This window comes from Rhinopithecus roxellana, chromosome 12, assembly GCF_007565055.1.
Source record: "Rhinopithecus roxellana isolate Shanxi Qingling chromosome 12, ASM756505v1, whole genome shotgun sequence".
Lineage (NCBI taxonomy): Eukaryota > Metazoa > Chordata > Mammalia > Primates > Cercopithecidae > Rhinopithecus > Rhinopithecus roxellana.
The window spans coordinates 100,115,430-100,184,762 of NC_044560.1; the positions used below are offsets into that span (position 1 = coordinate 100,115,430).

Consider the following 69,333-nt stretch of genomic DNA (forward strand, 5'->3'; position numbering starts at 1 on the left):
TACTCTGAGGGCAGCCTCCCAGTCACCACTTCAAATATCATATTACCTCCTATCAAGGGGATAAACCCAAAGGCAGCCCCATGGAGCCGTTTGATGAGCCATTTCTGTTTTAAAATTCAGTAAGAATGATCCCTTGGTTTCTTTTCCCTAGGCTACCAACAAATTTATCAAGTATCCTTGAATGTATTGTCCTTTTCATCAAGAATAACCTGCAAAAAAGCCAATCATCTTTATTGTGCATTACAGATGGAAGGGGAGAATTAACAACAACAAAGCCACTGCTTTTTATTCCTAGGCCCTTGATAGCCCTAAAACAACTAACTCTCTGTATTAGTTCATTTTCACATTGCCATGAAGAAATACCCAAGGCTGAGTAATTTATGAAGGAAAGATGTTTAATTGGCCCACAATTTTGCAAGCCTAGGGTAGTCTCAGGAAACTTACAATCATTACAAAAGGGAAGGCAAGCATTTCTTACATGGTGGCAGGCGAGAGATGGGAGAGCAGGAGAGGAACTACCAAACACTGAATAAAACACCAGATCTCTTCAGAACTCACTCACTATCACGAGAACAGCATGGGGGAGAACTACCCCCATGATCCAATCACCTCCAACCAGTTCTCTCCCTTAACACCTAGGTATTACAATTCAAGAGGAGATTTGGGTGGGGACACAAAGCCTAGCCATATCACTCTCTGTTGCTAAAAAAGAAGAACTTAGGTGGAGATTGGGAAATTAAAGTCCAGTGTAATTGGCCTCACGATGGAGAACCAAGCCATTTTAGGACACTCACAATGATTAAAAACAAATTCTCAGCACTTAGGTTTGACAATCAGTTGGAACAATGCTTTCCTGGGTCTGCAGACTGAAACCTAAGCAGCTGTGTGCTTCACTTAGATAAATATATATTCAATGCCTGAGACTGATTCACCCTCACAAATGATACTTCTTTTAATAGGATCTTGCAGTCAACCCCCAGTCACATAGTTTTTGTCTTAAATAACCAATCATTTGAACAGGTAGTTAAAATGTATGGGCTTTGAGGACTATTCAGGTTTGAATTAGTAAAGTTACATATGGGAAGATTCAGTTCAGTCTGAACTATTGTAGCAGACAGGGGAGTTATAACAAAAAAATATTGGGCATTTATATGATTATATAATCCCATTCAAGCAATGACCCTAAAAATCTATTTTCCAGACCACATTTACTCCCAAGGATATCAGTGTAGGTTAGGTGAATCATCAATAAACTGCTGCTTTTCAGAAACTGTTTTAAGTGCTTTTATATTGATTTATGCTCACAACATTCCTACCAAGGAGTACAATTACTCTCTTCATTTTGCTGAGAACTAGTAAGCAGTGAATCCACGTTTCCAACCCTAGAATTCGGAGCCCACACTCTCAGCCAACATACTGTTCTATACAGTTACTGGATTTGCCATCGCCTGTGACTCTGCCTGCATTAGACTATGTGTCTGACTACTGAATCACAGAGCAAGCAGAGTCCAACTGCCAAAACCAATCAGGTTATTCCTAGTTACATAAAAAAAGCAGTTACTTTACAGTAAAGGTCATTCATCCAAGGAACACTTTGCTCAGGATATATAATTGATTTCTTTTCCAATACCAAGATCGTGTCCAACCTAGACTGGAGGGTTTTAAAGATTCCGCGCTTCAAAATAAGAGCTTCACGGAGTCTTAGAGGAAGCAGATCTTACACTCAAGGCTTTTACCATTTTTAAGGATGCCCAACTCCCATCATCGTGTCTGAGAGCATTGGACAAGGGACCACATATGTTCCTATAGGTTATTAGCTGCAATAGCTGTAAAACCTAAATTCCCAGCAAACGAGACATTTCAAGAGACAGAAATCACCCTAGAATACTTTACGGAAATAACAGTGGTCACTTTTAAGTTTTAAAGCAGTGGGTTTTTGTGGTTGTTGTTGTTGGTGGTGGTTTTGTTTGTTTTTGAGATGGAGTCTCACTCTGTTGCCCAGGCTGGAGTGCAGTGGTACAATCTCAGCTCACTGCAAGCTCTGCCTTCTGCATTCCAGTGATTCTCCTGCCTGAGCCTTCCAAATAGCTGGGTCTACAAGTGTTTGCCACCATGCCCAGGTAATTTTTGTATTTTTAGTAGAGACAGGGTTTGGCCATGTTGGCCAGGCTCATCTGGAACTCCTGGCCTCACGTGATCCACCTGCCTTGGTCTCCCACAGTGCTGGGATTACAGGCATGAGATACAGCCACCAGTCTTAAAGATGACCCTACCTTTATTTAAAATGACCCTGCCTATATTTCCTCCCTTGAGTGCCTTATAGTCCCTGACTTATTTGAAAAATTAATATTTTGAAACAGTTTCAGAAAAAATCAAAGTGTCAGTGGTTGGTCACACTAAATGGAACCATCAAAGCTCCTACTGCTCACAAATATTGTTAAAATGGAATAACAGGCACTGCTAAAGGGAATTAAAGTCACTCCTATCTTAAATGAACCCTAGACATTTTAAGTTCTGTGTCCTCTGCATAGAATCTTTGTTCTTTGTCTCTCTGTTGTGGCCATTTAGAAAAGCTTTCAGCTCCTGATCACCAACTGAAACAGTGAAATGGTTCCCATTGCAGCAAACACAGCCTCTTGCCCTGGTTTTAATTTAAAAGAGATATTTATGTTACCCTTCCCATGAAGCAATTGACTGGTCAATATGCTGTCTACTTGTGTTATCCATAAAAATTTCCCAAACCAATTTACTTTTAGTGTGAGAGAAACAAACTCACTCATTCTTTAGCTCATAGTCTTGTACTAAAATGGACTTTGACTCTTGGCGTACACCAGAGTTTTGTTTTAATCAATACGTATATGAAGCTATAATTAACATCTCATTACATTCATGACTTTCATAAAATAAATGATTATTAAAAGTATAAAACCCAACAGCCTTCCCAGAATGAGATGTTTTGGGCCATAGAAATGTCTAGACTACAGAGAAATATCTTTCCAAAGCAAATACTACCTTTCTTCTCTTAGGCTCCCCTTTCCAAGAAAGAGATACACAGATCGATAAGCTACTAGAGGTAGCCCACTCAATACTTGTACAGGCTTCTCCAACCTAATCCTCTGGGATGTCCATAAATTAATGACCTTCCACTGGAGAAAAGAAATAATTAGGTTCCTCAAAGTTTTTCAGGCCACACACAGTACAGGTGCCTTTCCATTTGGCTCATACCACACAGAGAAGGACACTCGGTCACTTCATATCTCCTCCTAGGCTATGCCACATGCCTCCAGACCCTGCTTTAAAAAATACCACAAAACAAAACAACTCTACTCACAAAAGGACATCAGGACCTACAGACCCCTTACCAAAAACTGAGTTATGGCAAGATCCCCAGCCTCAAGATGGTTAAGGCTAATAAGAAATCTGCCAAAAAAAATGCAAAAAAAAAAAAAAAAGTATACTAGGAAGCACAATAAAACCCAATTCATCAGGATTTCATCCATTCCTGGGTCAATAATCAACTCACTAAATGGAGTCATGACCAGGGAATTCTGACTCTACCCTTAAAACCAGAGTTTCTCTCTCACCTCATGGGTTTTTACTTCTTTTGAATCTCTGCTCTCAAGGCATGATTTAGAGAAGTTGCTGCTTTGGCTCTGCTTTACAGCTAGAGGATGAGGGCCTTCATCTAAGTTGGCAGCACTCAAAGCAACATCAAAGTCCTGCTCAAGATCCAACGTAGATTTGGTCTTTTCACATAGTCCCATGTAGTCCCATATTTCTTGGATGCTTTGTTCGTTCCTTTTCATTCCTTTTTCTCCAATCTTGTCTTCTCCCTTTATTTCATTAAGTTGATCTTCAATCTCTGATAGCCTTTCTTCCACTTGATTGATTCAACTGTTGATACTTGTGTATGCTTCATGGAGTTCTTGTGCTGTGTTTTTCATCTCCATCAGGTCATTTATGTTCTTCTCAAACTGATTATTCTAGTTAGCAATTCATCTAGCCTTTTTTCAAGGTTCTTGCTTCCTTGCACTTGGTGTTAGAACATGATCCTTTATCTCAGAGGAGTTTGTTATTACCCACCTTCCGAAGCCTACTTCTGTCAATTTGTCAAGCTCATTCTCCGTTGGGTTTTGCTCCCTTGCTGGTGAGGAGTTGTGATCCTTTGGAGGAGAAGCAGCATTCTGGTTTTTGGAATTTTCAGCCTTTTTGTGCTGGTTTCTCCCCATCTTTGTGGATTTATCTACCTTTGGTCTTTGATGTTGGGACCTTCAGATGAAGTCTCTGAGGGGACATCCTTTTGTTGATGTTGATTCTATTTTATTCTATCTGTTAGTTTTCCTTCTGACAATCAGGCCTCTCTGATGCAGGTCTGCTGGAGTTTGCTGGAGGTCCACTCCAGACCCTGTTTGTCTGGGTATCACCAGCGGAGGCTGCAGAACAGCAAATATGGCTACCTGTTCCTTCCTCTGGAAGCTTTGTCACAGAAAGGCACCTGCCAGATGCCAGCCAGAGCTCTCTTGTATGACGTATCTGTTGGTCCCTACTGGGAGGTGTCTCCCAATCAGGAGACACAGAAGTCAGAGACCCACTTGAGAAGGCAGTCTGGTCCTTAGCAGAGCGTGAACCCTGTGCTGGGAGGTCTGCTGTTCTCTTCAGAGCCATCAGGCAGGGATGTTTAAGTCTGCTGAAGCTGCACCCACAGGCGCGCCTTCTCCCAGGTGCTCTGTCCCAGGGAGATGGGGGTTTTATCTATAAGCCCCTGGCTGGGGCTGCTGGCTTTTTTAAATTTTTTAAATTTTTTCAGAGATGCCCTGCCCAGAAAGGAGGCAGTCTGGCCACAGTGGCCTTGTTGAGCTGTGGCAATCTGGCTACAGTGGCCTTACTGAGCTGTGATGGGCTCCACCCGGTTCGATCTTCAGAGCGGCTTCGTTTACACTGTGGGGGTAAAACTGCCTAGTCAAGCCTCAGCAATGGTGTATGACCCTCCCCCAACCAAGCTTGAGCATCCCAGGTAGAGCTCAGACTGCTGTGCTGGCAGCGAGAATTTCAAGCCAGTGGATCTTAGCTTGCTGGGCTCTGTGGGGGTGAGACCCACTGAGCCAGACCGCTTGACTCCCTGGCTTCAGCCCCCTTTCCAGGGGAGTGAACGGTTCTATCTCGCTGGCATTCCAGGTACCACTGAGTTACGGAAAAAAAAAAAAATTCCTGCAGCTAGTTAGGTGTCTGCCCAAATGGCCGCCCAGTTTTGTGCTTGAAACCCAGGGCCTTGGGGGCACAGGCACTGGAAGGAATCTTCCAATCTGCAGGTTGTGAAGACCATGGGAAAAGTGCAGTATCTGGGCCAGAGTGCACCATTTGTCACGGTGCAGTCCCTAATGACTTCCTTTGGCTAGGAGAGGGAGTTCCCCGACCCCTTGCACTTCCCGGGTGAGGCAACTGCCCACCTGCTTTGGCTCGCCCTCTGTGGCCTACACCCACTGTCCAACCAGATCCTATGAGATGAACTGGGTACCTCAATTTGAAATGCAGAAATTGCCCACCTTCTGCATCAATCTCACTAGGAGTTGCAGACTGAGCTGTTCCTATTCGGCCATCTTGCCAGCCAGAGCTCGGATTTTTTATTTTTCTTCCTTTCCCTATATATCTTTCTCTGTTTCTTTCCCTTTCCCTTTCCTCCTCTCCCTAGAGGGTGTGACTGAGGATAATGCTGGGTAGGGTCTTTTGGCTTTGCTTCCATAACCTTGTGCACTGTTGTCTGCATGTTTTATATTGGGCTGGGTATAAATATAATTGGGCTGGGTATATTATATTTGACCTACAAGCCAGAAGATGGTGCTTATGGGTAACAGCAGGTTGCTGCCAGTGTGGCTGGGTATATACTTGATCCTTGCTTACTGGGAAAACACTGGGTGGGGCTGGACCTGGCAAGTCCATCTACAGGTCCCCCAATGATAGGCACAAGCAGCAGCTCTGAGGGAGAGTCCAGTGGGCAGCCACCAAGTGTCCAGAGGTGTGCCTCAGCATGGAGGTAGGAAACCTCCTTGGCCCCAAATTCTCTGCATAGGAGTGTCAGAGGCAGCCTAATCTCTTAATCCAGGAGAGTGGCTGCTGCAAATGCCTGGAGATCTGCCTGGTTGTGGGGTGGAGAGAGTCTCCTTGCACCACTATCACTGCACAGGAAGGACGGGGTGGCTCAGGCAGGTGCTCCAAATACCTGGAAATCTGTGAAGCAGAGAGGGTCTCATTGCACCACAATCTCTGCACCAGAAGAATGGAGCAGCTCAGACTGCTGAATCACGCTAATGGGCACTCTGAATCCCTGGATATTTGCCTGGGCTTGAAGTGGAAATGGCCCCCTTGCACAAGGATCTCTGCACAGGAAGGAAGGGGCAAGCCAGGCTGCTAGCCCATGCGAGCAAGTGCTTTAAATGCTTGGCGATCTGCTTATGTGTAGAATGAAGAAGGCCCTGCTACACCACAGCCTCAGGAAATTAGGCTGGGACACCCAGCAATAACACACACAGACCAGTTCTAGTTCATCAAGCTGGCCCTGGCTGAAAGTCTCATTGCCCAGGAGAAACCACAGCCATAGCAGCTCTCCTCTCGCCCAAGGTCTCTGACTGGGGAAAGCACAATTCCAGTGCCTAGTGTTGAGATGTTTTCCACGGTTCTGTCTGTGGAGGACCCTACCCTGATCCAGAGCAGGTGCTCCAATCTCTGTCCCAATACTAAAATGCCAGCATGGCCAAGCTGCTGGGTTGCCAAAGAACGGCTGACTTTAGATGCACCCAAATTAAAAATGGTGTCTTATTCTCTGTCCTGGGGCTGGGAAAACGCCTGTAGCTTTTTCCAGTGTCTGTCTCTGTCAGTGTCTCCAAGCCTCTCGTGAAGTTAGCTCCAGGATCTGAGAGAAACAAAGTGCTCTCTCTCAGCCTGGGTTGCTCAGATCCCCAGTGGAAACGTGAGTCACAGAGGGAAGCTTCTACCTCTCATGTGCTGGGACTTCATTCACTTGTATCAGCTGGACAGCATTATGGCGGCTGGTTGCCGGCATTCTCCTCCTCGGGATCTGGAGTGTTCTTCACAATTCCAGTGGATCTCCATTTTCCTTCTTGAATTAGAGCTCACAGAATTTATCTGTATGCACTGCCTTGCTATTTCCAAGTGGCTGTGGCATGCTAAAAGCCTCGAATTGCCATCTCGAAAAAGAAATCTACCAACAGTGTTTGATATGAGTTGGCCAAAGTCAACTGAAAATAAGAAAAATTTTTATGTGCAAGGACAGTCTCTGAGGTTGAGCATTTTTGTTCAGTGATGAGGCATTTGAATTACCAACATACTTAATACTATGGAAATCTATAGAACCAATTTCTTTAGGAAACAAATTCATATCTTAATAAAGAACATCCTTTTTATTGTTTAATTGCTGAAACAAGATGTCAGCCTATTACCCTAAGTAACCAGTTCAATCGTAGCCATTTACATCATCTAGTACCAAGTGGTATTTTTCAGAGAAATGAACAGGAGGAGGAAAATTCCTTGACTGAAAAAAAAATTGATACATATAATCATTACAGAGCTGTGTATTTATGTAAGACTAACTGTGAGATGAATGGAGAAAACTCTGAGATTCACTGTTGAGTAGCTTAAAATTTCCAAGTCCTCTGCTAGACTTGAAAACTATTTAGTGTTGAACAAAAATAAGATACTATATCTCACAACTCCTATGTAAATATTTCCATTCCTACTTTATTTCTGCTTTCATTTTCACTGTGATCTATAGTCTCTCTTCCAGCCTCCTATTTGTATTTTACAACATGCATAATTACAGATTTATTCTTTAATTATCTCATTTTCATATGATTTTTATATCTCTTGAACGATTTCTTGGAAACTTCTGCCTTTTTTATTTTCCAGAGCAGCAGAGTATTTTTAGGCAATAATATTTTACCTTATCATGTCTTTCAACCATTAAAAGAAAAAGGGAAAGTAGTAAAATAAATAAACAAATACAGACAGTCATCAACTTACAATGGTTTCACTTAAGATTTTCAGTGGCACAATGGTGGGAAAGTGATATTCATTGAGTAGAAACCATATTTCAAGTACCCATGCTACTATTATGTTTTTCATTTTCAGTACAGTACTCAATAAATGACATAAAATATTCAACAGCTTTCTATAATATAGGCTTTGTGTAAGATTATTCTGCCCAACTGTAGGCTAATGTTAGTGTTCTGAGCATGGTTAAGGTGGGCTAGGATAAGCTATAATGTTTGGTAGGTTAGGTTTATTAAACATATCTTCAAGCCAGGAATAGGGGTGTGTGCCTACAGACCCAGCTGCTCAGGAAGCTGAGGGAGGAGGATTGTTTGAGCTCGAAGAGTTTGAGAATATAGTGCACTATGAGCACACCTGAGAATAGCCACTGCACTCCAGCCTGGGCAACACGACAAGAGTCTACATTAGAAAAAAACAACAACAAAAAAAACCCAGCATCTTCACCTTAGAATAGTATCAACATCTGATGGGTTTATTGGAACATAATCCTATCATAAGTTGAAGAGTATCTTTATATAGTAGAATATAGTAACATATACTACAGACTTGTTTTCTCAAAGCATAAAGATAAACCACACCAATGATCATTCATGGGAGAGGGACACCCAGACAGTGTCCTGCAAAATGAGAAATACTTGTAAGACATACTTCACATTCCTCACCGAGTCTCTTTCCCATGAAATAAAATCATTAAGAAATTTTTAGTAATATTCTAATTAAAATTTTGAGTATAGAAAGAAGGTTGTATAGCGTTACATTAAAAATAAAATAGATAAAATAAAAAATTTTACATAAAAATTTTTACATAAAAATAAAAAATGTCAGGCTTATGCACTAAAGTATCAATAATTCGTTTAATTATGAATGGTCTACCAATTAAGAGACAGATAATAGAAGAGTGTATTTAAATGTATGACCCTTTCGTATATGTTTCTTGTATGCTGTGTACAAGAAACTCACTTGAAATTTACCAACACAGGGTAGGACAATTTAAAAGGATGAAAAAAGGTATATTGCGCAAGCATTAATGCAAGGAAAGCAAGAGTGCCTGTATGTATATCAGCTAAAGCAAAGAAAATTACCGGAAGCAGAGAGATTATATAATGATCAAAGGTTTAATCCATGAAGAAGACAGCAATTTTAAAAGTGTATTCACCAAAAAACAGAGCTTCAAAATATGTGATGAGAAAACTGCCAGAACTAAGGCGGGTGGGACTCGGACCTGCGCTGCCTCAGGATGTCAAGTGTAACAAGGGGGCAGGGAGGATGCGGGGACAGCAACATGGGCCTGTGAGGCCTGTGGGGGTGCCCGCGTTCCCCAGATCCCCCTGCAGCCGACTCCGCAGTGGTCCGCTCCGCTAGGTTGCCGCGTGCGGATTCGGATTCCAGACCCCAGGCTGCGCGTTCTCCACCGCTTGTTGTGGCCAGTGTTACTGCGGAGACCCCAGAGCAGCCTCGGCGCTATGGAGGAGCCCGGCGCTACGCCTCAGCCCTATCTGGGGCTGGTCCTGGAGGAGCTACGCAGGGATGTGGCAGCACTGCCTGAAAGTAGGAGACCATATTCGAGTCCTTATGGTTTTCCGTGGGAACTGGTGGTATGTGCAGCTGTCGTTGGATTTTTTGCCGTTCTCCTTTTTCTGTGGAGAGGTTTTAGATCCGTTAGGAGTCGGCTTTATATGAGAAGAGAAAAACAACTTGCTGCAACGCTTTCTGGACTAATTGAAGAAAAATGTAAACTACTTGAAAAATTTAGCCTTATTCAAAAAGAGCACGAAGCCTATGAAGCAGAGTCATCTTTAGAGGATGCCAGCTTTGAGAAGGCGGCAGCAGAAGCACGAAGTTTGGAGGCAACCTGTGAAAAGCTGAACAGGTCCAATTCTGAACTTGAGGATGAAAGCTTCTGTCTAGAAAAAGACTTCAAAGAAGAGAAATCTAAACATTCTCAACAAGATGAATTGATGGCGGATATTTCAAAAAGGATACAGGCTCTAGAAGATGAGTCAAAATCCCTCAAATCACAAATAGCAGAAGCCAAAATCATCTGCAAGATCTTTAACATGAGTGAAGAACGACGTGAGATAGCAATAAAAGATGCTTTGAATGAAAATTCTCAACTTCTGGAAAGCCAGAAGCAGCTTTTGCAAGAAGCTGAAGTATGGAAAGAACAAGTGAGTGAACTTAATGAACAGAAAATAACATTCGAAGACTCCAAAGCACACGCAGAACAAGTTCTAAATGATAAAGAAAATCACATCAAGACTCTGACTGGACGCTTGCTAAAGATGAAAGATCAGGCTGCTGTGCTTGGAGAGGACATAAGGGATGATGATAACTTGGAATTAGAAGTGAACGGTGAATCGGAAAATGGTACTTACTTAGATGATCCTCCAACAAGAGCTTTGAAGAAACTGATTCATGCTGCTGAGTTAAATGTTTCTTTAAAAACCTTAGAAGGAGAAAGAAACCACATTATTTTTGAGTTATCTGAAGTTGATAAAACAAAGGAAGAGCTTACAGAGCGTATTAAAAATCTTCAGACTCAACAAGCATCTTTGCAGTCAGAAACCATGTATTTTGAACGTGAGAATCAGAAGCTTCAACAGAAACTTAAAATAATGACTGAATTCTATCAAGAAAATGAAGTGAAACTCCACAGGGAATTGACAGTAGAGGAAAATTCCCGGATACAGCAAGAAGAGAAACTTTCTAAAGTGGAAAAAAAGATCAGCCACACCACTGAAGGGCTGGAGGCCTATGGAAAGCTAGGCAAAGATCTTGAAGAAGAATTGAAGAGAACTATTAATTTTTATCAAAGGCAGGTTATTTCCTATGAGAAAAAAGGACATGATAATTGGTTGGCAGCTCGGACTGCTGAAAGAAACCTCAATGATTTAAGGAAAGAAAATGCTCACAACAGAAAAAGATTAACTGAAACAGAGCTTAAATTTGAACTTTTAGAAAAAGATCCTTGTGCACCTGATGTTTCAAATACAGCATTTGGCAGAGAGCATTCCCCATGTGGTCCCTCACCATTGAGTCAGCCTCCATCTGAAACGAGAGCTTTTCTCTCTCCTCAAACTGTGTTGGAGGGTCCACTGAGACCCTCACCTGTGCTTCCGGGGAGAGGAGGAAGAGGCCCAAGAGGCCCAGGGAATCCTCTGGACCATCAGATTACCAATGAAAGAGGAGAACCAGGCTGCGATACATTAACCGATCCTCACAGGGCTCCTTCTGACACTAGGTCCCTGTCGTCCTCATGGGAACAGGACCGTAGGATGACGTTTCCTCTACCAGGACAATCATACCCTGATTCAGCTCCTCCTCCACAAAGGGAAGACGGATATTCTAATTCTGATGGACTGTCTGGGCCAGCAGAACTCAGAAGTTTTAATGTGCCTTCTTTGGATCAAATGGATGGGTCAATGCCTTCAGAAATGGAATCCAGTAGAAATGATGCCAAAGATCATCCTGGTAATTTAAATGTGCCTGATTCATCTCTCCCTGCTAAAAATGAAGCAACTGGCACCGGCTTCGTTCCTGCACCTCTGGCTCCAATCAGAGGTCCACTGTTTCCAGTGAATACGAGGGGACCGTTCATGAGAAGAGGACCGCCTTTCCCCCCACCTCCTCCAGGAACCATGTTTGGAGTGTCTCGAGGTTATTACTATCCACCAAGGGATTTCCCAGGCCCACCACATGCTCCATTTGCAATGAGAAACATCTGTCCACCGAGGGCTTTTCCTCCTTACCTTCACCCAAGACCTGGATTTTACCCCAACCCCACATTCTGAAGGTAGAAGCGAGTTCCCTTCAGGGTTGATTCTGCCTTCCAAGGAGCCTGCTACTGAACAACCAGAAACCCGACAATATTTTTGCTCTCTTCAAAAGTAATTTAGACTGATCTCATTTTCAGTTTAAGTAACGGCTGTTACTTAAGTGATTACACCTTTCTCAAATTAAAGTTTAAGGAATTATAGTTCTTAGTATAGTAGTTTATAAATAAAGATGATTTAAATACAAATCCATGAGTAAATCATTTCCATTTTATTATATTCTAGATAGTATAAGTACTTTAATTTGGTGAACTAATCCACTTTTATAGAAACAATAGTGGGAGTTTTATATATGTAATCTTGCAGGTGGGGAGGTTTTAAATTCTAAAGGTTGTGTCTTCATGCCAAGAACTGTATTCACTGTGTTTGTAGATATATGAGAAAGTAACTTTATGCTCAATTACATACATTTTAGTTGATTTTTTTAAGAAAGAAAACTGCCAGAACTGAAAGGAGATATAGACGAATCCACAATTATAGTTAGAAATTTCCTCATGCCGTTTTCAATAATTGATAGAACTAGACAGAAAATCAGCAAGGAGTGTTGGCTTTGGCAGCACTTTCTAAAATTAGAATGGTGCAGACAAGATTAACATGGCTCCTGCATATAGATTACACAAAATTTTGTGAAACATTTCATATTTTTAAAAAGAGGAAAAAAAAAAAAAAGAAAATCAACAAGAATATAAAACAACTCAAAATGCCATTAACCAAAGGAATCAATTTGGAATTTACAGAATATTCCACACAACAACAGCAGAATACACATTTTTTCTTGAGTGCCGACAAAACACATGGCAAGATAGAGCTATCCGAGGCCCTAAAACTTGCCACAATCAATTTAAAAGAGATAGTAATCATCCAGAGCAAGGGAAAACCACAAATCATTGTAGGGAATCCAATTGGAAATCAGCATAAGAAAGATATGAAAATCCCTAAACGTTTGGAAATTTAAAAACACACTTCACAATAATCTATTCGTCAACAAAGAAGTCTCAAGGAAAAATTTAAAAATACATTGGACTGGATAAACATGAAACTGTGACATATCAAAGTGCTGAGAAGGAAACTTATAGCAATAAATGCATACATTAGGAAAGAGGAAAAGTGTCGAGTGAGCAGTAGATTTCCACCTTAGGAACCTAGAAAAAGGAGAGCAGAATAAACTGAAAGCAAGTAGACGGTGGGGATTAATGAAGATAAGAACAGAAAACACTTAACATTTAAAAGAGAAAAACAATAGTTAAATCAATGAAATAAAGAGATAGCTCTGTTAAAAGATTTAAAAAAATTTAGCAAACTCAAGCAGAAATTAAAAGGAAAAGAAAAGACATACATTTTAAATATCATAATGAAACAGGTGATATCACTACAGACACCGCACATCACAAAGGACAATAAAGGAATATTACAAACCACTCCACACACATAAATTAGACAGCTTAGACAAAATGGACAAAATGCCGTGTTCCTGCTGCAACACAAACTAACTCAACTCACCACGCAGGAATAGACCATTTGAATAACTCTATAACCACTAAGAAAATAGAATTCATAATTTTAAAACTACCAAATAAGAAATCTCTAGGTTTAGATGGTTTCACTGGAGAATTCTAACATGTTTTTATTTATTTTATTTTATTTTATTTTTTTTGAGATGGAGTCTCGCTCTGTCGCCCAGGCTGGAGTACAGTGGCCAGATCTCAGCTCACTGCAAGCTCCCCCTCCCGGGTTTACGCCATTCTCCTGCCTCAGCCTCCCGAGTAGCTGGGACTACAGGCGCCGCCACCTCGCCTGGCTAATTTTTTGTGTTTTTTTTTTTTTGTAGAGATGGGGTTTCACCGTGTTAGCCACGATGGTCTCGATCTCTTGACCTCGTGATCCGCCCGTCTCGGCCTCCCAAAGTGCTGGGATTACAGGCTTGAGCCACCGCACCCGGCCTCTAACATGTTTTTAAAAAATTAACACCAATGCTACACAATCTTTTCCAGAAGACAGAAAAGGAGAGAACACTCCCCAATTTACTTTTTGAAGCTATTATTACACTGATACCAAAACCAGGAGAGAGAGGGTGTGTGTGCATATGTAAAGGTATGTATAACTTAATATTAACAAATAGAGTTCTACAGTATATTAAAAAAAATGTACCCCATGTTCTAGGGGGGTTGTTTCCAGAAATACAAGGCTGATTTAATATCAAAAAGTCAATCAAAATAATCCACCATGTTAACAAACAAAAGAAGGAGAGTTACATTGTATCAGTTGATACATAATAAACATTTAACACATTTCGATATCCGTTCATGATAAAAGTTCTCTATAAAGTGGGAATAGAGGAAACTTTATCCACTTGATAAAAAGCATCTACAAAAAGCTAGCATTATACAGTCATGTGTTGTTTAACGATGCGGATAGGTTCTGAGAAATGTACTGTCAAATGATTTTGTCATTGTGCAAATGTGGTAGAGTGTACTTACACAAACCTAGAAGGTATATAGAGTAGCTGCTATACACCTAGGCTATATGGAATAGCTCATCGCCCCTAGGTGACAAACCTGCACAGCATATTAGTGTACTGAATACTACAAGGAATTGTAACACAGTAAGTGCTACATTTATGTGCTTGAAACCCAGGCCCCTGCTGGCATACGCACCCGGGCAATCTCCTGGTCTGCGGGTTGCGAAGAACGTGGGAAAAGTGCAGTATCTGGGCCAGAGTGCATCATTCCTCATGGCACAGTCCCTGGAAGCTTCCCTTGGCTAGGGGAGGGAGTTCCTTGACCCCTTAGGCTTCCTGGGTGAGGCGAGGCCACACCCTGCTTCAGCTCACCCTCCATGGGCTGCACCCACTGTCTAGCCAGTCCCAATGAGATGGCCAGGTACCTCAGCTGGAAATGCAGAAATTACCCACCTTCTGCATTGATCTCGCTGGGAGCTACAGACTGGAGCTGCTACTTCAGCCATCCTGCCAGCCACACCTTTATTTCTTATTTTCTAAAAAGATTTTACTGAATAAACTTTCAGTATAATGAAAAGTAGTTTTTCAAATACTGAAATAATCATTTTTTCCCTTTTTCATCTGCTGACATGAGTGGATTAATAAATTAATTTTCTAATGCTAAAGCAATATTGAGTCCTGGTATTATGTGCATGATGATATGTGCAAGTTATTGTTTATAAGTTTAATATTGTTCTTGGGATTCTTATCTCCATATTTAGGAGTTAGACTGGCCGGTAGGTTTCTCTTTCACTGTACATGTTATGTTTTGATATCAAAGTTACATCTTTCCTCATAAAATATATTATTGAATGCTCCCTCTTTTGCTTTCTTTGCAAGTTATCATAAACATTAAAATTATTTGTTCCCTAAATATTTGAAAGAAGTCACCCAACATTGTGTCTGGAAATTTCTTTATAAGAAGTTTTTAATCTGTTTGGGACGTTGAGACAGGCGGGTCATGAGGTCAGGAGTTCGAGAACAGCCTGACCAACATGGTGAAGCCCTGTCTCTGCTAAAAATACAGAAATTACCCAGGTGTGGTGGTGCTCGCCTGTAATCCCAGCTACTCAGGAGGCTGAGGCAGGAGAATCACTTGAACCCAGGAGGTGGAGGTTGCAGTGAGCCGAGATTGCACCAGTGAACTCCAGGCTGGGCAAGAGACTGAGACTCCATCTCAAAAAACAAACAAACAAACAAACAAAAAACGTTATTACCTACTGCCAGCATTCCCTCAGTAGTTACAGAACTATTGGTAAACTTCTTAGTTCAGTTTTTAAAATGATACTTTTCAACAATTTGTGTATTTTACCTAAATTTTCAAATGCATTGGCTTAAAGTTGTTTATTGATTTCTGTATTATTATTTAATAATTGCATCATCTGGCATTTCTTTCCCTTTCATTCCTGATGTTAGTTATTGGTACTTTGTGTCACTCCTCTCTTCTCCTTACTCGGTCTCACTAGAGATTTGTCTCTTCAAAGAACCAATTTTGAGTTTAGTTCTTGCCACTTTCTATTTAAATCATATCTGTTCTTAGTTTTATTATTTCCTTTCTTCTGCTTTTTGAGGTAGGTGTTATTTCACTATTATTATCTAACTTCCTAATATGATGTTTAGCTCCATTTATTTTCAGTGTTTTTTCTTATGTAATATTAACTTTTAAAAATACACATTATTTGAAGCACTTTGTACCAAATGAACAGTATACATATACGTCATACAAATAGCTGAAAGGAACAATTCTGCATATTAATCACTATGCACACAAGTAAATGGACTAGTGAATGGGTTCCAGCGAATGAGTGTCTGAAATACTCACTCTTGGTGAATGGAATTTCAGAGCTTTGGCTCTTCCCGAATCATCAGCACAGACCCAGGAGCCTCTTCCAAGGAGACGCTCCCCAATGGAACAGGCCCAGAGTAGTCATAGACCTCACTGTTTCTGCTCATTTTAAAAACAATTTTACCTCTGACAACCACCATTTCCTGTAATATTTATCAGCGTTCCTCACTACACATGGTAGAGGCTTTGCAGAGATTCCCTTGCTCACCACAGAGGAATGCTTTCATGCAGAGCATAAGGCCAATCACTGGAAAAAAACTTGAAGAAGGAAAATCTCAGAGCCTACATCGCTGCCGTCTGGGATGCACACCCAAACTCCATGAGAAATAGCCCAGGAACTTATGAGAAGCACCAGCTGAGTGTGCTTTAGGTATTCAGAGAAGCCTCCCAGCCAACATCAACCTTTCAAAAGGAAGCAGGAAGAAAGATATTCCCAAAGAGAGTCACTCGTTCTCCCTATAGATAGCATCTCCAGATCATCCACTTGTTATTTCTACATAGATGTCTCTTCTTCCCACGGGATCTGAGCCATCCACAGGACATCCAGACATCCAGGTGAGCTCCTCCGACTGTTTCTGGAATACAAATGTTCCTGCTCTGCAGGCATGGAGGCAGGTGTGACCAATGTTCTTTGTGTGTTGAAGCTGGCAGTGGTCGGCCTGGGGCTTCTGGTGACCCTGAGGAGATTGAGCTGTTAAGCTTTTGGGTTAGTGAAAGACAACACGTGTGTTTGAATTGAAGCCTCCAGGTGCCCAAAGTGCATTCCTTGCTGTTCATCTATTCTCTGTTTCTGATTTTCTTTCTACTCTGATTCTCTTTCTTTAGTTCTTGCCACATTTATCCTTCTTTGGTCTTATACATGAGTGTGATTTTGTCTGTTTTGCTGCCATAGGAAGCCAGAGAATCAGGGCTGAGGGAAATTTACTATCCATGCCATGTTATACTGCAGGTGAGAAAACTATGACTTGAGAAATGAAAGAACTTGCTCTGTGTCACCAGAGATCCGGCGGGTGAGCCACAACAGCCGCAGAGAAGATGCCTCAACAACAAAAATAAAATAATTTCCAAAGGAATTTTTCTATTTGATATTGCAAGAAGGAAATTGAAGTAGTCACCAAAAGAAAAATCAGGATTTTGTTTTTCTTTTCTGAGTATATGGTTTTTTTTTAATTACACATGAAATGTGTGAAGGGGACACCGCCATCAGTCAGAGCTTTAGGCTCCAAGGTGATTGAATTGGTTCAAAGTGTCATGCAAGTGGTGACAAGGCGCCATCTGTTTTTGTTCTCATGATCCTTACTCCACAACTTCAAGAGGGAAAGAAATGTCACCTACTATATCTTCTTTCAATTACATTCAATTCTACTACTTGGAGCCTACTTCCTATTGAACTAGTAGGCAAATTGCTGTCCAGCAGTTAAACACTGGAAGTGAATCTCTCAAATCAAGCTCAGAATCTTGTAAAAGTGCTGAAGTGAAGCAGAGACATTTAGGAAGGTTTCTCTAGTCTTCGGTCAACACTGGCCACAGCTAAGAGGCCCACTGTTGACAGCTCCATGGTCCCTTGAAATCAAATGGTTCTGCTGCTGCCTCAAGCTGGGACATATTCACAGACATCTCCAGTGACTGGTACCAGTTTCTCTAAACATAGCACATAAGTCCTTTCTCATAATTCCCTGAAATCTCTGTCCTCAGATCCTTCCACCTCCTCTGGGACACTTCACAGAGGCTGGCTACATCCTGTCCGCACAGAACCCACACAATCGCTTTGCCTTCTCACTGTCAGGGAATCTCACGCCTCATTCTCACTGATTCCACTCATGTCTCTCCCTCCTCCCACCACTGGGGAGCTCAAACTTTGGTCAAGTAACCAGGATGGGGGCTGTCTGCAGATAGTTTCATTTTTTCGTTTTGCAACTAAACCTCCTCCTTAGCTTTAAGGCAGCTACATCATGGCTGGCTTTTGAATAGAAATGTGTACTATTCCCCAACCTGAATCTTCACCCTTGCCTCTTCATCCTGAGAGTTCTTGCCCTCACCCCCACCCCCCACCCCACAGTCATAGATGCTCAGGCTGGTATGTTGAGTGGAAAGATACCTGTTCTGTGTATGGACAGCCCTATGCTCACCTGGTATCTATCACCAGCTTGGTGATCCATCATGTTCCTCTGTCCCCTTACGGATCCTGATAAAGGGAAAGGAAAATGGATGCCAACTACACCTAAAACCTCTAATGAAACTACAATAGCCATATTGCCCTGTACCTGTCTGTTCTCCCAACACCTTCTCCAGCCAAGCATACCTCTGCTTCTCCTCAAGCAAAGCTAAGAGATGAATTTTTATCCTTCTCTAAATACTTAACTGTTGTCTCTAAAGTAGTTTCTTTGGAGACTGAACAGTACACTTCCAGGATTTGTTCAGCAAAGCACTCCATGCCTTTGTTCAGGTAAGAATGGTTTTGCACGTGCCTCTGGCCACCTCGTTGATAAGTCGAAGGACATGCTTACTGGGCAGAGTATTAGCTAGTCTGGGCTGCAGGCACTGAAGGAGCCCACGGAAGGAAATACTCCTAGTCTTCCTTAAACTCACAACGGGGTAATGGGGTCTTTTCACCATTTGAAAACCAATTACCTGCCAGAGCTCATAGAGAATGGACTAATTCTGAAACTGAAACTCCTTGTCTCACCTCCTTGATTCTCATAATAAACACAATTTTCCTCTTTCTCTCTCTTCACCTACTTCAACAGTTAGAAAGGTGTTATTCAGTCCTCCTGAGCAGTCAACAGAGTGCACATCTCAGCTGTGTGCCTGCTCACATCTGGGCTTCAAAATGGACCGAGACCATATTTCATGGGTCTAAGTATCCCCTGGCCAACGCTTTCTATAAAAAAGATTGTCCTGAGGACAAATACAGCAACATTTTCACCTGCCTCTTACTAATAACTTAGAATAAGAGTAATGAGAATTGGCAAAAGGGAAAGAAAGAAAGGGAGAGAGTGAAATTCTACAGGAAATGACCTGAGAGATACTAGAAACCACAGGTCGTGTTCCAATTTCCCAAGCAGAACAGAGTCTGTACAAACCGAGCATCACTAATTAGAAAATCTGAAATCCAAAATGCCCCCAAATACAAAATCTTTTGAGCACTGATGTGACTCCACAAGTGGACAATTCCACACATTAATTCTTAACACAAACTTTGCTTTTGGCACAAAGTTATTTAAAATATTATATAAAATTACTTCGGGTGTGTGTACAACTTATTATGAAACATAAATGAATTTTATATTTAGATTTGGGTCCCAGTCCCAAGATATCTCATCATATATATATAATAAAATACATCCAGAACCAGTAGATTCCCTGGGGGTTTACTGCATATATATATATATATATATACACACACACACACACACACATAATGCATTATATATATGCAAATATCCCCAAATCTGAAAAAACTCTGAAATTTGAAATACTTCTGATCCCAAGCATTTCAGAGAAAGGATACTCAATCCGTCTTCAGAGAGGTAATAAAGGAAAAGTTCAAAAAACCATCCCAAGGCAGATCCAGGACACCTCTGTCACCAGGATGAAAGAAGTCCCAAGCACTCATGTGTTATTTGTGGTGAAGCTTTGAGGGCTTCTTCTCAAGGGAGTTTATGAGAGAGCCAGCGTTTCCAGATCAAAATCCTGACCCAGGTTCGTGGCAATAGGCATGGAAACTGAAATGAACAAGCACTCGACAAAGCTCAGTGACTAAATGAGTGTGCAAAGCGGAGAGAGGAAGAGGGCCATTGTAATTCTAAGACTTTGGTGGTACCTATCACTTTGAGAAACCTGGAAGAATGATAAAAGTATAGGAATTTTCTCTTTGATATTATAATGTCCCAGGCTCTGAGAAAACCAGTGGCATGTGTTAGTTCCAACAACCTTCACATGAAAACCCCTCAAGGTTATACTATCTTCCTGACAAAGATGGAAAAAGTAAGCTGAAGTATTTTCTCTAGGAGGAACCGTTGAGTGGGTAGACATAAGTTCAATTTCTTCCATATAGATTTCAGCTGATAACTGTGATGCTCCTTAAGCAGATCGATTTAAAGTCCAGGCCAGGGGTAAACCATGGAGATCATTTACAGCTGTTACAAATGAAGGATAACTGTCCATGTAATCCCTGATGCACAGAAGGGGCTACAAGAAAGGAGAGTGGAGTGGTGGAGGACAGAGCTGTGGAAAACATCTAAGTTGGTGGAGCTAAGGAAAGAATAAGAGGTGGTTTCTGCATAGTAAAAATAAATCAAGAGAGTGAAACTTCTTAGAAATTGTACTTATGAAGAGTTCTAGAGTCTGGGAAATCAAGCAAGGTAACTACATATAACCTCCATGAGTCTGGCTATAGGCTCTATCAGGCATGGCTCTGTAAGAATGAGGGTAACTTGCTTTTATCCATTTGCTTGTCAGTCATTCATTCACCGTACTTTCCTTTGCAGCAGCTGAGAGAACCATGGCGACAGCTCCCACTGCTGCTTTCAGAGCCCTCATGGATGGAGTGACAAGATCTCCCCAGAGTCCCCGACCCCAGTGAACTCCTTATTAGAGAGGCTGCCTTCCCCGTGATGGTGAATGACAAGGGCCAGGTGCTCATTGCTGCCTTCTGCTACGGCCAAGGCTGCCTCGTGGTTGTGTCCCATGAGGGCTACCTGTTGCATGCTGGCTTGGCTCCATTTCTCCTCAATACAGTGAGCTGGCTCTGTTCTTGTCCTGGGGATCCCGTAGGAGTGCACCCATCCTTGGCAGCACTAGGAAATGTCGTGCAGACTGTGGTGTTGAGGCATAGATTGAGCCAGAACCAGGACTGTCCTGGGGGTTAACGGCATCAGTGCCTTCGATGACACCATGACTGCAACGCTGATCCAGTCTGGGACATGGAGAGGCTTACTTATCCGGGGCCAGGCCTGGTACTGGGTCAGCAAGCTCGGCCATGACAAGGTGCTGTCCAGGTTCCTTGGGATCAAGGTGACAAGTATGGCTGGAGTGTACTTCCCCGACACCTGTGGGGACAGAGAGCTCTTCAAGGTCTCTTAAGAAGGTTCCAAGATCCCACTCCATGTCAGGTGAGTGTCTGTTCCCCTATTAGGGAGTCTGACTCAGGATAAACAACAGAGTTGGTTTCCCTTGTCAACGAGCTTCCATTTCAATACAGATTGTTTTTAACTTAGTTTGGAACCACCACAAATCAAAAGCAGGATGATTAAAAGGCACCAAGACACAAGAGAGACTGGGCCCTCACTGCCACTCCCTCCTGTGCCCAAAGCTGAATAGAAAAGCTTGTCTTACTCACCACTCTGTTTCCCTGCCTAGTGCCTGGAACATGGAGTGTTTATCAATATTTCTTAAATAAATGAAATTGCAATACGGCTTTAATCTTTCCCCAATTATTTTGCACAAAACTTTTGGTCATATTGGTGGTCATATTGGATAAGAGAAAACTTTCCAATTGTCTCCTCGTTCCCACCCTTGCATATATGCAGGAGTCAGTACTTCTGAGAATGTTTTTAGCAATATTTTGTGGGGGATGACGATGAAAACTGCCAAGGGAAATAATCAGGTTTTAATTAAATTTCTTGGCCCTTGACATTGTATGGTCCCCCTTTTGAAGGGACCCCAGAGAGGTGGAAGAATCTAGACGCAGAGTATTCAGGGAATGATAGAAGGATTTATGTGCTATGTCTGGAGAAGTGTGGCTGCAGTGTACTTCACTGACACCTCTGGGGACAGAAGCCAGTTTGAGGTCTCTAAGAAGTGGCTCAATATCCCACTCCATGTAATGTGAGTGATACTTCCCTAAAAGGAGTCTGAAGCATGTTCAATATCAGTCCTATACCCCCATTTTCAAGGAGGTTTCAGTCTAGCAGAGGAGAAATTGGTCACTGTGTAATGGAAGAGTTACAAATTGCCGATGTAATTCTAAATCTTACATGCTATGGATAAGGGACAACATCTTCTGCTTTTTCTGTGCTATGCACTGAGTATTAAATGTCTTCAGAGCAGGTTATTTTTCTGTTTTATTTGCTATTGTGCCTCCCAGTTCTAAATAGTTGGAAAGAGATGGTGGATAAGTGGAGAAAACAACTGTAAAATTCATGGGAAACAAGAATCGTGTCTATTTTGCTTACCACTGGATCACTAGCATATAGTGCAATATCTGGCTTACAGTAAGTGCTATTAAACATGGAGTAAATGAAGGAAATCTAAGGCAACGTAGTCCAGGGACAGCAGGGAGACTGCAACATGTTACAGTCTACGTCCCTAATTCAGGGATTTCCTTCCCCAGGCATGGAGTGGGACCCCTGGGTGAGGGTATGTCTGAATGGAAAGTGGGGCAGCAGGGTGGTGATGAAGCCAGAGGAAATCTTGTAGCAACTTCTTCCACAGAGGAGCAGGATCACTCTGTCTAAAGAGAGAGAAAAATGGGACAAATGATGGGATTTCTCATAATGCTAAGATTGGATCGAATGAACTATGACTGTCCTGTGACTTGAATCCCAAGAAATTGACAAGTGAAGCTCTTCCTCATTTAACTAATTCGTTTGTCTACACAAATCGACTTCAGTCTTTGGCACAGATGAATAGTGTTCCATGGGGTGGCCATAGCATGCTTATTCAACCATGGAAATTTGGATTAGATCTAATACTTATTGTTACTCAAAATTTGAAAATGAATAACTTTATATGTCATTGCATACAAGTGCAAGCATTTCTTTGGCATATGGTCCAGGAAAGTCAGCAGCTAGTTAAAAAATATTTATATTTGAAATAATAGATGCTGACAAATTGTCATTTTAAAAGGGTATACACCAATCTGCACTTGTAACAAAAATATAGCCCTAGACTGTTGTTAGTACTGGATAGAATGAATTTTTGTTTGATATTATTGTTAGTACAGATGTGAAAAAATGTTATTTTAATTTGTGTTTCTCAGGTCGCAAATGTAGAGGATGATTTTATATATTTATGTTCATTTATATTTCTTCTATAAATCATCTATTTCATTCTATTTAGCATTTGTCTTTTCCTTATTGGTTACTAAGAGCTGTTACAGAAAACACTTCTTTGTCTATTTTACATGTTGAGAATATTTCCTTCCATTTGTTTTTTATTCTTATTTTTGGTGTAATATATATGTTTTATATCTGTATGTGGTCAAATCTGTCAGCCTTTTTCTTTATAACATCTTTTATTGTTTAGAAAATCTGTCATTACAAATTTATTAAAATAGTTTTCTATATTTTCTTCTAATACTTTTATGGTTATACGTTTTACATTTAGATATTTAATTTATATGCATTTTTGTATTATATCACGTATATTATTTCTAAATGTATGGCCAGTTATGATAGCATCTTTGACCTTTCAAAAGTCAATATTTTATTGATTGACATTAATGGTTACTTTTTCATGTAATCAGCTTTCACATGTATATTAATTTGCTTTTCCTCTGTCCTCTGGACTACTGACCTATTCATCTAATTCTGCACCAACCATACTGCTTTTTTACTACAACTTTGAAGCAAGTTTCACCATCTGAGAAAACAAATTTTTCTCTGTATCCCCATATTATGTTACTCAACATTTCCAAAAATCTCTTATGTGTTTTCTTGGATACTTATGTTTGCAGATTAAACTGTAGAATCAGCTTATCAATTTCTTTTAATATATGTCAGGATTTTTAGCAGGATTATATTCAATGTAGAGATTATTTAGGGATAGTTAACATCTTACTTTTTTTTATTTACAACTTTTGTTTTAAGTTCAAGGGTACATGTTCAGGATGTGCGGGTTGTTACACAGGTAAATATGTGCCATGGTGGTTTGCTGCACAGATCATCCTATCACCCAGGTATTAAGCCCAGCATTCACTGACTATTCTTCCTGATCCTCTTCCTTCTCCCACCCCCGACCCTTCGACAGGCCCCAGTGTGTGTTGTTCTCCCCATGTGTCCATGTGTTCTCATCATTTAACTTCCACTTACAAGTGAGAACATGCAGTATTTGGTTTCCTGTTTCTGACTTACTTTGCTGAGGATAATGGCCTCCAGCTCCATCTATGTTCCTGCAACTGACTTGATCTCATTCCTTTTTAAGGCTGCATAGTATTCCATAGTGTATATGTATCACATTTTCTTTATTCAGTCTATCAATAATTAACATCTTAAAATATTGAATCTACTCATCTAGGAACAAAAATGTGTCTTTATTTATTCAAGTATTGCTTTCTATTTTTTACCAAGTCTTACAGATTTTCCCAGAAAGGCTTTGCAGAATTCTCAGTAGAATTATTCTTGGTCATTAAAATTTGTTGCCATTTTATAAACTATAAAATTGTATTATTCTATTAATAATGGAACATTTTATAATTATCTATTCCTACTTAATAGAACAATTATTAAAATTTGTGTTTATCTTGAATTTAAACAACTTGCTCAACTCTTTCATTAGTTATAATAGTCTGTCAGTTGATTCTCTTATGTTTTCCACTACTTGCCAATAAATAATGGAAACTTTTGCTGGTTGCATTGTAATGTTTATTTATTTTGTTAGCTAGGATGTCCATTATCCATTAAAATTATGATTGGTATCAGTGACAGACAGCAGCCTTGCTTTTTTTCCTGATTTCACAGGAATGCTTCTCACGTTGTATATATATTTTTTTTTTTTTTTTTTTTTTTTTTTTTTTAAGGAGTCTTGCTGTGTCGCACAGGCTGGAGTGGTGCGGTGGCACAATCTTGGCTAACTGCAACCTCCGTCTCCCTGGATCAAGCAGTTCTTCTGCCTCAGCCTCCTGAGTAACTGGGACTCCAGGCGTGTACTACCATGCCTGGCTAATTTTTGTATTTTTAGTAGAGATGGAGTTTCTCCATATTGACCAGACTGGTCTCAAACTGGTGACCTTGTGATTTGCCCATCTTTGCATCCCAAATGATGGGATTACAGGCCTGAGCCACCGTGCCTGGAACAATACTACATATTCTAACGGATACTCAGTCTGTACAGATAAGAAGGTTTCTTTCCTAAAATTTAGTTTTTTGTTTTTTTGAATGAAAAATAAATTTTGTCAGCTGCTTTCTTGTTATCTACAGGAATAGTGAGAAAATTGATTGCTTTATTTATTTATTTATTTATTTGTTTGTTTATGCTGCATCACATTAATTCCAGAGTCAGAGCATTTAACCACTAAGCTATACTGATATGTTTTAGAAGCCTCTCCCTCCAAAAACTCAAGAGTCGAAACAAAAAGGATGTTTCTGTTTATGCATCACTAGGCTTAATATTTTGTAAACTACAACATCTCTTTCTCTAGATATTGTTGTTTCATGGTAACAGCAGCAATGTGTGTTCACTCCTAGAAAATCTCAACCATAAAGAGTTTTTCTTTCGTTTTGTTTTTGAAGATATTAACTTGAAAAATTAGTCATGAAACCTCTAGGCAGAATTGATGCTCAAATTAAAATGCTATTCATTGATTTGAAAGGGAAACGAGAAACTGTCAGAGTGCATTCTCAACTTTACACTGAAAATGAATTAAGAAGTACCTTACAGTGGTTGTTGTCACAGTATTCAGTGAAATCAACAAATAAAAATGTGAACTATGTAACTTATTTTTCTGATGATGAAAATAAAATCAGAAAAAATATAGAAAAGCATTTTTAAAAACCCCTCTGGGTAGCGATTCTACCCAGAGCTCACTGAAAATAACATTCTAATATATACTCTTCCAGTCACTTGTCTATACTTTCAATAACACTTTCAATAGTAGTTTGGATTTTTCTGTGTACACTGTTTCTATAAGCTGCGGTTTCACTCATTTTCAATTGTTGCATTTTAACACAATTATGTCTGTACCAAGAGATGTGATTAAAACACAATTTAATACCATATTAAAATACTTTCACAGTTTTAAGAAGTGGTTATGCTTTGGTGACTTAACTGATAACAAGGAATGGACTAAACATTTTTCTTCATATAATAATTCCAGTGGGTCTACTTAAAAACAGTGAAAAGTAAATATAACAAAAGATAGTTCAGAGCTCTGACAAGGACAACTTGAGAATTTCACAGCCTTTTAAAATTTTGTGTGTGTGAATGTGTGCACATGTGTGTGGATATAAGCAGTTCAAATTTATAAGCAGGACTACTCTCTAAGAGAGTGTGAGACTGTTTTCCGAGCTTTATTTATCTTTTTAACTATTTAAATAAACAACTTATAAATCAGGATAGTCAACAGAATGTTTACTAAGACAGTAGTTCATCCTGGAAAACGTATCTGGGAGAATGTATGCACCCATTTCAAGATATATTCTGTCTATAGATAAAAATGCCATCATTTTGTGATATTAATTACTGCTAGTTAAAACTGAAGGCGTATAAAGGAAGATTAAAATAGCATTTCTTCTCTTGCGTCTTAAGGTTTTGTACCAAACAAGCTCAGATCTTGGGTATTCTCTTCTGCTCTATTTTACACTCACATGTCCTACAGGCACTAATGTGAGTGTATCCAGTATAGCAACAGTCCAGGGCTATATTTTTGTTATAAGTGCAGATTGGTGTATACCCTTTTAAAATGACAATTTGTCAGCATCTATTATTTCAAATATAAATATTTTTTAACTAGCTGCTGACTTTCTTGAACCATATGCCAAAGAAATGCTTGCACTTGTATGCAATGACATATAAAGTTATTCATTTTCAAATTTTGAGTAACAATAAGTATTAGATCTAATCCAAATTTCCATGGTTGAATAAGCATGCTATGGCCACCCCATGGAACACTATTCATCTGTGCCAAAGACTGAAGTCGATTTGTGTAGACAAACGAATTAGTTAAATGAGGAAGAGCTTCACTTGTCAATTTCTTGGGATTCAAGTCACAGGACAGTCATAGTTCATTCGATCCAATCTTAGCATTATGAGAAATCCCATCATTTGTCCCATTTTTCTCTCTCTTTAGACAGAGTGATCCTGCTCCTCTGTGGAAGAAGTTGCTACAAGATTTCCTCTGGCTTCATCACCACCCTGCTGCCCCACTTTCCATTCAGACATACCCTCACCCAGGGGTCCCACTCCATGCCTGGGGAAGGAAATCCCTGAATTAGGGACGTAGACTGTAACATGTTGCAGTCTCCCTGCTGTCCCTGGACTATGTTGCCTTAGATTTCCTTCATTTATTCCATGTTTAATAGCACTTACTGTAAGCCAGATATTGCACTATATGCTAGTGATCCAGTGGTAAGCAAAATAGACACGATTCTTGTTTCCCAAAACAATTTTATAGTGGTTTTCTCCACTTATCCACCATCTCTTTCCAACTATTTAGAACTGGGAGGCACAATAGCAAATAAAACAGAAAAATAACCTGCTCTGAAGACATTTAATACTCAATGCATAGCACAGAAAAAGCAAAAGATGTTGTCCCTTATCCATAGCATGTAAGATTTAGAATTACATCGGCAATTTGTAACTCTTCCATTACACAGTGACCAATTTCTCCTCTGCTAGACTGGAACCTCCTTGAAAATGGGGGTATAGGACTGATATTGAACATGCTTCAGACTCCTTTTAGGGAAGTATCACTCACATTACATGGAGTGGGATATTGAGCCACTTCTTAGAGACCTCAAACTGGCTTCTGTCCCCAGAGGTGTCAGTGAAGTACACTGCAGCCACACTTCTCCAGACATAGCACATAAATCCTTCTATCATTCCCTGAATACTCTGCGTCTAGATTCTTCCACCTCTCTGGGGTCACTTCACAAGGGGGACCATACAATGTCAAGGGCCAAGAAATTTAATTAAAACCTGATTATTTCCCTTGGCAGTTTTCATCGTCATCCCCCACAAAATATTGCTAAAAACATTCTCAGAAGTACTGACTCCTGCATATATGCAAGGGTGGGAACGAGGAGACAATTGGAAAGTTTTCTCTTATCCAATATGACCGCCAATATGACCAAAAGTTTTGTGCAAAATAATTGGGGAAAGATTAAAGCCGTATTGCAACTTCATTTATTTAAGAAATATTGATAAACACTCCGTGTTCCAGGCACTAGGCAGGGAAACAGAGTGGTGAGTAAGACAAGCTTTTCTGTTCAGCTTTGGGCACAGGAGGGAGTGGCAGTGAGGGCCCAGTCTCTCTTGTGTCTTGGTGCCTTTTAATCATCCTGCTTTTGATTTGTGGTGGTTCCAAACTGAGTCAAAAACAATCTGTATTGAAATGGAAGCTCGTTGACAAGGGAAACCAACTCTGTTGTTTACCCTGAGTCAGACTCCCTAATAGGGGAACAGACACTCACCTGACATGGAGTGGGATCTTGGAACCTTCTTAAGAGACCTTGAAGAGCTCTCTGTCCCCACAGGTGTCGGGGAAGTACACTCCAGCCACACTTGTCACCTTGATCCCAAGGAACCTGGACAGCACCTTGTCATGGCCAAGCTTGCTGACCCAGTACCAGGCCCGGCCCCGGATAAGTAAGCCTCTCCATGTCCCAAACTGGATCAACATTGCAGTCATGGTGTCATCGAAGGCACTGATGCCGTAAACCCGCAGGGCAGTCCTGGTTCTGGCTCAATCTATGCCTCAACACCACAGTCTGCACGACATTTCCTAGTGCTGCCAAGGATGGGTGCACTCCTACGGGATCCCCGGGACAAGAACAGAGTCAGCTCACTGTATTGAGGAGACATGGAGCCAAGCCAGCATGCAACAGGTAGCCCTCATGGGACACAACCATGAGGCATCTTGGCCGTAGCAGAAGGCAGCAATGAGCACCTGGCCCTTGTCATTCACCATCACGGGGAAGGTAGACTCTCCAATAAGGAGTTCACTGGGGTCGGGGACTCTGGGGAGATCTTGTCACTCCATCCATGAGGGCTCTGAAAGCAGCAGTGGGAGCTGTCGCCATGGTTCTCTCAGCTGCTGCAAAGGAAAGTACGGTGAATGAATGAATGACAAGCAAATGGATAAAAGCAAGTTACCCTCATTCTTACAGAGCCATGCCTGATAGAGCCTATAGCCAGACTCATGGAGGTTATATGTAGTTACCTTTCTTGATTTCCCAGACTCTAGAACTCTTCATAAGTATAATTTCTAAGAAGTTTCACTCTCTTGATTTATTTTTACTATGCAGAAACCACCTCTTATTCTTTCCTTAGCTCCACCAACTTAGATGTTTTCCACAGCTCTGTCCTCCACCACTCCACTCTCCTTTCTTGTAGCCCCTTCTGTGCATCAGGGATTACATGGACAGTTATCCTTCATTTGTAACAGCTGTAAATGATCTCCATGGTTTACCCCTGGCCTGGACTTTAAATCGATCTGCTTAAGGAGCATCACAGTTATCAGCTGAAATCTATATGGAAGAAATTGAACTTATGTCTACCCGCTCAACGGTTCCTCCTAGAGAAAATACTTGAGCTTACTTTTCCCATCTTTGTCGGGAAGATAGTATAACCTTGAGGGGTTTTCATGTGAAGGTTGTTGGAACTAATACATGCCACTGGTTTTCTCAGAGCCTGGGACATTATAATATCAAAGAGAAAATTCCTATACTTTTATCATTCTTCCAGGTTTCTCAAAGTGATAGGTACCACCAAAGTCTTAGAATTACGATGGCCCTCTTCCTCTCTCCGCTTTGCACACTCATTTAGTCATTGAGCTTTGTCGAGTGCTTGTTCATTTCAGTTTCCATGCCTATTGCCACGAACCTGGGTCAGGATTCTGATCTGGAAACGCCGGCTCTCTCATAAACTCCCTTGAGAAGAAGCCCTCAAAGCTTCACCACGAATAACACATGAGTGCTTGGGACTTCTTTCATCCTGGTGACAGAGGTGTCCTGGATCCACCTTGGGATGGTTTTTTGAACTTTTCCTTTATTACCTCTCTCAACACAGATTGAGTATCCCTTCTCTGAAATGCTTGGGATCAGAAGTATTTTAAATTTCAGAGTTTTTTCAGATTTTGGGATATTTGCATATATATAATGCATTATGTGTGTATGTGTGTGTATATATATATATATAAAATGCAGTAAACCCCCAGGGATTCTCCTGGTTCTGGATGTATTTTATTTTATATATATATATGATGAGCTATCTTGGGAATGGGATGCAAATCTAAATATAAAATTCATTTGTTTCATATTAAGTTGTACACACACCCGAAAGTAATTTTATATAATATTTTAAATAACTTTGTGCCAAAAGCAAAGTTTGTGTTAAGAATTAATGTGTGGAATTTTCCACTTGCGGAGTCACATCAGTGCTCAAAAGATTTTCTATTTGGGGGCATTTTGGATTTCAGATTTTCTAGTTAGGGATGCTCGGTTTGTACAGACTCTGTTCTGCTTGGGAAATTGGAACACGACCTGTGGTTTCTAGTATCAGTCAGGTCATTTCCTGTAGAATTTCATTCTCTCCCTTTCTTCCCTTCCCTTTTGCCAAGTCTCATTACTCTAATTTTAAATTATTAGTAAGGGGCAGGTGAAAATGTTGCCACAGTTGTTCTCAGGACAGCCTTTTTTACTGAAAGTACTGGCCAGGGGATCTTTAGATCCATGAAACATGGTCTCAGTCGATTCTGAAGCTGGGATGTGAGCAGGCACACAGCTGAGATGTGCACTCTGTTGACCGCTCAGGGGGACTGAATAGCACCTTTCTAACTGTTGAAGTTGGTGGAGAGAGGGAAGGAGGAGAATTGTGTTTATTATGAGAATCAAGGAGGCTAGACAAGGAGTTTCAGTTTCAGAATTAGCCCATACTCTATGAGCTCTGGCAGGTAATTGGTTTTCAAATGGCGAAAAGACCCCATTACCCCATTGTGAGTTTAAGGAAGACTAGGAGTGAGTATTTCCTTCCGTGGGCTCCTTCAGTGCCTGCAGCCCAGACTAGCTAATACTCTGCCCAGTAAGCATGTCCTTCGACTTATCAACGAGGTGGCCAGAGGCACGTGCAAAACCACTCTTAACTGAACAAAGGAATGGAGTGCTTTGCTGAACAAATCCTGGAAGTGTACTGTTCAGTCTCCAAAGAAACTACTTTAGAGACAACAGTTAAGTATTTAGAGAAGGATAAAAATTCATCTCTTAGCTTTGCTTGAGGAGAAGCAGAGGTATGCTTGGCTGGAGAAGGTGTTGGGAGAACAGACAGGTACAGGGCAATATGGCTATTGTAGTTTCATCAGAGGTTTTAGGTGTAGTTGGCATCCATTTTCCTTTCCCTTTATCAGGATCCGTAAGGGGACAGAGGAACATGATGGATCACCAAGCTGGTGATAGATACCAGGTGAGCATAGGGCTGTCCATACACAGAACAGGTATCTTTCCACTCAACATACCAGCCTGAGCATCTATGACTGTGGGGTGGGGGGTGGGGGTGAGGGCAAGAACTCTCAGGATGAAGAGGCAAGGGTGAAGATTCAGGTTGGGGAATAGTACACATTTCTATTCAAAAGCCAGCCATGATGTAGCTGCCTTAAAGCTAAGGAGGAGGTTTAGTTGCAAAACGAAAAAATGAAACTATCTGCAGACAGCCCCCATCCTGGTTACTTGACCAAAGTTTGAGCTCCCCAGTGGTGGGAGGAGGGAGAGACATGAGTGGAATCAGTGAGAATGAGGCGTGAGATTCCCTGACAGTGAGAAGGCAAAGCCATTGTGTGGGTTCTGTGCGGACAGGATGTAGCCAGCCTCTGTGAAGTGTCCCAGAGGAGGTGGAAGGATCTGAGGACAGAGATTTCAGGGAATTATGAGAAAGGACTTATGTGCTATATTTAGAGAAACTGGTACCAGTCACTGGAGATGTCTGTGAATATGTCCCAGCTTGAGGCAGCAGCAGAACCATTTGATTTCAAGGGACCATGGAGTTGTCAACAGTGGGCCTCTAAGCTGTGGCTAGTGTTGACCGAAGACTAGAGAAACCTTCCTAAATGTCTCTGCTTCACTTCAGCACTTTTACAAGATTCTGAGCTTGATTTGAGAGATTCACTTCCAGTGTTTAACTGCTGGACAGCAATTTGCCTACTAGTTCAATAGGAAGTAGGCTCCAAGTAGTAGAATTGAATGTAATTGAAAGAAGATATAGTAGGTAACATTTCTTTCCCTCTTGAGGTTGTGGAGTAAGGATCATGAGAACAAAAACAGATGGCGCCTTGTCACCACTTGCATGACACTTTGAACCAATTCAATCACCTTGGAGCCTAAAGCTCTGACTGATGGCGGTGTCCCCTTCACACATTCCATATGTAATTAAAAACCAAACCATACACTCAGCTAGAAAAGAAAAACAAAATCCTGATTTTTCTTTTGGTGACTACTTCAATTTCCTTCTTGCAATATCAAATAGAAAAATTCCTTTGGAAATTATTTTATTTTTGTTGTTGAGGCATCTTCTCTGCGGCTGTTGTGGCTCACCCGCCGGATCTCTGGTGACACAGAGCAAGTTCTTTCATTTCTCAAGTCATAGTTTTCTCACCTGCAGTATAACATGGCATGGATAGTAAATTTCCCTCAGCCCTGATTCTCTGGCTTCCTATGGCAGCAAAACAGACAAAAATCAGACTCGTGTATGATAAGACCAAAGAAGGATAAATGCGGCTAGTTCCAAAGAAAGAATCAGAGTAGAAAGAAAATCAGAAACAGAGAATAGATGAACAGCAAGGAATGCACTTTGGGCACCTGGAGGCTTCAATTCAAACACACGTGTTGTCTTTCACTAACCCAAAAGCTTAACAGCTCAATCTCCTCAGGGTCACCAGAAGCCCCAGGCCGACCACTGCCAGCTTCAACACACAAAGAACAGTGGTCACACCTGCCTCCATGCCTGCAGAGCAGGAACATTTGTATTCCAGAAACAGTCGGAGGAGCTCACCTGGATGTCTGGATGTCCTGTGGATGGCTCAGATCCCGTGGGAAGAAGAGACATCTATGTGGAAATAACAAGTGGATGATCTGGAGATGCTATCTATAGGGAGAACGAGTGACTCTCTTTGGGAATATCTTTCTTCCTGCTTCCTTTTGAAAGGTTGATGTTGGCTGGGAGGCTTCTCTGAATACCTAAAGCACACTCAGCTGGTGCTTCTCATAAGTTCCTGGGCTATTTCTCATGGAGTTTGGGTGTGCATCCCAGACGGCAGCGATGTAGGCTCTGAGATTTTCCTTCTTCAAGTTTTTTTCCAGTGATTGGCCTTATGCTCTGCCTGAAAGCATTCCTCTGTGGTGAGCAAGGGAATCTCTGCAAAGCCTCTACCATGTGTAGTGAGGAACGCTGATAAATATTACAGGAAATGGTGGTTGTCAGAGGTAAAATTGTTTTTAAAATGAGCAGAAACAGTGAGGTCTATGACTACTCTGGGCCTGTTCCATTGGGGAGCGTCTCCTTGGAAGAGGCTCCTGGGTCTGTGCTGATGATTCGGGAAGAGCCAAACCTCTGGAATTTGATTCACCAAGAGTGAGTATTTCACGCACTCATTCACTGGAACCCATTCACTAGTCCATTTACTTGTGTGCATAGTGCTTAATTTGCAGAATTTATTTGTTCCTTTCAGCTATTTGTATGACATATATGTATACTGTTCATTTGGTACAAAGTGCTTCAAATAATGTGTATTTTTAAAAGTTAATATTAGAGGAGAACAAAACACTGAAAATAAATGGAGCTAAACATCATATTAGGAAGTTAGATAATAATAGTGAAATAACACCTACCTCAAAAAGCAGAAGAAAGGAAATAATAAAACTAAGAACAGATATGATTTAAATAGAAAGTGGCAAGAACTAAACTCAAAATTGGTTCTTTGAAGAGACAAATCTCTAGTGAGACCGAGTAAGGAGAAGAGAGGAGTGACACAAAGTACCAATAACTAACATCAGGAATGAAAGGGAAAGAAATGCCAGATGATGCGATTACTAAATAATAATACAGAAATCAATAAACAACTTTAAGCCAATGCATTTGAAAATTTAGGTAAAATACACAAATTGTTGAAAAGCATCATTTTTAAAACTGAACTGAGAAGTTTACCAATAGTTCTGTAACTACTGAGGGAATGCTGGCAGTAGGTAATAACGTTTTTTTGTTGTTGCTTTGTTTTTGTTTTTGTTTTGTTTTTGTCTTGAGATGGAGTCTCAGTCTGTTGCCCAGGCTAGAGTGCAGTGGTGCAATCTCGGCTCACTGCAACCTCCACCTCCTGGGTTCAAGTGATTCTCCTGCCTCAGCCTCCTGAGTAGCTGGGATTACAGGCGAGCACCACCACACCTGGGTAATTTTTGTATTTTTAGCAGAGACAGGGTTTCACCATGTTGGTCAGGCTGGTCTCGAAAGCCTGACCTCATGACCCGCCTGTCTCAGCATCCCTAGCTGGTTAAAAACTTCTTATAAAGAAATTTTCAGACACAATGTTGGGTGACTTCTTTCAAATATTTAGGGAACAAGTAATTTTAATATTTATGACAACTTCCAAAAAAAAAAGAGGGAGCATTCAATAAATATATTTTATGAGGAAAGATATAACTTTGATATCAAAAGATAACAAGTACAGTGAAAGAGAAACCTACAGGCCAGTCTAATTCCTAAATATGGATATAAGAATCCCCCGAACAATATTAAACTTATAAACAATAACTTGCACGTATCATAATGCGCATAATACCAGGACTCAATATTGGTTCAGCATTAGAAAATTAATTTATGAATCCACTCATATCAGCAGATGAAAAAGGGAAAAAATGATTATTTCACTATTTGAAAAAATACTTTTTATTATACTCAAAGTGTATTCAATAAAATATTTTAGAAAATAAGAAATAAAGTTGTGACTGGCCGAAAGGGAACAGCTCTGGTCTGCAGCTCCCAGCGAAATCAATGCAGAAGGTGGGTAATTTCTGCATTTCCAGCTGAGGTACCTGGCCATCTCATTGAGACTGGCTAGACAGTGGGTGCAGCCCATGGAGGGTGAGCTGAAGGAGGGTGTGGCGTTGCCTCACCCAGGAAGCACAAGGAGTCAAGGAACTCCCTCCCCTAGCCAAGGGAAGCTTCCAGGGACTGTGCCATGAGGAATGATGCACTCTGGCCCAGATACTGCGCTTTTCCCACGTTCTTCGCAACCCGCAGACCAGGAGATTGCCCGGGTGCCTATGCCAGCAGGGCCCTGGGTTTCAAGCACATAAATGTAGCACTTACTGTGTTACAATTCCCTGTAGTATTCAGTACACTAATATGCTGTACAGGTTTGTCACCTAGGGACGATGAGCTATTCCATATAGCCTAGATGTACAGCAGCTACTCTATCTACCATCTAGGTTTGTGTAAGTACACTCTACCACATTTGCACAATGACAAAATCGCTTTACAGCACATTTCTCAGAACCTATCCGCATCGTTAAACAACACATGACTGTATAATGCTAGCTTTTTGTAGATGCTTTTTATCAAGTGGATAAAGTTTCCTCTAATCCCACTTTATAGAGAACTTTTATCATGAATGGATATCAAAATGTGTTAAATGTTTATTATGTATCAACTGATACAATGTAACTCTCCTTCTTTTGTTTGTTAACATGGTGGATTATTTTGATTGACTTTTTGATATTAAATCAGCCTTGTATTTCTGGAAACAACTCCCCTTGAACATGGGGTACATTTTTTTAAATAAACTGTAGAACTCTATTTGTTAATATTAAGTTATACATACCTTTACATATGCACACACACCCTCTGTCTCCTGGTTTTGGTATCAGTGTAATAATAACTTCAGAAAATAAATTGGGGAGTGTTCTCTCTTTTTCTATTTTCTGGAAATGATTGTGTAGCATTGGTGTTAATTTCTTTAAAACATGTTAGAATTCTCCAGTGAAACCATCTAAACCTAGAGATTTCTTATTTGGTAGTTTTAAAATTATGAATTCTATTTTCTTAGTGGTTATAGAGTTATTCAAATGGTCTATTCCTGCGTGGTGAGTTGAGTTAGTTTGTGTTGCAGCAGGAACACGGCATTTTGTCCATTTTGTCTAAGCTGTCTAATTTATGTGTGTGGAGTGGTTTGTAATATTCCTTTATTGTCCTTTGTGATGTGCGGTGTCTGTAGTGATATCACCTGTTTCATTATGATATTTAAAATGTATGTCTTTTCTTTTCCTTTTAATTTCTGCTTGAGTTTGCTAAATTTTTTAAAATCTTTTAACAGAGCTATCTCTTTATTTCATCGATTTAACTATTGTTTTTCTCTTTTAAATGTTAAGTGTTTTCTGTTCTTATCTTCATTAATCCCCACCGTCTACTTGCTTTCAGTTTATTCTGCTCTTCTTTTTCTAGGTTCCTAAGGTGGAAATCTACTGCTCACTCGACACTTTTCCTCTTTCCTAATGTATGCATTTATTGCTATAAGTTTCCTTCTCAGCACTTTGATATGTCACAGTTTCATGTTTATCCTGTCCAATGTATTTTTAAATTTTTCCTTGAGACTTCTTTGTTGACGAATAGATTATTGTGAAGTGTGTTTTTAAACTTCCAAACGTTTAGGGATTTTCATATCTTTCTTATGCTGATTTCCAATTGGATTCCCTACAATGATTTGTGGTTTTCCCTTGCTCTGGATGATTACTGCCTCTTTTAAATTGATTGTGGCAAGTTTTAGGGCCTCGGATAGCTCTATCTTGCCATGTGTTTTGTCAGCACTCAAGAAAAAATGTGTATTCTGCTGTTGTTGTGTGGAATATTCTGTAAATTCCAAATTGATTCCTTTGGTTAAGGCATTTTGAGTTGTTTTATATTCTTGTTGATTTTTTTTCCTCTTTTAAAAATAAGAAATGTTTCACAAAATTTTGTGTAATCTATATGCAGGAGCCGTGTTAATCTTGTCTGCATCATTCTAATTTTAGAAAGTGCTGCCAAAGCCAACACTCCTTGCTGATTTTCTGTCTAGTTCTATCAATTATTGAAAACGGCATGAGGAAATTTCTAACTATAATTGTGGATTCGTCTATATCTCCTTTCAGTTCTGGCAGTTTTCTTTCTTAAAAAAATCAACTAAAATGTATGTAATTGAGCATAAAGTTACTTTCTCATATATCTACAAACACAGTGAATACAGTTCTTGGCATGAAGACACAACCTTTAGAATTTAAAGCCTCCCCACCTGCAAGATTACATATATAAAACTCCCACTATTGTTTCTATAAAAGTGGATTAGTTCACCAAATTAAAGTACTTATACTATCTAGAAGATAATAAAATGGAAATGATTTACTCATAGATTTGTATTTAAATCATCTTTATTTATAAACTACTATACTAAGAACTATAATTCCTTAAACTTTAATTTGAGAAAAGTGTCATCACTTAAGTAACAGCCGTTACTTAAACTGAAAATGAGATCAGTCTAAATTACTTTTGAAGAGAGCAAAAATATTGTCGGGTTTCTGGTTGTTCAGTAGCAGGCTCCTTGGAAGGCAGAATCAACCCTGAAGGGAACTCGCTTCTACCTTCAGAATGTGGGGTTGGGGTAAAATCCAGGTCTTGGGTGAAGGTAAGGAGGAAAAGCCCTCGGTGGACAGATGTTTCTCATTGCAAATGGAGCATGTGGTGGACCTGGGAAATCCCTTGGTGGATAGTAATAACCTCGAGACACTCCAAACATGGTTCCTGGAGGAGGTGGGGGGAAAGGCGGTCCTCTTCTCATGAACGGTCCCCTCGTATTCACTGGAAACAGTGGACCTCTGATTGGAGCCAGAGGTGCAGGAACGAAGCCGGTGCCAGTTGCTTCATTTTTAGCAGGGAGAGATGAATCAGGCACATTTAAATTACCAGGATGATCTTTGGCATCATTTCTACTGGATTCCATTTCTGAAGGCATTGACCCATCCATTTGATCCAAAGAAGGCACATTAAAACTTCTGAGTTCTGCTGGCCCAGACAGTCCATCAGAATTAGAATATCCGTCTTCCCTTTGTGGAGGAGGAGCTGAATCAGGGTATGATTGTCCTGGTAGAGGAAACGTCATCCTACGGTCCTGTTCCCATGAGGACGACAGGGACCCAGTGTCAGAAGGAGCCCTGTGAGGATCGGTTAACGTATCGCAGCCTGGTTCTTCTCTTTCATTGGTAATCTGATGGTCCAGAGGATTCCCTGGGCCTCTTGGGCCTCTTCCTCCTCTCCCCGGAAGCACAGGTGAGGGTCTCAGTGGACCCTCCAACACAGTTTGAGGAGAGAGAAAAGCTCTCGTTTCAGATGGAGGCTGACCCAATGGTGAGGGACCACATGGGGAATGCTCTCTGCCAAATGCTGTATTTGAAACATCAGGTGCACAAGGATCTTTTTCTAAAAGTTCAAATTTAAACTCTGTTTCAGTTAATCTTTTTCTGTTGTGAGCATTTTCTTTCCTTAAATCATTGAGGTTTCTTTCAGCAGTCCGAGCTGCCAACCAATTATCATGTCCTTTTTTCTCATAGGAAATAACCTGCCTTTGATAAAAATTAATAGTTCTCTTCAATTCTTCTTCAAGATCTTTGCCTAGCTTTCCATAGGCCTCCAGCCCTTCAGTGGTGTGGCTGATCTTTTTTTCCACTTTAGAAAGTTTCTCTTCTTGCTGTATCCGGGAATTTTCCTCTACTGTCAATTCCCTGTGGAGTTTCACTTCATTTTCTTGATAGAATTCAGTCATTATTTTAAGTTTCTGTTGAAGCTTCTGATTCTCACGTTCAAAATACATGGTTTCTGACTGCAAAGATGCTTGTTGAGTCTGAAGATTTTTAATATGCTCTGTAAGCTCTTCCTTTGTTTTATCAACTTCAGATAACTCAAAAATAATGTGGTTTCTTTCTCCTTCTAAGATTTTTAAAGAAACATTTAACTCAGCAGCATGAATCAGTTTCTTCAAAGCTCTTGTTGGAGGATCATCTAAGTAAGTACCATTTTCCGATTCACCATTCACTTCTAATTCCAAGTTATCATCATCCCTTATGTCTTCTCCAAGCACAGCAGCCTGATCTTTCATCTTTAGCAAGCGTCCAGTCAGAGTCTTGATGTGATTTTCTTTATCATTTAGAACTTGTTCTGCGTGTGCTTTGGAGTCTTCAAATGTTGTTTTCTGTTCATTAAGTTCACTCACTTGTTCTTTCCATACTTCAGCTTCTTGCAAAAGCTGCTTCTGGCTTTCCAGAAGTTGAGAATTTTCATTCAAAGCATCTTTTATTGCTATCTCGCGTCGTTCTTCACTCATGTTAAAGATCTTGCAGATGATTTTGGCTTCTGCTATTTGTGATTTGAGGGATTTTGACTCATCTTCTAGAGCCTGTATCCTTTTTGAAATATCCGCCATCAATTCATCTTGTTGAGAATGTTTAGATTTCTCTTCTTTGAAGTCTTTTTCTAGACAGAGGATTTCATCCTCAAGTTCAGAATTGGACCTGTTCAGCTTTTCACAGGTTGCCTCCAAACTTCGTGCTTCTGCTGCCGCCTTCTCAAAGCTGGCATCCTCTAAAGATGACTCTACTTCACAGGCTTCGTGCTCTTTTTGAATAAGGCTAAATTTTTCAAGTAGTTTACATTTTTCTTCAATTAGTCCAGAAAGCGTTGCAGCAAGTTGTTTTTCTCTTCTCATATAGCTAACTCAACCTGCTTTTCTTCATCTATACCTACATTTTTAATCCCTGCCACCAATTCTCAGGTGTATTTTGTGTGTTTGTTATTCTAACTCTTAATTACTGAAAACATTGAACATATGCAAAACTAGACAAAAGAGTACAATGAACCCCCATGTAGCCATTCCCCATCCCCAAAATAGTCAACTCCAGTTCTATCTTATTTCACCCATAGCCCCACTCTTCCCCACCCACGATTATTTTCAAGCAAACAGCAGACATCATGTCTTTTCATCTACAAGTATTTAAATATACATCTCTAAAGGTATGAAGGATGTTGAAAACATAAATGCAAGTCACCATTATCACACCTAAAAGAATAATTCTTGAGCATCATCATTTATTTCCATGATTGTCTTATTTTTTAAAATTTGTTAACGTTGGGCCAGGCGTGGTGGCTCGCGCTTTTAATTCCAGTACTTTGGGAGGCCAAGGTAGGTGGATCACTTGAGGTCAGGAGTTTGGGACCAGACTGGCCAACATAGGAATACTCTACTAAAAATACCAAAATTGGCCAAGTGTTGTGGTGCACGCCTGTGGTCTTAGCTATTCGCGAGGCTGAAGTTGGAGAATCACATGAACCCGGGAGGTGGAGGTTGCAGTGAGCCTAGATCGTGCCATTGGACTCCAACCTGGGCAACAGAGTGAGACTCTGTCTCAAAAAAAAAAAAAAAAAAAAAAAAAAAAAAGAAACGAAAAAAAGTGTTGACATTGACATTTAAATAAAGCCCAAATATTCTGATTTCCTGATACAAATTTTTTATCTCTTTTAAGATACACTTTTCCTTTCCAACTTTCTATTTCTTGCAGTTTTGTTGCTATTGTTGAAGACACCAGCTACTCCTTATCAAACAGTTTCCTTCAGTCTGGACTTTGAAAGCAGACCTCAAGGAAGTCAGGGAATGAGCCATGAGGGCATCTGTGAGAGGAGGATTCCAGACAGAGTGAAGAGCAATGGTGAAAACCTGGAAAGGCAAATGCATTGCCTTCCTATGGTATCGTTTAAAACGGGGGTACCAGTCTATGGCCTATTAGGAACCAGACCTCACAGCAGAATGTGAGCAGTGGGTGAGCAAACAAAGCTTCATCTGTATTTACAGCTGCTCCCCATCACTCGCATTACCACCTAAGCTCTACCTCCTGTTAGATCAGTGGCAGCATTAGAGTCTCATAGGGAGACAAACCCTGTTGCAAACTGCTCATGCAAAGGGTCTAGGTAGTGTGCTCCTTATTGAAAATCTAATGCCTGATGATCTGTCACTGTCTCCCGTCACCCCCAGATGGGGCCATCTAGTTGCAGGAAAGCAAGCTCAGGGCTCCCATTGATTCTACATTATGGTGGGTTGTATAGTTAGTTCATTATGTATTACAATGTACTAATAATAGGAAAAAAGTGCGCCATAAATGTAACACACTTGAATTATCCTGAAGCCCCTGCCAGGTCCATGGAAAAATTGTCTTCTATAAACACGTCCCTGGTACCAAAAGGTCGGGGACCACTGATTTAACGTATTCATCTTTTCCTTGTGTTTTCTGTATAATACAAATTAAAAGTTAGATCTCGATTTTAGGTCAGGATTGACAAACTTAGACCAGCCCCTGTTTTTGTGAATGAAGTTTTGTTGGAGCACAGCCATGCCCATTCATTCACAAACTGTTGCTGCTTTCAATCTCCAGTGTTTACCATTGTTGAGTAGTTTCAGCAGAGACCACATGGCCCATATTTGTCTAAAATATTTGTCAGGCCTTTTAAGGAAAACTTTCCTAACTCCTGATCTAGAGGTTTGATGAGATTCATGTTTGAATTTTTGACCTACTTTATAGGTGGTAGTATGCACTTCCACTGGGTAGAACACAGTGGTCTAATTTTCTCTCTTACTGTGAGGTTGGCAGTCCTTAATAACCATTGCTTAGACCTAGACCCGTTAATTTGTGCTTATAAAATGATGACTTAAAAATGTTAATATTCCTTTGTTATTTGGAATAGTTGTGTAAAACACACTTTCCTTCACCAATTACATACTCTATGGTATAATTTATATAGGAAAGGCAAAATAAATACTTAATTCTCTCTTTCTCATTTTAAAACCAGTTTCCAATATTGAGATGGTTCCCTAGCATCTTCCAGAGGTCACCAATGTTTTTAAATTTTTCTTAGAATTCTTATGAAATCATGATTGGAAACACAATGTGTTTCATTTATTGTCCTTACTGATGTTGAAATTGTCCTGTTTGGTCATTGTGAGCCATTTCAAGATGATTCCTGAATCTTTTTTTTTTTTTTGAGATGGAGTCTTGCTTTGTCGCCCAGGCTGGAGTGCAGTGGCGCGATCTCAGCTCACTGCAAGCTCCGCCTCCCGGGTTCACGCCATTCTCCTGCCTCAGCCTCCCGAGTAGCTGGGAATACAGGCGCCCACCACCTCGCCCGGCTAGGGTTTTTTTTTTGTATTTTTTTTAGTAGAGACAGGGTTTCACCGTGTTAGCCAGGATGATCTCGATCTCCTGACCTCGTGATCCACCCGTCTCGGCCTCCCAAAGTGCTGGGATTACAGGCTTGAGCCACCGCGCCCGGCCGATTCCTGAATCTTTTCCACTCAATCTCAATGGGCTTCCTGGTTTTTTAATACAACAGGAAGTTTCAATTTGGTCTCATGTATTTCCTTCTCAGGCCCAGGAGCTGCCATTTCTCCAAAAAGCCCTATTTTTTTCTTTCTTCTATTTTTTTTTTAATATACAGCCCATATTTCTGGGAGTCCTAATTTGCATTTAGAAACCCCAGTCTTGGTGTTAGAGGTGTGCATTGTTTGATCATTGTTTCTAGGCCTTCTAAATAGGCACAGCTAAGAAATAGATCTTTTTGGTTTATACTGATACTTCAGATCAGATTTGGGGCTACAGGGTTTTAATTTGATTTCAGCAATTTACCTCTGCATCTCCTATCTCTCATGATGAAAAATTCTTTTTCTATAAGACACCAATGTAATTACCCATTTGCTCTATCCCATGATATACAAACAACAGTTGCAAAATATGAATAATAGCACTACTACCAGCAATATGATGATTATTGTAGCAAAGATTACTTGCAGTTTTTTTGTCCCAGTGATATATATATATTATATATATATATTTTTTTTTTTTTTTTTTTTTTTTGAGACAGAGTCTTACTCTGTCACCCAGGCTGGAGTGCAGCGGCGCGATCTTGGCTCACTGCAAGCTCTGCCTCCTGGGTTCACGCCATTCTCCTGCCTCAGCCTCCCCAGTAGCTGGGACTACAGGCGCCCGCCACTGCGCCCAGCTAATTTTTTGTGATTTTATAGAGACGGGTTTCACCATGTTAGCCAGGATGATCTCGATCTCCGGACCTCGTGATCTGCCCACCTCGGCCTCCCAAAGTCCTGGGATTACAGGCGTGAGCCACAGTGCCTGGCCCCGATGATATATTTTATTATATATATATGTAAAGTCAAAATACTATCTTTAAAGTCACTTCCAATACTTCCTCTCTTTGTGGTTATATTGCTAAACAGATGTACATGTCAATTCATTGGTTATTTTATTTCATTTTGGAATTGCTTGTGTAATTTAATTTTGTTTAAAATTATGTAAAATAGTAATCTGGGTCCAAAGTAAAATTTTAAGTAACCTATATGCTGTCCCTGTTTCCTTCAAACAATTCCCTTCTTCCTTCCCTGCTTTTTTTTTAATGGTTAATGCTCCATGATTTGTTTATATATCCACAAACACACACGTATTAGTAGTCTTCTCTTCACTGGCTAAGGCAATTACATACTCTATACATTTTTTCCTCCTTACTTTTTTTCACTTGACATTATTTCCTGGATATGGCCTCAGAATAGTATATAGAGATACACTGTATACTCTATTATACCATGGTGTATGGATATGATATTGTTTATTCAATAAGTCCCTTATTGACAGGCACTTGAGTTTCCAGTATGCATTATTTTTCTGGTACTTCTACTGTTACACATGTGCTGCACTGAATACCTTTGTACGTGCATCCTTATATTTTGTGATATCATTGGAAATGGGATTTCTGAGTCATGGGGTAAATTCATACGTAATTTCACTAGGCACTGCTAAATTCCCCTTGTTGCAGCTGAGGTTCCTAGGAATCTGACTCAGAGACAGAGACAAATGTGTGGGAGGTTTATGAGGTTGTGCTCTCAGGATCAGCAGCTGTGGAAAGGTGAAGGAAGAAGCATTGGAGACAGGGAGAAGTCGGGCTATGAACCAAATATTTTTTACCTATATTTTCACTGTTAAGTGAAACAGTGGAAGAAACATGTGTCTGTAATAGAAGATTGCTTAAATATTCAGATATTTTCTAGTTGAGTACTGGGGGGTTGGCGATAACATATGTCATCCATACACATCTTTGAAGTATTTTAGAACTGTTCCTCAATGGAAAGACCACAACATGTAACATTAGGTTTCTTGTTTTATAAAATATCAAGCTTTCTCTCAGCTCTTGAAAATCCAGTTTATTCTTCTTAATTCGTTTCAGCTCAAACACCCTCCTCAGAGCAGTCTTCCCCAGTGACCATACTGAAATTAGGACTTTCCATCCAGTTTCACTTCATCACATTTCTCCATTTATTCCTTAAACACTATCACTCTCTATAACTATCTCTGCTGTTTCTTGCTAGGGCCTGTCTAACCAACCAGAATATAGAGCTCTGTGATCTTGCCTGTTGCATTTACTGCTTTATTTTCAGTGTCTGGAGTATTTAACATTAGAGATCAATGAATATTTGTAAACTATATAAATTAATGAAAAAATAGGAATGAATACACATCCAAATCCATAGCAAGAGAAAAGGCAGCCTCACATACTAGTGTTAATCCTGCAGACAGCTTCCTGCTAGGGAATATGGGGCTAGGGGTTGCGCCAGAGCCTTCCAGCCTCAGTCAACAACAGAGCCAGAGCTAACCAATTCCTTGAGAGTCTCAGAAGGTTAGAGTCTGAGTCTCTGGCTCAGATTCTTCCCACCTTCAGAGCAAGTCCCATTAGAGGTTTTCAGTGAGCATTCCTGCCAACAAATATTGGTCAAAGGCACTTGGACTGACCCAGCAGGTTCCTCCACTTCAAATCTCAGCTGGAAGGCCCTGAAGCTTCTTAAGAGAACTGATTGCTGGCCTGCCCCAACTCTGCCTGCCAAGGAATGTGGCAGTCTCTAAAAACCAACAAAAGCTCCTCTCACATCCTATCCCCAAGGGCACACCTGTGTTTATATAACAGGAGGATAGTGCAGGTGCTTTAATACTTAAAAGCAAATCCAAAGGCACTTGCTACCTTTATACCATGACAGAAGAGTCTGGAGGAAAAGTTAACCTCAGATACCAACCAACCACCCATTACACTTACACATGGTATTATCTACAAGCTCTAAAACATATTAGCAGCTGCCCATATAAAATTAAATATGTACCTGGGCATGCTGATGCACATGTACTCACATACTCGAGAGGCTGAGGTAGGAGGCTCTCTTGAGGCTGGGAGTCCAAGGCTGCAGTGTGCTATAATTGCATCTGCAAATAACCACTGCACTCCAGCCTGAGCAACATAGTGAGAACCTGTCACTATTTTGTAAGTAAAGATTGTAAATATGTACTAGTGGCTTAGGTTTATGACTCTCTTGAGAATTATTTATTATCTCTGTCCTCAACAAAGTCCTGTAGAGTAGAAAGTCTTTGTCCAAGGAGTTCCAGATGACAAGCACCACATACCTTTGTGTGTGTATCATATTTTGCCATATCACTGGAAATGGGCTTTCAGAGTCACGAAGGAAATTCATGCATAATTTCTCTAGGCACTGCTAAATTCCACTTGTTTCAGCTTGGGTTCCTGGGAATCTGACTCAGAGACAGAGATAAATGTGTGGGAGGTATATAAGGTTTATATTCAAGATCCATGAATGTAGTTTCCAGGTAAAAACTGTAAAATGAGGCTAGATCCCAGAATTGCTCTATCAAATTTGACAAAATGAATGAAAAATAATTAATAAATGGGTGGATATCAAAGGTTTTTATGATGATGACATACATTCCTATACACTGGCCAAAAAGAACAGGTGATTGATGAGTGGCCCAGGATCGAGTATCTCTTTACACCAATCAACCTCCCATGTACAATGGAAAGAAAATAGTCAAAATCACAAATTCAATAGTTATCATTAATGCTTTCTAATTCATAGAAACATGAACAAATTGGGTGAATAGACAAGAAAAAAAACTTTCAAGTATAAACTCCCCATGTGAGTTCCATCTGTGGTTTGGTGAAGTGGGCGTAGCTTACTAGATCCCCTAAGAGTGGGGAAACCAGGCCTAATCAAAAATCCAAAATCTGAAATGCTCCAAAATTCAAAACTTTTTGAGTGCCACCAATGTTAATGCCAGAAGTGGAAATTCCCACTTTTGGGACACCTTTGCTTTCTGATGGTTCAATGTACACAAACTTTGTTTCATGCACAAACTTATTTAAAATATTTTATAAATTACCTTTAGGCTCTGTGTAAAGGTATATAGGAAACATAAATGAATTTTGTGTTTAGAGTTGGGTCCCGTCACCAAGGTATCTCCTTATGTGTATGCAAATATTCCACAACCGGAAAAAAATCAAAATCTGAAACACTAGTGCTTGGTCCCAAGCATTTTCCATAAGAGCTGCTCAATCCTATATTATCTCCTTCAGTTCTAACAATAATCTTCCAATAATATTGGAAATGTAGTTTATTAAACCAGGAGAAAGAGTAAACATTATGACATTCATAGGAATGTTTGTATGTTTAAGCAGGGTTTTGGTATGACGTATAAATATGGATATATCTGTGCTCACAGTCAAAATACATCTGTATTCTGACTATTCCAAGTGAGTAATTTATGTACCTGCAATTTGTTACAAAAGTGAGTTTTCCAAATTATTTTCTTAAATCTGACAGGTTAAATAGGTTAAATAAAATTGTGTGTCTAATAGGCATGATTGAGATCTAAAGAGATTTTACCCTGTATTTACCAGCTTAAAATAAAAGAAAAAAAATACATTTACAATTTCAAGGCACCTCTCTGATCATCTATGCCCATATTGTTCAGTGATGATGAAGACAATTTTTAAAGTTTTGTTATTTACTACGGTTTATCTGTATTTAAGGAATTAAAAATACAAATAAAGATACTCAAGTGTTGGGGGCTGCAGGTCTTCAAAATGTTTTTTACAGCATCTGATCAACATAGTTCTCTCTAGTCCTTTTCTTGATGTTACAGATCCTAAGAAAACATCATTTCTAGATTCTAGTATTTCTGTCCTGTTCGTATTTATCAGAAAGTGAAATAAATCCAGAAGAGTATTTTTACATCCTATACAATCTGAACAGAAAAACAAAACAAGCTAAGTGAAGATATATTTGATTACTACCAGTAGACTTCATTACTTTTATGTTCAAGAAAAAATACATAAATTGTTAGATGTTTTACATTCAATATGGTGAAAATGACAGCAGCGCACTTCACACTTACTGTTTTATTCAGTGCAGTACCTTCCTAATTTGGCAGTTTTTTAATTGACATTCAGAAACCTATCGCCCATGTTTCCTGTCTGCTCAGGTGTGGTTTGTGAACATTTCCTAACCACACCATCATATCCCTTTCTTTTCATCCTCAGTGGCTTCCCCTGCACTTCCAGCTCTGAAGTAACACATGCTTTTCCTTTCTTAAACACAGTATTATTCGCACCTTCACATCCTGTAAGGCTTCCTTTGCACAACATATACCTGTTGATAACCATGTACCCAGATGTAGGTTCCGTCAAAGCCTCAGTAATTGAGTGACAGAGTTCTGGTGTGTAGACATCAGTGGCTTTGGAAGAAAGCCAGCCTGGGTTTAGTAAAAATTAAAGAACTAGGTAAGAAACACGATAGATGGCTTGACAGTCAAGGACAGGTTTAATTTAAAGAAAACAAACGAGAGGGGCTTCTGGCCAAGTTAGGTCAGAGGCACACTCCCTTACAGACTAACAGTTTTTAAGGATTCAGGGTGGGAGAGTTTATCAGAGACTTCGACTGCTTCTTTGTCTCTTTGTTGTGCTTATCTGGGAGGGAGAGTTGTGTCTCTGTTCCCATAACTCTTTCTGCAGATGCAGGCATACCCCACTTTTAGCTTCTTATCTTTTAGCTTCCCTGACAGTGCACCCAAAGGGAAAGGAATGTGCTTATTAAGGCCCACTGTTTAACTGGGGCCCATTGTGTGAGGATGAAGTTGGGCAGTTACCCAAGAGACTTTGCCCCCTCCTCCCTCTGTGCCAGAGCTGTCTTATCTGTGTTTTACTGTCTGCTCTTTCTGGCTGCTTGTAGTTAAAAGAGAAGTGATTTCCTTGAAATGCATGGGGCTACAAAGGGAGCTGGAATGTAAATTAGTGGTGTGTGTCTGAGATGTGCTCCTGCTCTGTCAGATTTGCTTCCTGTCCCTGCCAGTTATTAGCTAAGAAACATGGAGAAAATTGCCTAGCTTTTCCAAACTCCATCTTTAAAGTGAGAATAGTAACTTTCAAGTTTATTATAATGATTGAAAGAGATAATACATATATTAAATGCCTAGCATATATTAAACCTCATTAAATAGCAGCTACTTTCATTATTTTCCACACTTAAACATTATAAACAGATATTATACAAGATTTAATATTGGTAACTAGCTGTCTGAGATCATTAATATTGCCCTTAGGATACTGTCAAATCATCTGTTGAAATTTACCTGATATCCTAACTGCTATGCTTACTCACTTTTCCCTCCCTCCCTCCCCACTTCCCAACTCCCTTCCCCTCCCTCCCTCTGTCATCCCCTTCCTTCCTTCTTTCCTCGTTTCCTTTCTTTCTTTATTTTTCTTTTTAAGAAATGCCTCTTTATGAAAATATTTCAAAAGGAATTCAAATTTATTGTGAAAAAATGCGCACCAATACAGAAATATAGAGAGGAAAATGGCAACTCATCCTCCTCCCCACACCACCAGCTCCAGTCTCATGCCTCTGGACCGAGGTAGCCAATCCTAAAAGTTTGATATGGATCATCTCAGATGCTTATCTATGTGTGTGTGTGCTCTGCGCATTGATTTTTTAGTTAATGTATCATGTTGGAGAATGTCCGCCTTTTTACTTTATATTTATGCAACAACTTAGCAGACCACAACCTTTTAGGGTCTCATTTTCTTGTCCTCAGCATGAAGGACAATTGTCTTCTGGCTGTAAGTAAGCTTGTAAGTCATTCTGATCAAATCATCTCCATCCTTTTTTTTTTTCCAATGGATGCTGAGAATACATTACCATCTCCAAATGTAATGTCAATTCATATTTTTATTTTCTTTGTAGCAGTTCTTGCTTTCAGTATTGTGTTTTTGCAGGACATAAAAATTAATAAAATTTTTATTTTTGTTAGAGTATAACTTTTATCCATAGAAAATGTTCATTTTTAATTTTCCCTCTTTGAAATTATTGCATCCCTTAGTAATGCTGGCATGTCTGCTTTTTTGTTTTTGTATTTTTTGAAATAAAACTTTGTTGATTTTGTCATTTTCAATGCTTTTATGTCACTTAGTTTCAAGGGTGTCTTTTATAAGCAGCTTATATCCAGATGTTTTTAAACTAATCTAACAGCCTCTATCAAATAGAAATTCAATACATTCATATATACTTTGATGATTCAAATGTATTTCTTGCTCTTACCCCCTTTTAATTTTATTTTCTATTTTTATGCTTTATTTCTTTTTACATTTTTCCTTGCTTACTACTACGTTTTATCCATTTCTTAAATTTCCTCAACACATTTGTAGATTATACATTTTACTTCTATTTTTGGAGCAGTTATCTTAACATTTTATATTTAATTTGGAATTACCTGAGAAATATAATTGTACATTCCCCTTATTTGAAGAAATAAATTATTGAGGCAAAAGCCCCTTTGATCATCTCTTTCAATGTCAGTCCTTTCTGTCTATCCCACAATCCAATAGAAAAACTCTTATCAGTTTATTGTAGTTGTTTCCTAACATTTTGGACATATACTGACGTATGTTTACTTTGCTTTATATTGGTCTTCCATAAGTAGCATCACCAAGTTCTGCTATTTTTGAAATTGTTTTACTCAGCAAATGTTTTGAACATCTTCCCTTGTTAATTAGCATAGGTGGAACTATTCTTATTGACTGGTAAACAGTAATCCATCGTATGATTAAATGCCAATTTTTATTTGCATTCATGTTAGTGAATATTTAACTTCTTCATACTTTTTCACTATTGCCAACAATTTGCAATGAACTTCCTAGTACTGCCTCCGTGTATACTGCTATAGGCTATTTCTATTTTTAATGTTATTGGATACTGCCAAATTGATCTCCAGATTTTATGAAAGATTATTTTTCTCCACACTCTTGCCAGCACTTAATATTGTTAGCTTTTGAAACTTTCACTAATTTTCTGGATAAAAAACGTTATCATATATAATTTGCATTTACATGATTATATCTTTTCAAATGTTGGATATTTCACTTGGATTTCATCTTTCATGGGCTGTTTGAGGATATAGTTTAAAACTATTTTCAGTTTTTTTGCTTTTCTGTTTATTCTTAGAAATTACTCATATATTCTGGATTCTAATTTTGTATCTGTTCAATCTGTTGCAAATATTTTTCTCTCAATGATCTCACCTTCTTTAACTTTATTTATGCTGCCTTTATGCTAAGAAGTTCTTGAGTTTTTTCTTTAATTCTATGTGGTTGTTGCAACTTTTGTCACCCATTCTAGTCACTTCCTAGATTCCCAGTGCTACTGTGGTTTGTATGTGTGTGTGGGCACATGGATGAATGTATGCAATCATTTCAATTAGCTTTGGAGAGGATATCTGCAGGTAACCGCAGCTTTCCATATTGAAGGTTTACTGCCATTAGCTGAGACTTTGCCAGGTGCCTGTGAGAAGATGCTAAGCACACTTAGAGTGGAATGTTTTATTATTAAGTCTTGTAGCTCAATGTCATTAACTCCCCAAATTATCTTGAGTTCCAACAGGTAACAAAAAGCCACAGGCAGAACTGATACCTGATATGACATTTACCATGTCAGCCTGAAAATGGGATGGCAAAACTAAGACATGCCATCTCCTCATTTTCATGCTGAAAAGAAAGAGAATCTGAACAAGTGTTACATTTTTCAATAATGTTTTACTACCAGAATAAATGAACTATACTTTTAAAAAATATAACATTTAATTTTTAATTATAAGAGAAGTAGATGTTAATTTTAAAATTTGAGACAATAAAGTTTTATAAGATAATTAAAAGGACCTAAAATCCCACCAGCCAAGATGGCCACTGAAGACTTTTTTTTAACAAAGATATTTTGATAAATATGCTTTAGGTTCTGCTTCAATGTCTGGTTTTATGGTTTTTGATTTTTTTCCCCAAAATTTGGCTTATTTAGAGCATGGTATTCTGGAATCTAATCTTAAAAGTTTTTCCATTAAGCATTTTTCAAATTATCTGATAATTATTTTCATCACAATATGTTTTACAATCTACTGTTAACCATAACTTATTTAACCAACCTCCTATTGCTTGATGTTTATAGTATATACAAATTGTTTTTAAAAATTCTTGAAATACAAAACCTTTTCTTGATTCATTACATTTTGACCATTCCTTAATAAAAAGAAGTGAATACTCTAACCAGATCTAAGTGAGTTTTTAAGAACAGTGTGTGTTTGTATAAATCTTCAAGTGTAGTGTTAAACAATTTACTTCTGATGGGTTCCTAGATCAGAACTACCCTATGGAGAGTCCAAATTTGGTGTTTTTGCAATCTTCCTTTGTAGAAAGTTAGCTCGAGTAATTCATAAGCAGTACTACTTTCTCTGGACATAATAAACTAATTTTTCTAACTTAATTTGTTTATATGTTTAATTATTTTAAAAGTCAAGAAACTGAAGCCACAATATTCAACACTTAGTTGACTAAATGGGAGGAATTCCTGGAGGTGTTCATTTAGAAAATGTGGATTTTAAGATATACAAGTAAGGGTACTACCTCTATAGTGTTTCCTGAAATCTGTGACAACATTGATTGTGAAAAATGCCATTATTTTATGTATCACTGAGAAAGACCAGGCTGGGCGTGGTGGCTCACGCCTGTAATCCCAGCACTTTGGAATGCCAAGGCAGGCTCACGAGGTCATGAGATCGAGACCATCCTGGCCAACACTGTGAAACCCTGTCTCTATTAAAAATACAAAAATTAGCTGGGTATGGTGGCATGCGCCTATAGTCCCAGCACTTAGGAGGCTGAGGCGGGAGAATTGCCTGACCCCAGGAGGCCGAGGTTGCAGTGAGCTGAGATGGTGCTATTGCACTCTAGCCTGGTGACAGAGCAAGACTCCATCTCAAAAAAAAAAAAAAAAAAAAAAAAAAAAAGACCAAACAGTGCCAATTAGATGATAATATGCCATCAGTTGTAAAAAAAAAAAAAAAAAAAAAAAAAAAAAAGTGAAAAAATATGCCTTAAACATGATGAAAATAAATGATGTTGACATGCTAAAATCCTAATATTAGTAAGAATGTGAAGATTGACATGAACAATGCAATCTTCCTACCTGCACATAGATTTCTCTATTCAATGAGTTTGATTCAGTAGCTCATTAACTGACTGTAGACTCATTGTTTCTCCTGTCTCTTCCAGGTGTGGGGAGGATGTCAGGCAGGACCAGCAGCAGCTCCTGGAGGGGATCTCAGAGCTGGACATCAGGACAGGGGGAGTCCCCTCACAGCTGCTGGTGCATGGAGCCCTGGCCTTCCCTCTGGGGCTGGATGCCTCACTCAACTGCTTTTTGGCAGCTGCTCGCTATGGCCGGGGCCGTGTGGTCCTGGCTGCCCACGAGTGCCTGCTCTGTGCTCCCAAGATGGGGTCCTTCTTGCTCAATGCGGTGCACTGGCTGGCCAGAGGCCAGACAGGCAAAGTTGGGGTGAACACAAATCTAAAAGATCTGTGTCCCCTCCTATCGGAACATGGCCTGCAATGCAGCCTGGAGCCTCATCTGAACAGCAACTTGTGTGTCTACTGCTGCAAGGCGTACAGTGACAAGGAGGCAAAGCAGCTGCAGGAGTTTGTGGCCGAGGGTGGGGGGCTGCTGATTGGGGGCCAGGCCTGGTGGTGGGCCTCCCAGAACCCTGGCCACTGCCCCTTGGCTGGCTTCCCTGGTAACGTCATCCTCAACTGCTTTGGCCTCAGCATCCTGCCTCAGACTCTCAAAGCAGGCTGTTTCCCCATTCCCACCCCTGAGATGAGAAGCTACCACTTCCGCAAGGCGCTCTCTGAATTCCAGGCTATCCTGAACCACGAGAATGGGAACTTGGAAAAGAGCTGTCTGGCAAAGTTGAGAGTTGATGGTGCAGCCTTCCTGCAGATTCCTGCGGCGGGGATCCCTGCTTACATATCCCTGCACAGGCTCCTGAGGAAGATGCTACGAGGGTCGGGCCTCCCAGCTGTGAGCCGGGAAAATCCAGTTGCCAGTGACTCCTATGAGGCTGCCATGCTCTCCCTGGCCACTGGGCTGGCTCACTCTGGAACTGACTGCTCCCAGCTGGCCCAGGGGCTTGGCATCTGGACCTGCTCCTCTAGTTTGTACCCCTCAAAACACCCCATCACTGTGGAGATTGACGGAATCAACCCAGGTATGAAAACAGGAGAGAATGCCCAGAACATTAAAGACATAGGGGAAAGTGGGATTGGCTGACACTACACAGGACATTGCAAGTACTTACCTTCAGGAAGATTGACCTCATTCTTTTTTTTTTTTTTTTTTTTTTTTTTTTTTTGAGACGGAGTCTCACTCTGTCACCCAGGCTGGAGTGCAGTGGCGCTGATCTCGGCTCATGCAACCTGCACCTCCTGGGTTTAAGCAATTCTCCTCTCTCAGCCTCCTGAGTCACTGGGACTACAGGCACACACCACCAGGCCCGTCTAATTTTTGTACTTTTAGTAGAGATGGGGTTTCATAAGCAGTAAGAGAAATAGCATAAATGCATAATGGTAAGGCTGGTCTGGAATTCCTGACCTCAGGTGATCCACCTGCCTCGGCCTCCCAAAGTGCTGGGATTACAGGCATGAGCCACTGGGCCCGGCAGACTCCATTCTTTATCAGGTACTTTCAAGAAGATGTGGGCTGGGACTCCGCTTAAGGTTTAGGAGGGATGAGTCTAAGAAGAAGTGTGGCTGACTTGAGATACACAGGGGAGAAGCTGTACCACTGGGAGAGGCTGGGAGGCCCTAAGTGGAGATAGAGTCACATAGGAAGGAAGAACTGAGCCTTCTCTATGACTTTTGTCAGGCAACAGTGATTGCTGGGTAAGTACCGGGCTCTACCTCCTGGAAGGACAAAATGCGGAAGTCTCACTGTCTGAAGTTGCTGCCTCTGCTGGCCTACGGGTAAGGTCTGAACACCCACATCTGCCACCCTCAAAACCCTAGAGCTGTGTCATTCTCATCCACTCTCTAGTTCCAGCTCATGGCAATGCTGCCAGGAGTACAGAGATGCATTATTCTGCCCATTTTACAGATTTTACATATGAAGCAGCTAAATTTTAGGCCATCTAAGTGAGTGACTGAAGTGCCTAGTATTATCAAGCAAAAGAAGCTCACTGCAGAATGGACTGAAGCCAAAACTATGACACTTGAATTTTTCATTTAAAAAAAAAAAAAGCATTTTATTGCAACTGGACTAACAAGGAGACAGGAGCCCAGCTCAAATCTGTCCCATTGTACTTAAAGAGTTACTTTATTAGAAAAGGTTTAGGGAGTGGATGATGTGATTAGTAGGTGACTGACAGAAGGAAAAGGAAGGGCTGGGAATCCTCGGGCATGGGCAGTTACCTCTTCGTGCCTCCTCATGGGTCCCACATGCAAATTCAGAGGGAGTGAGTATGAAACATGTGGTAGAAATTTGGGCTGGGTGTCAGCAAGCTCATTCTGCACAAACTCTGGTATTATCTTTTTTTTTTTTTGAGACGGAGTCTCGCTCTGTCGCCCAGGCTGGAGTGCAATGGCGCGATCTCGGCTCACTGCAAGCTCCACCTCCCAGGTTCACGCCATTCTCCTGCCTCAGCCTCCCCAGTAGCTGGGACTACAGGCGCCCGCCACTGCGCCCAGCTAATTTTTTGTATTTTTAGTAGAGACGGGGTTTCACCGTGGTCTCGATCTCCTGACCTTGTGATCCGCCCGCCTCGGCCTCCCAAAGTGCTGTGGTTTTATCTCTTTATCTTGACATCTGAAGGGTGTGAAAATCTCATCACTCCACAAAATATGCCCTACATGCAGAATTTAAATTCATTCAGCCTCCTTGGCTCTGAGGGCCACTTCCTACCACAGCTAGAGCCTCTTTTCTGTCAGCATTCTTTCTGGAGCTTGCTTATATCAAACCTAAGAAAAGCAACTCCAGGACTCCAGACAAAACAGATCTCTACCCATCTGGCAGCCAGAAAGGGAAGCTCTGGACAAAGAGGAAGACAGAATCAACCTCATTCACTCTGGATGGGCCTCCTGTGTGTTCACAGAGGACAGAGCACAGTCCCCCAGCTCATCCCCAACATCAGCGTCACCAGACTGGCTTAGGTCCTGTTAGAAGAGCCCAGGATTTTGCCTGGCAGAAAGACACAAGACCTTTGCCAGGATCAGCCTGGTCTCTCACCAATTCATGTCAGGTGAAGATTTATGGTGGAGCTGTTTAAATCCTTGGAAAAATGATTTTACATGCTTTGAAGTCCAGATGACTTTGGACTGCTAAAATTGAGATATTTCCATGCCTAGCACATAGATAAGGGAAGCTGGGGTTTCATGGGCATGTTTGTCTAATATCTTCCATCTAAACAACCTCACACACACATCACAAGGATTCTAATTCCTCCATCACTTGGTGGAATCACCTGTCCAGGTACAGATTGGCTGCCACACCGATGACCTAACCAAGGCCAGGAAGCTATCTCGAGCCCCCGTGGTGACTCATCAATGCTGTATGGACAGGACTGAACGGTCAGTCTCCTGCCTCTGGGGCGGCCTCCTCTACGTCATCGTGCCCAAGGGCAGCCAACTAGGTCCTGTGTCTGTCACTATCAGGGGGGCTGTGCCTGCCCCATACTATAAGCTGGGTAAGTGGAATGAATATTTAGGGAGGAGGAAGAGCGGCAGATGCCATGGAAACTGTGGGATGGTTGCTAAATGGGAGAGAAATAAGGTTTGGTGGAGAGAAAGAGGAAGAACTGTTTGGGGAGAACGTGGGGGAAGGAGATATGGAATACCCTGTGTCTATGGATACTTCAGAGCAGACAAAAAGAAGAGTCAGGAAGCGTTTTCTTCACTTTATAGCCTATAGACCCCTGGGATAGTGGTTCATTATTGCAATGTTCTTCCAGAGTTCAGGTGGCATTTTTCAACTCAAGGGAAGTTGGGGAAGTGGGTGTGGTAGGTTCCATGATATTTATTCCCAGGTAAGACATCACTAGAAGAGTGGAAGAGGCAGATGCAGGAGGACCCGGCTCCCTGGGGAGAGCTGGCCACAGACAACATCATCCTGACAGTGCCAACCACAAACCTCCAAGCCCTGAAGGACCCTGAGCCTGTGCTCCGCCTCTGGGATGAGATGATGGAGGCTGTGGCCAGGCTGGCGGCTGAGCCCTTCCCTCTCCGCCGTCCCGAGAGGATTGTGGCTGATGTGCAGATCTCAGCTGGTGGGTGCTCCCAGGGAATCCTCCTAGTCAGTGGAAACCATGTATCTATTACTTTGCCTTTTATGAACATCCAAGATGTGTAAGCATAATTTTATTAGTAAAGCAAGGGAAAAATATATAAAAGACATTGACCACAATGGGGATGAAAGAATGTTTACATGTGAAAAAAACAAATTATTGATATCTACAAGGTGAGATTTCACCAGATGGTAGAACAATCTCAGAAAAAGTTGTACTGCGAATTCATACATGGCAACCAGAGTCATTTCAAGGACAGCATAGAAAATCAACTATTTTCTTCAAACATAAGCCGAGTTGGAAATGAAAAGAGGAAATACGTAAGGAGGTTTATGGTAAGTACTGAGTGATTAAAAAGAAAGCGGTGCATAGGAAGAGAAATAAGGAACTCCGGATCCCACATGGGGAAAGTTCTTTGTACCTCAAATTTCATAGCTTCAAATAAGGACAAAAATTACCTCTATCATAGAGTGTAAATTTGGACAAAAGTAGTATACATGGGGAAGAAAGAATGACACTGTTCTAGCCCTCAAGGATCTCAGATCCAGTCATAGGACATCATATATCAGACTGACATGTAAAGGACACTCACACACACAAAATGGAGGTGTCGAATTACAGCAAGAATGACTATGTAAAGTGTAACCATATTCTCCGGGGCCAGAGTGAGGAGGAGGCCACGACTCAGGTGTGAGAAGGGGATTAGGTACTATTCAGTTTCTGACCAAGTAGGAGAAAGCTATTTGCTTTCCAATCATCACAGAGATTCTGCAATTATTGGGGATAATCAGGATGGTGAAGAAAAGTCCCATAATAGAGAAGAATGAAGGAGATAGTTTGGGCAAACCCTCCTCAATGCTCATCTCTTCCTTCTGTGTTCCCAGGCTGGATGCATTCAGGATACCCCATCATGTGCCACCTGGAGTCTGTGAAGGAGATCATCAACGAGATGGACATGAGAAGCAGGGGTGTGTGGGGCCCCATCCATGAGCTGGGCCACAACCAACAGCGGCATGGATGGGAGTTCCCCCCGCACACTACTGAGGCCACCTGCAACCTTTGGTCAGTCTACGTGCATGAAACAGTCCTAGGGATCCCCAGGGCTCAGGCCCACGAGGCTCTGAGCCCTCCAGAGCGAGAGAAGAGAATCAAGGCCCACCTGGGAAAGGGAGCCCCTCTGTGTGACTGGAATGTGTGGACAGCCCTGGAAACATATCTACAGGTACTGAGCAGAAATTCTGGGAGAAGGGGATGACCAGACCCTTCAGTTAGGTAGCGACCTGGATCTCAGTAGCTCTCCAGCTCCTTCACCACCCCACTAGGTCCAGGGACCACCACCTCCCCTGGAAATGAGAGGGACTGGGCTGCATGGTGGTGCTTCTTGGGTTATACCCCTCTAAGGCAGAGAGAATAGCACCTGTCTCACTCACCTTCTGATTTTGTGATGTACGAGGAAATGAAAAATATTATAAAAAAAATAGGAGGGGGCGGAGCAAGATGGCCGAATAGGAACAACTCCAGTCTCCAACTCCCAGCGCGAGCGACACAGAAGACCGGTGATTTCTGCATTTTCAACTGAGGTACTGGGGTCATCTCACTAGGGAGTGCCGGACAATCGGTGCTGGTCAGCTGCTGCAGCCTGACCAGCGAGAGCTGAAGCAGGGCGAGGCATCGCCTCACCTGGAAGCGCAAGGGGGAAGGGGATCCGTTTTCCTAGCCAGGGGAACTGAGACACACAACACCTGGAAAATCGGGTAACTCCCACCCCAATACTGCGCTGTAAGCATACAGGCATTCCAGGAGAATATATCCCACACCTGGCCGGGAGGGTTCCACGCCCACGAAGCCTCCCTCACTGCTAACACAGCAGTCTGCCGCGATCTATCCGCAAGGCAGCAGCGAGGCTGGGGGAGGGGCGCCCGCCATTGCTGAGGCTTAAGTAGGTAAACAAACCCGCTGGGAAGCTCGAACTGGGTGGAGCTCACAGCAGCTCAAGGAAGCCTGCCTGTCTCTGTAGTCTCCACCTCTGGGGACAGCGCACAGCTGAAGACCAACAGGGGAAGTAGCGGGAGCCGGTGCAGACGCGAACGACTCTGTCTGACAGCTTTGGGGAGAGCCGCGGATCTCCCAACGCGGAGGTTGAGATCTGAGAACGGACAGACTGCCTGCTCAGGTGTGTCTCTGACCCCTGAGTAGCCTAGCTGGGAGAAATCCCCCACTAGGGGCAGTCTGACACCCCACACCTCACAGAGTGGAGTACACCCCTGAGAGGACACTTCCAAAGGAAGAATCAGACAGGTACACTCGCTGATCAGCAATATTCTATCTTCGGCAACCTCTGCTGCTGATACCCAGGCAAACAGGGTCTGGAGTGGACCTCAAGCAATCTCCAACAGACCAACAGAGAGTCCTTCTGACTGTCAGAAGGAAAACTATCAAACAGGAAGGACACCTATACCAAAACCCCATCAGTACGTCACCACCATCAAAGACCAGAGACAGATAAAACCACAAAGATGGGGAAGAAGCAGGGCAGAAAAGCTGGAAATTCAAAAAATAAGAGCGCATTTCCCCCTGCAAAGGAGCGCAGCCCATCACCAGCAACGGATCAAAGCTGGTCAGAGAATGACTTGGACGAGAGGAGAGAAGAAGGCTTCAGTCCATCAAACTTATCAGAGCTAAAGGAGGAATTACGTACCCAGCGCAAAGAAACTAAAAATCTTGAAAAAAGAGTGGAAGAATTGACAGCTAGACTCATTAATGCAGAGAAGATCATAAACGAAATGACAGAGATGAAAACCATGACACGAGAAATACGTGACAAATGCACAAGCTTCAGTAACCGACTCGATCAACTGGAAGAAAGAGTATCAGCGATTGAAGATCAAATGAATGAAATGAAGCGAGAAGAGAAACCAAAAGAAAAAAGAAGAAAAAGAAATGAGCAAAGCCTGCAAGAAGTATGGGATTACGTAAAAAGACCAAATCTACGTCTGATTGGGGTGCCTGAAAGTGAGGGGGAAAATGGAACCAAGTTGGAAAACACTCTTCAGGATATCATCCAGGAGAACTTCCCCAACCTAGTAGGGCAGGCCAACATTCAAATTCAGGAAATACAGAGAACGCCACAAAGATACTCCTCCAGAAGAGCAACTCCAAGACACATAATTGCCAGATTCACCAAAGTTGAAATGAAGGAAAAAATCTTAAGGGCAGCCAGAGAGAAAGGTCGGGTCACCCACAAAGGGAAGCCCATCAGACTAACAGCAGATCTCTCGGCAGAAACTCTACAAGCCAGAAGAGAGTGGGGGCCAATATTCAACGTTCTTAAAGAAAAGAATTTTAAACCCAGAATTTCATATCCAGCCAAACTAAGTTTCATAAGTGAAGGAGAAATAAAATCCTTTACAGATAAGCAAATGCTTAGAGATTTTGTCACCACCAGGCCTGCCTTACAAGAGACCCTGAAGGAAGCCCTAAACATGGAAAGGAACAACCGGTACCAGCCATCGCAAAAACTTGGCAAAATGTAAAGACCATCGAGGCTAGGAAGAAACTGCATCAACTAACGAGCAAAATAACCAGTTAATATCATAATGGCAGGATCAAGTTCACACATAACAATATTAACCTTAAATGTTAATGGACTAAATGCTCCAATGAAAAGACACAGACTGGCAAACTGGATTAAGAGTCAAGACCCATCAGTCTGCTGTATTCAGGAGACCCATCTCACATGCAGAGACATACATAGGCTCAAAATAAAGGGATGGAGGAAGATCTACCAAGCAAATGGAGAACAAAAAAAAGCAGGGGTTGCAATCCTAGTCTCTGATAAAACAGACTTTAAACCATCAAAGATCAAAAGAGACAAAGAAGGCCATTACATAATGGTAAAGGGATCAATTCAACAGGAAGAGCTAACTCTCCTAAATATATATGCACCCAATACAGGAGCACCCAGATTCATAAAGCAAGTCCTTAGAGACTTACAAAGAGACTTAGACTCCCATACAATAATAATGGGGGACTTCAACACTCCGCTGTCAACATTAGACAGATCAACGAGACAGAAAGTTAACAAGGATATCCAGGAATTGAACTCATCTCTGCACCAAGCGGACCTAATAGACATCTATAGAACTCTCCACCCCAAATCAACAGAATATACATTCTTCTCAGCACCACATCGCACTTATTCCAAAATTGACCACATAATTGGAAGTAAAGCACTCCTCAGCAAATGTAAAAGAACAGAAATTATAACAAACTGTCTCTCAGACCACAGTGCAATCAAACTAGAACTCAGGACTAAGAAACTCAATCAAAACCGCTCAACTACATGGAAACTGAACAACCTGCTCCTGAATGACTACTGGGTACATAACGAAATGAAAGCGGAAATAAAGATGTTCTTTGAAACCAATGAGAACAAAGATACAACATACCAGAATCTCTGGGACACATTTAAAGCAGTGTGTAGAGGGAAATTTATAGCACTAAATGCCCACAAGAGAAAGCAGGAAAGATCTAAAATTGACACTCTAACATCACAATTAAAAGAACTAGAGAGGCAAGAGCAATCACATTCAAAAGCTAGCAGAAGGCAAGAAATAACTAAGATCAGAGCAGAACTGAAGGAGATAGAGACACAAAAAACCCTCCAAAAAATCAATGAATCCAGGAGTTGGTTTTTTGAAAAGATCAACAAAATTGACAGACCGCTAGCAAGGCTAATAAAGAAAAAAGAGAGAGGAATCAAATAGATGCAATAAAAAATGATAAAGGGGATATCACCACTGACCCCACAGAAATACAAACTACCATCAGAGAATACTATAAACGCCTCTACGCAAATCAACTAGAAAATCTAGAAGAAATGGATAATTTCCTGGACACTTACACTCTCCCAAGGCTAAACCAGGAAGAAGTTGAATCCCTGAATAGACCAATAGCAGGCTCTGAAATTGAGGCAACAATTAATAGCCTACCCACCAAAAAAAGTCCAGGACCAGATGGATTCACAGCTGAATTCTACCAGAGGTACAAGGAGGAGCTGGTACCATTCCTTCTGAAACTATTCCAATCAATAGAAAAAGAGGGAATCCTCCCTAACTCATTTTATGAGGCCAACATCATCCTGATACCAAAGCCTGGCAGAGACACAACAAAAAAAGAGAATTTTAGACCAATATCCCTGATGAACATTGATGCAAAAATCCTCAATAAAATACTGGCAAACCGGATTCAGCAGCACATCAAAAAGCTTATCCACCATGATCAAGTGGGCTTCATCCCTGGGATGCAAGGCTGGTTCAACATTCGCAAATCAATAAACGTAATCCAGCATATAAACAGAACCAAAGACAAGAACCACATGATTGTCTCAATAGATGCAGAAAAGGCTTTTGACAAAATTCAACAGCCCTTCATGCTAAAAACGCTCAATAAATTCGGTATTGATGGAACGTACCTCAAAATAATAAGAGCTATTTATGACAAACCCACAGCTAATATCATACTGAATGGGCAAAAACTGGAAAAATTCCCTTTGAAAACTGGCACAAGACAGGGATGCCCTCTCTCACCACTCCTATTCAACATAGTGTTGGAAGTTCTGGCTAGGGCAATCAGGCAAGAGAAAGAAATCAAGGGTATCCAGTTAGGAAAAGAAGAAGTCAAATTGTCCCTGTTTGCAGATGACATGATTGTATATTTAGAAAACCCCATCGTCTCAGCCCAAAATCTCCTTAAGCTGATAAGCAACTTCAGCAAAGTCTCAGGATACAAAATTAATGTGCAAAAGTCACAAGCATTCTTATACACCAGCAACAGACAAGCAGAGAGCCAAATCAGGAATGAACTTCCATTCACAATTGCTTCAAAGAGAATCAAATACCTAGGAATCCAGCTTACAAGGGATGTAAAGGACCTCTTCAAGGAGAACTACAAACCACTGCTCAGTGAAATCAAAGAGGACACAAACAAATGGAAGAACATACCATGCTCATAGATAGGAAGAATCAATATCGTGAAAATGGCCATACTCCCCAAGGTTATTTATAGATTCAATGCCATCCCCATCAAGCTACCAATGAGTTTCTTCACAGAATTGGAAAAAAACTGCTTTAAAGTTCATATGGAACCAAAAAAGAGCCCGCATTGCCAAGACAATCCTAAGTCAAAAGGACAAAGCTGGAGGCGTCACGCTACCTGACTTCAAACTATACTACAAGGCTACAGTAACCAAAACAGCATGGTACTGGTACCAAAACAGAGATATAGACCAATGGAACAGAACAGAGTCCTCAGAAATAATACCGCACATCTACAGCCATCTGATCTTTGACAAACCTGAGAGAAACAAGAAATGGGGAAAGGATTCCCTATTTAATAAATGGTGCTGGGAAAATTGGCTAGCCATAAGTAGAAAGCTGAAACTGGATCCTTTCCTTACCCCTTATACGAAGATTAATTCAAGATGGATTAGAGACTTAAATGTTAGACCTAATACCATCAAAACCCTAGAAGAAAATCTAGGTAGTACCATTCAGGACATAGGCATGGGCAAGGACTTCATGTCTAAAACACCAAAAGCAACGGCAGCAAAAGCAAAAATTGACAAATGGGATCTAATTAAACTAAAGAGCTTTTGCACAGCAAAAGAAACTACCATCAGAGTGAACAGGCAACCTACAGAATGGGAGAAAATTTTTGCAACCTACTCATCTGACAAAGGGCTAATATCCAGAATCTACAAAGAACTCAAACAAATATACGAGAAAAAAACAAACAACCCCATCAAAAAGTGGGGAAAGGATATGAACAGACATTTCTCAAAAGAAGATATTCATACAGCCAACAGACACATGAAAAAATGCTCATCATCACTGGCCATCAGAGAAATGCAAATCAAAACCACAATGAGATACCATCTCACACCAGTTAGAATGGCAATCATTAAGAAGTCAGGAAACAACAGGTGTTGGAGAGGATGTGGAGAAATAGGAACACTTTTACACTGTTGGTGGGATTGTAAACTAGTTCAAACCATTATGGAAAACAGTATGGCAATTCCTCAAGGATCTAGAACTAGATGTACCATATGACCCAGCCATCCCACTACTGGGTATATACCCAAAGGATTATAAATTAGTCTACTACAAAGACACATGTACACGTATGTTTATTGCGGCACTATTCACAATAGCAAAGACTTGGAATCAACCCAAATGTCCATCTGTGACAGACTGGATTAAGAAAATGTGGCACATATACACCATGGAATACTATGCAGCCATAAAAAAGGATGAGTTTGCGTCCTTTGTAGGGACATGGATGCAGCTGGAAACCATCATTCTTAGCAAACTATCACAAGAAGAGAAAACCAAACACCGCATGTTCTCACTCATAGGTGGGAAACTGAACAATGAGATCACTTGGACTCGGGAAGGGGAACATCACACACTGGGGTCTATCATGGGGAGGGGGAGGGGGGGAGGAGGGAGGGATTGCATTGGGGAGTTATACATGATATAAATGATGAATTGATGGGTGCTGACGAGTTGATGGGTGCAGCACCCCAACATGGCATAAGTATACATATGTAACAAACCTGCACGTTATGCACATGTACCCTAGAACTTAAAGTATAATAAAAAAAAAAAAAAGGTTAAAAAAAAAAAAAAAAAAAAAAAAATTTAACCCCAAAAAAAAAAAAAAAAAAAAAAAAAAAAAAAAAATAGAAATATAGCATAAGTTAAAGAGTTTAAGCAACCTGTCCAGTATCCCCCATTTAAGTGAAGGACCTAGAACTTAAAATCAGGACCTAATGACAAGCCCCAGGCTTTCGCATTGCCATACCCTCTCTTAGTTTTTTGTGCCTTTCACTAATTTTGTGAAGAGTGAATGTGAGACAGTCCCAGTTAATGAGGTAACTTAGTACTGCATTCATTTCCATATCCTTAGCTATAGGACCACTGACCACAATGGTAGGCTGCCCCTAAACTGTAAATTTAAGCCCTGATTCTGTCCTGTTCTGCTATCTACTCACTGTGGAGCCCTGAATATCATTTCTCAATAGCTCTAGAGAGACCAAGTCTGGGACTTGGCCTCAAGACAAACAGGCACCTTCTGACTCCTCTTCCTGCTAGAGGGCTTCTCCCCAGCATCTGTGCTGCTGCTGCTTAGCTCAGGCCTCGTTAGTCTTCCCTCAGTGTATTCCAGTAGCCTTCTAAATTGTCCTAGCATCTTGCCTCAATCCTCTATGATTCATCTTCCTTACACTCCTTCCAAAGTAATGTGAATACTCTGTCTATAAAATGCTTACAGTGTTCTCTAGCACATATAGGGAAAAGTCAAGCTCATTAGCAGGGCATAGGAGGCCCTTCATGACCAGCACCACCAGCGCCTCTAGCTACATCTCCCGCTCTTACCTCCACATTTACCCTCCGGCATGCCAACCTGCTTATGCTTATGGACACATCTTGCTGTTTTGGCTTCTGTGCTTCCCCTTGTTTGCTTCCTGCTGCTGAATCATGCTGGAACATTTTGTCCATTAGCTGTCAAGTCACCTGTCCAAATTCAGCTCTGTTGTCCCCTTCTCTCCTGGACATCGCCTCCTTGATAAACCAACATTTTTAGTAATGTGCTTATTTACATGTGTTTCTCCCTTTGGCCAGTGTTCTCTAGAAGGACAAGAGCTCTTAATCATGTTTGCCTAGCACAGTAGCTGGCAGGGTCTGGATGTCTAATACATGTTGTATGTTTATTAAATGCTTAATTTATTGATGTATTCATTAATAAGTGTCAAAGAGCAAGCCAGTAAAGAACAGATGAGCAATAATGAGGGTGCAGCAGTGAGACTCTGAGGGAGGCTTGACTTCGATAGTGTTATCTATCCTCGGGCTTTTACAAGCTAGAGTCAGAGAATGCTCATCTATTAAAGGGAGAGTGGAGATGGAAACCCCAGATCCCTGCTAACTGGAAATTTGTATAATCTTAGTGAATAGGGGCCTTCTGCCAAGGGCTGTCCGGAGGGCTGCCCCTTAAGAAGTATGAGCCACTCTCATTTGCAGCCCCTCAAGACAGGCTGGAGTTTTTTCTTTTTCTGCCCTAAATGCAGTGTTCTACAGAGCAATTTTGTATCACTGCAGATAGTCACAGGTCCGAGACGGTTATTTAAAAAATAAGGATTAGTATCATACCTGGAAAGTATAGTATTTGAGGTTTGCAGCTTTTTAGACTCTCATTAGGCCAATATGTAGGAAGTGAGGGTTTCTCATCTCAGTCAGATCCAAACCTGTCTTGATGCTGAGGAAAACACTTGAGATCTGGGAAGACAATTTTTTAAATTAAAGATACTAATAGTGGACATTTATTGAGTGTTTACCTCTATTCAGACATTAGGTTTTCCGTGAGTACCCCCACTAGATTCAGGGGATGGTGTTTTGTGGCTGAGAGGTGGAATGAGCAATGAATTGCATTATTGTGCAGGGGTAGAGTGGGGAGATAGGGACACATACTCAGGATGAAGGTAACGATTGAGGGGAGGTGATCATGTGAATGAAATATATTTAAGAACGCACATGTCGCATCACTTTTGCAAACTTGACACCTCATTCTGTTCCTTCTTTCCCTTTTCAGCTCCAGGAGGCCTTCGGGTGGGAGCCATTCACCCAGCTCTTTGCTGAGTACCAGACCCTCTTCTCATTTCCCCAAAGACAACACTGGCAGGATGAACCTATGGGTAAAGAAGTTCTCTGAGAAAGTGAAGAAGAACCTGGTTCCCTTCTTTGAGGCCTGGGGCTGGCCTGTCCAGAAGGAGGGTGGCTGACAGCCTGGCCTCCCTACCAGAGTGGCAGGAAAACCCCATGCAAGTATACCTCCATGCAAGGAGTGAAGGATGCCCCGCAAGGCGGGAGAGAAAAAGCAGGGTCACACCGGCAACTCCACCACGAGGCTTTGGCCATGTGTGCTCAGTATCTGGAGCCTGGATCCTGCTTCCAAGGCCTGACCACTAGATGGTGGCCAAGGTCGTAAGAAAAAATGGAACCCCTTTCTGAAAAAGGTGCCTTCTGCTTCTTTTTATTGTTTTTCTGCTTACACTATTGCTTCCCCAAGAGACTCACCTCACCTCTTAGTCTCCCGGAGAGGATCTTTCATCCTGCCATCCTGAGGCTTCTATTTTTGACCAATAGGCTCTAAAGACCATGGGTTCCCATAACAACCTGATATCCCATTCTCATCCCTGCCGTCCCTGGACACGGCTTCTAATTTATTATGCTTTAAGAAGTTTTCATATAGCAGCGAGACACACTGGAATAGTGGAGAGAGCCCTAAACCGCTTTGGTTCTATGGAAAATCACTTCACCTCACTGTGTTTCTGTCTCACATCCATGACATGAGCATACAAATCTTTTCCTCGCACAGCTGTTGTTTGATAATGGTGAACATGTTTGTGCACCACCACATGCAGAGACATTACGTGTCTATAAGGGTATTCCTGAGATTTCTCCTGGTCCCATAGTGGACTGTTACGGTGTTCAGTCTTGCGTGCACATTCTGGGCACTGAATCTCTCTTCAGTGTTGACCCCCTTGGCATTAGCATTCAGTCCTTGTATATTTAGAGAATATCAGTGTTTTCCCAGACATGGTAATAATGGTAGTTGTCAGCAGTATCCTAGCTCTTTCTCTATTTATTCTCCCACTTCTGGAATGATTCTCGGGTATAACCTAACCCAAAGAAAAATGCCATGTGCTCAAACTGAGGGCTGTGAGGTTGGGTCTTTGGGGTTAGCTCCATCTCCCAGGGTTTGCCCTTTGCCCTTCAACCAAAGGACAAAGTCATGTTAACAGCTGCTACTAAGTCTACATGCCTATTTGTTCATGCCACAAAACAGCATCTGTCGCCACGGTATCAAGGCACTGTCAGTGGTGGGGCCTCCACAGGCACAGTGGCTTCACTCTGGAACAGGATTACTGGGTGCAGCAGACGCAATCCTCACTTCATCAACCCACACCCCAGCATCCCCTGAACTTTCTCTTAATCTCATCTAGCCCATCATGACTCTTCGGTTGGGGGGGGTTCTCACTGGAGATTTGTCTCTGGGATTCATGGGTGTATGCCTAGCTACTTTCTCTAGTTTACTTTTAGACCATATTATTGTTTGTTTTGAGTATCATTCCTTAGGCTTTGTGGAGAGTAGAGTGACTTCCCACGAGGAGAACTAATTTAGGGCATGTCTTTTGCTGAATCCCATCAGTATATCCTTCCCAATTCTAGATAATTTCTTTTTATTTCTCTAGTACCCTTTGCCAGGGGCTTTATACATGAAAGGTGTTCATGAAATATTTGTCAAAGGGAAGAACAGTAATGACACGTAACACATAATGAGTGATTAGTATGTTCCAGGCATTATGTGAGCTATTTACTGTGAGTAATTTCATGTTATCTTCCCAGCAGACCTCTGAGGTAGGTACTAGTATCATCCCCATTCATAGATGAGGAACTGCACTAAGGGACATAAAATAAGTTTTTTGAAGTCACAAAGTGAATAAGAGGCAGAGCCAGGGCTTAATTGAAGTCCATAGCAATGAAACATTGTGAAACTCATTCTTCATGAATGGTTTACAATTTAAACAAATGTCACCTAGAAATAGATGAAAATATGTTCAACAGAGTCTGGATTTTTCCAATGTTTACTACTGAATTTTCAGTCAGTAACAGATTGAACTTCCAGAAAGGTGTTGGTATCTGATTTTCTACCTGCCTCAGAATGTGATTTGTCTGCCTCTGGTAATCCAGCCTTGGGTAGAGAAGGAATTTGAAACCAGGAAATTAAACTCCGAACTGTGTTCTTTTTTTTTTTTTTTTTTTTTTTTTTTTCCTTTAAGTTCTGGGATACATGTGCAGAACGTGCAGGTTTGTTACATGGGTATACATACGCCATGGTGGTTTGCTGCACCTATCAATCTATCATCTGGATTTTAAGCTCTGCATGCATCAGGTATTTGTCTTAATGCTCTCCCTCCCATTGCCCCCAACCTCCCGACAGGCCCCAGTGTGGTGTTCCCCTCCCTGTGTCCATGTGTTCTCATTTTTCATCTCCCACTTATGAGTGAGAATACGTGGTATTTGCTTTTCTGTTCCTGTGTTCGTTTGCTGAGATTTATGGCTTCCGTCTTCATCCATGTCCCTGCAAAGGACATGAACTCATTCTTTTTCATGGCTGCATAGTATTCAATTGTATATATGTGCCATATTTTCTTTATCCAGTCTATCATTGGTGGGCATTTGGGTTGGTTCCAAGTCTTTGCTATTGTAAATAATGCTGCAATAAACATATGTGTGCATCTGTCTTTATAGTAGATTGGTATTACCCGTAAATGGGATTGCCGGTCAAATGGTATTTCTTGTTCTAGATCCTGAGGAATCACCACATTGTCTTCCACAAGATTGAACTAATCACACTCCCAAAAACAGTGTAGGAAAGCATCTTATTTCATCCACAGCCTCACAGCAACTGTTGTTTCCGACTTTTTAATAATAGCCATTCTAACTGGGCATAACTGGCATGAGATGGTACCTCATTGTGGTTTGGTTTACCTTTCCC

At 41.0% G+C, this 69,333-nt stretch overlaps 3 protein-coding genes, 2 non-coding genes and 1 pseudogene across 9 annotated transcripts; 3 read left to right on the forward strand and 3 right to left on the reverse strand.

Moving 5' to 3' along the window:
• Positions 1-9,515: 9,515 nt before the first annotated feature.
• Positions 9,516-11,855, forward strand: LOC115892362 (cTAGE family member 8-like). 4 transcript variants are annotated; one of them, XM_030913548.1, is made up of 3 exons: positions 9,526-9,832; positions 9,905-11,064; positions 11,194-11,855. In XM_030913548.1, the coding sequence occupies exons 1-3, from the start codon at positions 9,528-9,530 to the stop codon at positions 11,853-11,855; spliced, it is 2,127 nt and encodes a 708-aa protein (XP_030769408.1). In that variant the 5' UTR covers positions 9,526-9,527. The 4 variants fall into 4 exon arrangements, with proteins under 4 accessions (XP_030769409.1, XP_030769408.1, XP_030769407.1 ...); XM_030913547.1 differs by having other exon boundaries at positions 9,526-11,064; XM_030913546.1 differs by having other exon boundaries at positions 9,905-11,855.
• A 585-nt stretch (positions 11,856-12,440) lies between these two features.
• Positions 12,441-12,543, forward strand: LOC115892504. Its single transcript, XR_004052382.1, has one exon. It is a non-coding gene; the product is annotated as a U6 spliceosomal RNA (small nuclear RNA).
• An 8,201-nt stretch (positions 12,544-20,744) lies between these two features.
• LOC115892363 lies at positions 20,745-57,973 on the forward strand (annotated as a pseudogene). The gene is made up of 6 exons (XR_004052249.1): positions 20,745-21,354; positions 52,661-53,652; positions 54,309-54,406; positions 55,908-56,121; positions 56,461-56,700; positions 57,603-57,973. The product of XR_004052249.1 is annotated as a TRPM8 channel-associated factor 2-like (transcript).
• Positions 28,587-29,199, reverse strand: LOC104674930 (TRPM8 channel-associated factor 2). The gene is given in 5 exon segments (XM_010379410.2): positions 28,587-28,837; positions 28,840-28,890; positions 28,893-29,033; positions 29,036-29,148; positions 29,150-29,199. Coding segments are annotated over 5 exon segments (606 nt in total).
• LOC115892503 lies at positions 37,082-37,184 on the reverse strand. Its single transcript, XR_004052381.1, has one exon. It is a non-coding gene; the product is annotated as a U6 spliceosomal RNA (small nuclear RNA).
• On the reverse strand, positions 37,770-39,797 carry LOC115892364 (cTAGE family member 8-like). Its single transcript, XM_030913550.1, has one exon. The coding sequence runs from the start codon at positions 39,600-39,602 to the stop codon at positions 37,770-37,772; it is 1,833 nt and encodes a 610-aa protein (XP_030769410.1). The 5' UTR covers positions 39,603-39,797.
• Positions 57,974-69,333: the final 11,360 nt, after the last annotated feature.

Excerpts from the sequence above, each read along its gene's own strand:
- LOC115892362 (XM_030913549.1), top strand. The coding sequence starts at position 9,528 with ATGGAGGAGCCCGGCGCTACGCCTCAGCCCTATCTGGGGCTGGTCCTG.
- LOC115892364 (XM_030913550.1), bottom strand. The coding sequence starts at position 39,602 with ATGGCGGATATTTCAAAAAGGATACAGGCTCTAGAAGATGAGTCAAAA.